General features: G+C 49.4%; 1 protein-coding gene across 2 annotated transcripts; it reads left to right on the forward strand.

Annotated features, from left to right (window-relative positions):
- Positions 1-15,699: 15,699 nt before the first annotated feature.
- WSCD2 (WSC domain containing 2) lies at positions 15,700-59,551 on the forward strand. 2 transcript variants are annotated; one of them, XM_054996874.1, is made up of 9 exons: positions 15,700-16,081; positions 22,082-22,093; positions 29,855-29,969; positions 33,323-33,507; positions 42,817-42,938; positions 46,702-46,876; positions 48,290-48,454; positions 55,387-55,587; positions 59,199-59,551. In XM_054996874.1, exons 1-9 carry the CDS (start codon positions 15,700-15,702, stop codon positions 59,549-59,551), a joined length of 1,710 nt encoding a protein of 569 aa, XP_054852849.1. The 2 variants fall into 2 exon arrangements, with proteins under 2 accessions (XP_054852849.1, XP_054852848.1); XM_054996873.1 differs by lacking the exon at positions 22,082-22,093.
- Positions 59,552-60,948: the final 1,397 nt, after the last annotated feature.

Genomic DNA, 60,948 nt, shown 5'->3' on the forward strand with positions numbered 1-60,948 from the left:
TTATGCTACAATAAAGTTGTATTTTGCTACTTACAGACTAACACAGCTAACTCCTCTAGAGCTTGAAATGTTTCAAAGAGAGAGCTTGGGCAACTCCCAGTTCAGAACTTCAGCGGCATCCAACTCCCTGCTCAGCCGTGTCTGCACCTGGTTGGGGAGGAGCAGTTGTGGCACGTTGGATATTCAGAGCTAATCTGGAAGTCAGTAATTACATCTCAGACAAAGCACTTCAATAAGACGTTGCCATTGCGGGACTACAGAACAAAAAGCTTGTGCTTGGCTGAGGCCTGGCTGTAGTATTTAAAGCACAGGGAATTATGCTCCAAGCACATGATGAGGCCAAACAAAAGATGCTGTCGCTTCAACAGATTTATTTTTTCTCTTGCTTGGGGGACAGAGGCGGAATTCTGCCTAGTCCTGCTGGAGACGTAGGACAGGGGTAAAATGAGAACTGGCAGAGCAATTCTTTCCTAGGCCAGCTAGGGCCGGATCAGTGATTATGCTGAGTGTTGAGGACAGCTTTGGCTTCCAGGGGGTGCCTGGGTAATGCAGCCTAGGGCTAGCGTTACCAGCTCCAGGTAGGGAAATTCCTGGAGTTTGGGGTCAGGGCCTGGGAAGGGTGGGATTTGGGAGGGAGCTCAGCAGGTATGTGATGCTATAGAGTCCACTCTCTAAAGCTGCCATTTTCTCTAAAGGAACTAATCTCTGAAGTCTGGAGATGAGTTCTAATTCTGGGAGAACTCCAGGCCCTACCTGAAGTTGATAGATGAGAGGGTGGGGGAACTGTGATTGGATCCCCTGCAGGTTTTTTTTAATGCTATTACCAGTTAGGGGAACGCAATTGGATTGGAGCCATAGCACTGGGAAGGTCAGGATTAGCCTCCTCTTTGCACCATTTTCCAGATTTAAATTACCCCCAACGAAGTATGAATCTAACGTCCTTAGGTTCCTTTGGTTTTCATAAGGTTTTTTTTTTGCTGGAGTTCTCAACCAGTTTGTTGTTGGCATCCCCTGGCTGGTTTTCCCTCTCCTGAGACAAAGAAAGAAGACCAGGGCTCTGTACTTGAATGTATCCAACTTAAATGCAATAGTCAAGATTGTGTATCTGAGCACGTGCAGAATGCTTTCCCCTTAGCAGTGAGTAATTCCCAGCAGCCCCAGAACTCAGGGGACTTGCCTATGCTTTAAAGAATGGTGCATCCCAGCCTGCCTGAGCCCCTGAACCTGGGCACTGATGGCAGGTGCTGTGGCAAAGACTGAAAACACGCTCCCCGTTGGCTGGGGTTGCCTGCCAGTGACGGGAGGTCACCGGGTGGCTTGCCACTTCCCTCTGATCACGAGCGATTGAAGGGCAGAGTGGCAAAATGCTGGGCTTTTGTCTGCCACCGGTGGGCACCTGGCAAGCCTCACCCAGATTTCTGCAAACTTCGGAGGGAGGAAGTCCCTTCAGCTCTCCTCCTTTCTCTCTTCCAGTATTGTGGGAAGGGCCATGGTCTGGAATAGGGGGAGAAGCAACCAGGCACCACGATTGCCTGCGGCAGGCTCTGCTTCTGTGAACTGTGGGGAGTTCCAGAAAACATGGCCCCGTCTCTGAGCAAAAAAGATGAACCCCCCCCCCATCCAGTGCAGTGAAACGCACTGGGCCCTCAGCACTTGCATGCTTACCCATTGTACTTCGAACTGTTTGGAGAAAATGCCTCTTGGTAACACTCTTCCTCGAGCAGTGAGAAATTCCAGGGACTCCTCTACTTGGATTTAGTAGAGAATCCAGTAGCACCTTTAATACTAACCAACTTTATTGTAGCATAAGCTTTCGAGAACCACAGCTCTCTTCGTCAGATGCATTGTCAGAAGATGGTTAATCTTAAAGGTGCTACAGGACTCTACTGTTTTGCAACTACAGACTAACACGGCTAACTCCTCTGGATCTATGTGCCTGGATTTAGGTTCTTTAGATAAGAGAGCTCTGAGGATTGGGGGTCTGCCTTTGTGAGATTAGCTTTATCGAATTCTGATACACCAGAAGAAGGCCGGAGAGTCAGAAAGATATTCCTTCAAGGCCACAGATGTGCAGCCTCAGCGGGGTGGGGGGAAGGAGCTCCTCCGTCGCTTTGTGTTACATTCTTCTGGCCAAGGCAGGCGTCTCTTTGAGGCAGACCCGAGTGAAAGGCCCACCCCGGCAATTTCATTCTCCTTTCAGTATCAGAGGGAAGGTCTCCCCGTTTTTAGCCAGAAAAAATGGTGGTGGCTGCCCATCACGTTTTGGACAGGCGTCCAGAGACCTGCCCTGCTGCTTGGGTTTCAGATCTTGCAGCATCCCACAATGTGTTTCGGTTCTGACAAAGGGAGCTCAGACCCTCCAAAGCGCCTACCCTGGAAATCTAGTCGGTCTTTAAGGTGCTGCTGGACCCGGATCTTGCTCAGGTTCTCTTTAACCATCCTTCCTGGCAGCCTGCCTTTTGAACTGGCTCGGCCTTTCAGCAGGACAGGAAAGGGAGGCCTTGAATGGCTGTGCCTGGAACTCATCTGGCCCAGCACGAAACAGCAGGAGTCCTCGGCCAATTGCAGCAGATTTGCAGAGAGGTCACGAATACTTCCACCCCTTGTCCCAAACAGGGTTGCCAGGTCCAGGCTGGGAAATTCCTGGAGATTTGGGGGGTGGAACCTGGAGAGGGTGGGGTTTAGGGAGGGGAGGGGCCTCATTTGGGTACGATGCCATAGAATTCACCCTTCAGAGCAGCAATTTCCTCCAGGGGAACTGGTCTCTGTTGCCTGGAGATCAGTTGTAGTTCCGGGAGATCCCCAGCTACCACCTGCAGGCTGGAAACCCTAGTCCCAAAGCAAGTTGCTCGGCTCTTTGTTCCCTGTCTGGCAAAGTCTCCAACAGCCAGAGGTCTACAGGGTTTGTGTATCTGTCTCTGCGCTCACACACACATGTGACACACAGGCACCTTCAGCAACATCACGTGTTGAGATGGCGCTGTTTGGACTGGGTAGTGTCTGTGCAATGAGCCTAATAAGAGCTGGGACTGGGCCTCCAAGCCAAGCCACCCATGCAACTGCTTGGGGTGCCACGGTGAAGGGGCTGCCTCACTCCCAGCCAGTGGCACGGGGAAAGGGGTGGCCGGCATCCTCCCTCCCTGGGTCTGCACTACCATGGGCCCTGCAGTGTTGGCAGAGGGGCTTGGCTTGGAGCTGGTCAGCAGCAGCGGGCCTAGGAGGGGGCCTCTGGAGCTCACAGAGGGACACGCCCTGTTCCCCCCCAACCCAACTGTTTCCTGGGGGAAGAAGGGTCGTAAGTGAGCTCGCAGAGTGATTCAGTCCCTGGAGCAAGGCAGAAGTTTCTCAGAGGGCCGACGAGACTCTTGCAGATAATCCTGGGCGGCCCCCAGTGCTGATTGAAACAAACGTCACACTTCAGAGCACAAGGCGTTTTTGAATAATTACACGAGGAAGCAGAATTGAAACATTTATTTATACTCCACACCAAATGCCCGGGTGATATTTTTTACTTAATCATCACAAGACAGATGGCAGCACATGAGAGCCCATTAAACTAATGGCATCTTGTGCTCTCCAATTATTTTAAGATTTTTTAAAACTCGTTTTGGAGGGAGAGGGTGATGGGAAAAGACGAGAAGGTGAGCCGGGGCTTTGCGGCACCCAGAGCTGAGCCCCGGCATTCACTTGCAGGCCCGAGATGGAAACATGACAGCAGTTTTTAAGGGTAGTGTCCAAATTGCTTCACAGAATCTAGCTTGTAAACATTACAACCATCCTGTAGGGTAGGTCAGTGTTATTATCCCCAGGCAGAGAACTGGAATGGGGAGGGAGTGGCTTACCTAGGACTACTTGCGAAGTGGAGGCAGAAGCTAGTTTTGAACCTGGGCCTTCATAATCTCTAGTTTAATCACTTAGCCACTATGCTGCCTCCCTTTAATAACAAACAGAGGGCCTCTGAACATATACAAAGTGTATATTATCATTGAGTAGCCACAACTATTCCCAACAAAGCTCATATTGAGCAGGCCTTGAATTTCTGAACAATCTTGACCATTCAATTTGAGGTTTTGGGATAAGGAATGAACTTTCCTTATCCTATCCATGCAAGGAAAAAGCTTCACCTGTTGAATCTGTGCCTGTCAGGCAGATGCTACAGGCAAAGGAGCACTGCTAGACAACAAAGGGTTAACCTCTTTCCCACAGACTAAAGTGACAGGCCCCACAAAATTCTGAGGGTCTTGTTACTTGTGAACAAGTGCCTAGTCCTCATGGTGTTTAAACCACTACTGGCTTGTCACCATTGAGTCCTCTGTTACTTCAACAGCTGCATTTTAAAGACAAAAATATGCAGATATTCCCAGTAGGAAGATGCAGAGAGGGGGGTGGGTGGGAGAGAACTATGCCTGTGGAATTTCTGCCTGCTGTGGTATTGGCAGCCCTGACCCAGATTGCCCAGATGAGCCTAATCTCATCAGATCTCAGAAGCTAAGCAGGGCCAGCCTTGGTTAGTAATTGGATGGGAGATCTCCAAGGGAGACCAGGGTTGCAGGGTCAGGCAAGGGCAAGCCACCTCTGTTAGTCTCTTGCCATGACAATAACAACAACAACAACATTCAATTTATATACCCTTCAGGGCAACTTAACGCCCACTCAGAGCAGTTTACAAAGTGTGTTAGTATTATCTTCAAGACAATCACCCTGTGAGGTGGCTCTGGCTGAGAGAGCTCCGAGAAGCTGTGACTAACCCAAGGTCACCCAGCTGGCTTCAAGTGGAGGAGTGGGGAATCAAACCCGGTTCTCCAGATTAGGTAAAAAAAGGAGCCTCGTGGCGCAGAGTGGTAAGCGGCAGTACTGCAGCCCAAGTTCTGCTCACGACCTGAGTTGGATCCTGGCAGAAGCCAGGTTCAGATACCCACTTCAAGTCTGACTCAGCCTTCCATCCTTCTGAGGTCAGTAAAATGAGTACCCAGTTTCCTGGGGGTAAAGTGTAGATGACTGGGGAAGGCAATGGCAAACCACCCCATAACAAAAAGTTTGCCAAGAAAACGTTGTGATACGACGTCCCCCCATGGGTCAGTAATGACTTGGTGCTTGCACCTTTACCTACCTTACCTCCAGATTAGAGTCCCGGCACTCTTAACCACTACACCAAACTGGCTCTCCCCCCACCAGGGGTAGCCATAAGTCAGGTATGACTTGAGGGCACTCTCCACCCCCCACCCCCATGGTATTGGAGAAAGGCATCTGCTTAAAAGGTTGCTGAATGACGGGGCTGAAAAACAACCCGAGCCCAGTGGTTGCCCTAGATTTTGAGGCTGGCTGCCTTGTTCCTCTCCTGTTTGTGTGAAAGGGTTGAATGCATCGTGCCTATCATTTTTGTGGAAAGATTTGCAGAACGCAGCCTGTCAGTTCTGGGACAAGAATATTTGGCGGGGGGAGGGGGGGCTGAACAAGAGAATGACTTTGCTTCATAATATAATGTAATTGAAATATAAAATAAAAGGAAAATTGCCAAGAGAAAGAGACACGGCCCTGCATGGAGCTCTCTTCTCCCTCCGTGTGGAATTCACCAGCCTTTCCATCCCCCACCACTGCCTTTGCACGCATTTGAGAGGGAAATGATTCACAGTTGGTTAAACAGCTCTTGGAGGTGTTAACTTAATGCCAGCAAGACTCTCTCTTCCCTTCTTAACAGCAAAAATTAGCCACACACACAAAAAACCCCGTCACGATTTGCATTTCCAAATAGCAAAACATCTGGGGCCAACTGGAACCACAGCTGAGTAAAGGGCTCTTTTCTACACGGCAAAAATTAAGACAAAAATCGGTCTGGGACACACAGCTGAGTCATGTTCTAAATCTGTCTGTATTTGCCCACAAAGAAATTCTGGTTGTGGAGCAAAAGAACCACAAAGCAACACTGAAACCAGTGTCAGACAAGAGAGTCCTCGTTCCAATTTGAATGCTGCAGTGCCAGAAGATGTCTAAGAACAGAGAGGAAATAGGGAAACTGCTTAGCTTAATGCTTCGATGAAGGTGTTGCAAACACTTTAAAGGATGAGATAAACATATTTGGGGGAATGATGGTGAGAAACAGGAAAACATACAGGTGGAAATGTCAGGAAGGATGAACGGAAAGGCTGGTGCTGAGGATATTAATAAATCAATCCCTTTCACAGTGAAATGGTCGTCAATAGGGCAGTGAAACTGGGCCACCTGCAGATAAGGGCAGGATTGTGTGTGCTGAAGAGACTTCCCAAAGATGCAGAGAAACATTCATTTGTAAACAATTTTAGCACAGTTAGAGTTTCTTGGAGATGGAGGTTCGGACTGGCGGTCGGGTGCCATGGAGTGCGGCTCCCCTGACCCCCCTCCCCAGTCAGTCCAGGAGGCTGTAAGGGGGCTCTTAGAAGTCCTGGGTGGGGTTGGGGTTGAAGGGAAGGGCTTTGCAGAAAAGGGTACAGAGATCGCCCTGGAAAGGGGGTGAATTTAAGGACAGCTAATTTTCATAGGCCCCGAAAGTTGCCTAGCCGGTTTGGAGAAAAATTGCTCATGACCTGCGTTGTAACACACAAGTGTGGGGCTGGAGAAGCAGCCTATCCCAGCAACCACATCGCAGTGCACAACAGTTGAAATTCAAGGTGAAAGGGGCAGGGAATGACTCCTCTGCCCCAGATGTGGGCTCCCGGCCCTAGAGTGGAATTTGAACCAAAGTTGCTTCAAGCTAAAGTTAAGAAGGGAGTCCCCTCCAGGCATGCTCAGGAGGCCTCTGCCACACCCAAGCCAGCTCCGTCACATCTTGGATGTGGGGTAAGGCTTGTGGGTCAAAGCAGGCTTGAACCAACCTTCCTGGCCCAAAGAGCACAGCTGTCTGACCGGCACCGGCACGCCTCCCCTCTTGGACTGTTTGCCTCTCAGCTAGACACGTCCTGAATACGCGCTGCTTTCTGGAGGCAATAAAGATGCTCAGCGGGAGAGAGGTGCACAGGGCTGAAGTGACAGCCATGGGTGAGTCCTCCTCAGAAGCTGCTGCCGAACAATGGTGGAGGGTGGCAGGCGTGCCATTGCACAAGGCCAGAGGGGCACAGGGGGCACCCCCCCCCCGCTTCAGAAGCAGTGGACAAAAGGGCACAGGTGCGAGGCCTGCTCTCGCTGAGTGACACATCCAAAGACCTTCCCGCGATTGGGCCTGTCCTGCTTTCACCTGGCAGGCAGGGGGCGGGGGCTGGCACTCTCCAAATAACTCCTGGGGAAGGGGGCCGACGAGGAAGTGGCTCCTGTGCCAGAGAGATAATGGAGGACGACAAAGCCCCAGACTAAACCGCAGGCTGCTTTTCATCTGCACCCAGCCAATCCCGGCCGGCCTGCCTGCCACAAAAGAAACGTCTCTGGCTGGAGGCAGGCGAGAGAGAAGCATCGCCGCTACCCACAGAGAACGGGCTGCTCCTGCCGTCAGTTCCACTTGCAGGTCGCTCAAAAACCTGCCAGGCTGGCTGGATCAGAGAAAAGGGCTGGCCCCCCAGCTCCAGGTCTGAGCCGAAGCATCAAGCTCTTGGCCTCCATTTCAGAGTCTGGGGTTGGGGGGAGCGGGAAGGAAGCAAATCCCCACCAGCAGCCTTCTCGAGCTTAAGCTGCCCTTCCCGCCGTCCCTCCAGCTCACACAAGAAACTGAAAAGGAGAATTTGGGATTAAAACAACATGTGAAGAAAGCCCAGGTGGCTCCTCCCAAACGGCGTGGATGCCACGCAGCCAGGGCTTCCTCTGCACAGTGTTAGCAGCCCCCCCCCCCAGTGATTCCTTCCAAGTTGGCCTCAATCACGGGGGCAGGCGTGTGCTGGGTGGGAGGTGGGACGCCGGAACCTTTTCAAGTCGCCATGCTTAGCTGGCAAGGGAAAGCCGAATCCCCGGCCTCTCACTTGCTAATCTGTTTAGAAAATTTCAGCCTCGGCTTTCTCCTGCTTGCACGGCACCTCAGATGGCAACGCAACATGAAAAGTTTTTCCCACACACCTTATTGTAATCAAACAAGATGAATGATCACAATGTATTGTCGAAGGCTTTCACGGCCGGAGAACGATGGTTGTTGTGGGTTTTCCGGGCTGTATTGCCGTGGTCTTGGCATTGTAGTTCTACAATGCCAAGACCACGGCAACAATGCCAAGAACTACAATGCCAAGACCACGGCAATACAGCCCAAAAAACCCACAACAACCATGAATGATCACAGTAGGTAATTTTGACAGCCTTAAAACCAGCAGCATCTGTGAAACAGCCTTAAAAAGGTAAAGCACTTAGTCATTACTGACCCACGGGAGGACGTCGCATCACGACATTTTCTTGGCAGGTTTTTTTGTTACGGGGTGGTTTGCCATTGCCTTCCCCAGTCATCAACACTTTACGCCCAGGAAACTGGGTACTCATTTTACTGACCTCAGAAGGATGGAAGGCTGAGTCAACCTTGAGCCGGCTAACCGAACCCGGCTTCCGCCACAATCGAACTCGGGTCATGAGCAGAGCTTGGCCTGCAGTACTGCAGCTTACCACTCTGCGCCACGGGGCTCTCGAAACAGATTTGCCCACTTATAAAGGCCTCTTGGAGAAAGGTCTTAAAAGGAGAGCTTCTTGGGGGAGGGAATTCCACCACCCAGGAGTGACAACTAAGAGCCAAGCTACAAGTGACGCCTTACACAGGTTGGACACTTGTCAGCTTCCCTCAAGGTTTGATGGGAAATGTAGGCATCCTGGTTTTACAGCTTGGCTCTCCATGACAGCTGCAAGACCAGGATGCCTACATTTCCCATCAAAACTTGAGGGAAGCTGACGTGTCCAACCTCTGTCAGGCGTCACTTGTAGCTTGGCTCTAAGAAAGATGCATCCTGGGTGCTCACAACGTGATCTGGAACGTGTCCTTGGGTCAGGAGCAGAGACTGTGCCTAGTGCAGTGGGACAAGCCTGGTTAGCGTCTGTCCCTACACCACAGGGGAACGAGGGCATTACTCAGCCAGCCTGGGCACCAGACCCCAACAAGACTCCCCTTCCTCCACTTACCACTTTTTCGGGTTCCTATCACCAGCAGCAGATTAATTCTCAGGGGCTTGTCCAGCCCAAGAATCTGCCCCCACACTCCTCTCGCATTTAGTCTGGTATAGTTTAGGTGGGTAGCTGTGTTGGTCTGCAGTAGAACAGCAGGATTTGAGTGCGATGGCACCTTAGAGACCAACAGGATTTTGAAAGTGCAAGCTTTTGAGAGTCAAAGCTCCTTTCTTCAGACAGAAGAATGTATCTGAAGAAGCCAGGAGCTCTGATTCTCGAAAGCTTACACTCTGAAAATCTTGCTGGTCTCTAAGGTGCCACTGCACTCATATCCTGCTATTTAGGCTTGTAAAAGAGCTCAGCACCAACTCTGCATCTCCTTCTCGCTTTAAATTGCTGCAGAGGAAGCCATTATGAGTAGGGCTTAATGCCTGCCCCTCCCTTTTCAAGCTCCTGAGAAATGTGAACCGAATTGGGCTTAATGCGATGTCCAGATATCAGATTGACCATATTTAAAATGGAAAGGAATTTAGTAAGCAAATTAAAACCACGCCCTGCAGAGGCAAACACAACAGATCGATCATTTAGGTGGGTAGCCGCGTTGGTCTGCAGTGGAACAGCAGGATTTGAGTCCAGTGGCACCTTAGAGACCAACAGGATTTTCAGAGTGTCCACTTTCAAGAACCAGAGCTCCCTTTTTCAGCCATCAGATTGAGCAAGAGTGAGAGAAATGGGAATAAACACGCCTCCTCTTTCCCTGGTGCTACTCTTATCTCTGAAGATGGTAATAAGAGAGAGGCTGTCGAAATCACCCTCATTTGGGCTCATTCGTTACTTGGTTCCAGCATTCAGGGGTCACCCCTTAGCTGCTGTCCTCAGCTAAGTTGGACTCCTTCCTCCTCCAGTAACTGTGTATAAAAAGGGCTCCGCTGCGAAGTTTTATTTTCTCCCTTCCTCTTCTTGTTTACCAGGAAGTCTACTTTTGCCTTGGTCTCCTGAGGCTCTATGACTTTGGTATCTCAAGGCTGCCCATTATCTCCCTCTGGCCGGGGTCATCTGCTTTTCTATGGTACTGAATGCACCAGGGAGGTGACTGGTTTTACAACCTTCTTCTTGCCAACCAGCAAGGAACACCTCATAGTCCCTGTGCCAGCACAGAGTGCAAAGCCAACTGCATGGAAAATTCCATGCAGATACCTGGGGTGACCTTTAGATCCCTGCCTTTTAACCAACAATCCTTACATGGGAATGCCATGTTTGACTCTTTGATTGGATGGTACCTCTTTAATTTTGGAGTTTGTCACCACACTTGGCCTGGCTCTCCGTTGAAAATACACCCCCCCCCCCCGACCTTTGCATTTGAATTACGGAAGAATCCCTTGTGTTTGTGTTGTAATGGATTGGATCTCATGGATCTGTTCAGCTGATTGCAGACTTTTCCCCAGCACAAGGAAAATTCCCCTCTTGGAACCTGACATGGGAAGCGGCTTCACGTCATCAAGAGCTGGTCCACAAATGCCAACAGAAATGGCAATGGAGAAAAATGTCCAGTCTGTTTGTGTGTGTACGGAGCAGTTAAGTCACAGCTGACTCAAGGCAACCCCACACGTTCAGAAGTGGTTTGCCATTGCCTGCCTCTGTGTAGCAACCCTGGCTTCCTTGGTGGTCTCCCATGCAAATACTCGTCTTGGTGGTCTCCCATGCAAATACTTGACTTGATGGTCTCCCACTTCTCAGATCTGATGAAATCAGGTGGATGGATGCTTAGCAGGATTTGAGTCCAGTGGCACCTTAGAGACCAACAGGAGTTTCTGAGTGTAAGCTTTCAGGGGTCAGAGCTTCAGACACTCTGAAAATCTTGTTGGTCTCTAAGGTGCCACTGGACTCAAATCCTGCTGTTCTACTGCAGACCAGAGTGCTCAATGTGTGAAAATGGGCTGCGGAAGCTTTTAGCTGCTATTAAAGGGACAGGACAGCCTTTTCTCCACTGGCAATTCCACGGCAGAACGGGTTGCACCACCAGGCTGCAGGGATGCCTACATTTCCCATCAAAACTTGAGGGAAGCCGACTAGTGTCCAACCTGTGTCAGGCGTCACTTGTAGTTTGGCTCTGTGTGAAAACTCTCCTGCGAGCAGCAACCCAGCGCAGCAAGCAGAGGGAGCTGGCAAAATCTCCCTCCATGCTGGGCTAGCGTTCTGTCTGCATTTTTTACAGGAGCTGAATCCCTCCCCCCTATCCCTGCAGTTTGTGCCCTTTACTCTGCCCCCCCCAGGCTCACCCCCCCCCCGCTCCTCCTGGCCTCAATCTTTGCTTCCTAGGAACATCGCTGCCCCTCCCATTATTAACTCAGGGCTCAATTTTAAGTATGAACGAGGTGCAGCAAGAACAGCCTGGGAATAGAAGCCCTGATCCCTGAATGCAGCTGCTCCCAAGTGCAGGCAGGGCACTCTTTGCATGCTCAGAGGAACTGTCTTCCTCATGGTTACATCACAGGCCCTGCCTATGTTACTCTCTCGAACTGTCCTGTTCTCCTGTAATCCCTTTCATGCTGCATGCACATTGGATGAAATTGGTTCAGTTGGAAGCCCCCCCCCACTCCAATGGCACCTGAGGGACCCACCCACTTGGAAGCCAGCAGGCCATGATGGAGAGAAGCCCCTTGCCTTTTGGCCCCCTCCCCTTTTGCTCTCTTCCCAGGGCTGGCACTTTTAGGGGCGCAGTGGCTTCTTTTTAAGGGGAAGTCCCCTGAGAGTCCAGAAAGCAGAGCAAGAAAGAGCTGTGGGGGGTGCAGAAGATCTGGAAACAGGCCATAGTATGTAAAATAGTCTCTGGGTTTTTTTCCAAAATACCCTCTCCACACTTGCACAAATGACTCCCCCCCTGCACGGTGTGCCAGCCTTGCAGAAACCGCATGCCAAGGGCTTCAGCAGTAGCAGGGAGCTGGAGGCGAAGAAGCCGCTTGCAGGCAGCCCATTTCCTGGGAAGAGGGAGCTGAGCCTCTCCTGCCACACGGCTGCACCGCCTCGGTTTCACAACAGAGACGCCCTTGTTTGAAAGCACTGAATGGCCCATTCCCACAAGGGAGAAAAGCGGCCTTGTTCACCGCAAAGCTGACACACTGACAGGAGAGGAGTTGTGCAAAGTGGGCCGTCACTTTCCACACCCCAAGGCAAGGACTTTCGGGTGCCACCAAATGCTGCCCTAAGCAAACAGAGGAGGACATTTGGAGGTTCCTGTGGGAGGAGAACATTTGAGGAAGCCGGAGGGGAGGTAAAGGAGCGTAGTAACAACCAGTGAGTTTGTGTGTGTGGCGGGGGTGGGGGAGGTTGTGTGGGGCTGCTCCTGCTCTCCTCTCTAGTGGCTCCTGCTTAGAAGCACGTGCGAAGAAATTGGACCACTTCTAAGATTCTCGTGCCAGAGCAGGAGGCAAAACCATCCATTTTTAGCACCCTTATTTCAAACCTCCTTTGTAAGTCTCGGTTGGGACCCAGCTGAGCTCTTCTGTTGTGTTTCTGTCCAAATAGGACATTTGCCATTATTTATGATGGAATTTGTTTTCTACTTTCAACTTCTATTTCTTCCTACCTCGCAAATGGCAAAAATTAACATACACATGCTATGGTAACATAGGGTGCAGAAGTTTGCTACTCATTCATTCATTCATTCATTCATTCATTCATTCATTCATTCATTCATTGATGTTGCTTATAGCCCGCCCTTCTCACTGAGACTCAAGGCAGATTACATAGTGTGAGATTAGTACAGTCAGTTTCAAAGACATTTCAATAATGTGATAGGGTATATGTACGCAAATTTGAAAAGACACAAATCAGCAAAAATCCAATACTGAGTTGAAGAAATCCTGAAATGAAACAAGCAATTCCAAGTCTGACGATATTAAACAACTTAGAACTACCTAGTGGGATCCTACTTAAAGCAACCGATAGTACATAGTAGCACATACTTAAAGTGACAAATAGTACCTAAGGCAACAGATAGAACATAGCAGCACGTACTAGTGAAGACTATGGTCTTCATCTCTTTAGTGAAACATCTCTTTCTGTACTTGCCATTTTTCAAATAGAAAATCAAGGCATTTATACTTTTATTTGGCATATTCCATAAATATGCCAAATAGTACAATCTGTTATGCTAACTAATGATCAGCAAAATGTGTTTGATAGGCAAGTATTGCATATATTTCAATTTCATATGTTTGCATATCATTCAATTTCCCCCAATTTTTCTGTCGTTCTGTATGGGTGGTGGTTGGGGGGCGGGAATGGGAATTCTTCCCCCTACGGCTTCAAAAATTCAGAAATTTTGCATCTTTAGTTCAACCAGCTACAGTTTTCTCAGAGAAACAAATAAAAGTTGTGACCAGACAAGCATTGTGTTTCCAACCATGGTGGTTGGCCCCCATGGATGCCCTTTTCAACCTTGATGCTGCCTTTTCTGTTGTGGGGGCTGTCTACCTTTTCTTTTCTATGTGCTCAGTGAATTTAAGAATTGCACGGATACATATTGCAACTTCACGCAGCCTCCAAGGAGGAAGCTGTAATGAACAGCCACGCAAATCATTAGATCCAGAGGAGTTAGCTGTGTTGTCTGTAGTAGCAAAATAGTAAAAAGTCCAGTAGCACCTTTAAGACTAACCAACTTTAATAACAACAACAACATTCAATATATATACCACCCTTCAGGACAACTTAATGCCCACTCAGAGCGGTTTACAAAGTATGTCATTATTATCCCCACAACAAAACACCCTGTGAGGTGGGAGGGGCTGAGAGAGCTCCAGAGAGCTGTGACTAGCCCAAGGTCACCCAGCTGGCTTCAAGTGGAGGAGTGGGGAATCAAACCCGGCTCTCCAGATGAGAGTCCTGTGTTCTTAACCACTACACCAAACTGGCTCTTTATTGTAGCATAAGCTTTCGAGAGCCACAGCTCTCTTCGTCAGCTGCATCGTCAGCTTTCGAAAACCACAGCTCTCTTCGTCAGATGCATCCAACAATGCATCTGATGAAAGCTGACGATGCATCTGAAGAGAGCTGTGGTTCTCGAAAGCTTATGCTACAATAAAGTTGGTTAGTCTTAAAGGTGCTACTGGACTCTACTATTTTGCAAATCATTCGCTAGTACTTAAGATTTTTGCCTCAGTCACTTCAGGACTTCTCCACTGCAACGCCCTCGGGATGTAGTGGGTACTCCATGGGGCATCCTTAAGTGCTGATTGGCTGAGTTGTCCTTTGCCACAGAGGGGCAGGCCAGGCAGATGGCAGCCACTGGTTGAGTGCTTAGACAGATGCCAAACAGCCAAAAGAACCTAAGGAAGAAGGGAGTCTAAAGGAAAAGAATGGATCTAGGAAAAGGAGGAGGCAGGGGGCAGGGAGAGCAGCTGGGCACGGAGGGGGGAGGACAAGGAGAATCCTGGAGAAATGAGGGGAGAACAGAAAACCTAAAGGAGGAGCCTGAAGGCCCCAGCAGGCATGGCAGCAGCAGCCATATTTATTTGGGTACGTGAAGCCAGCCCCATCCATACCTAAAATGGAGTGTCTCTGGACATCAAAAGGGGTGTTCTGGTGATGCCTTCCACTGCCATACCTCCTGCAGTCTAGGCACTTTTCTCCCTGCGGGACTCACTTCCAGTATTGGGACAGAGTACAGGTGGATCTTGGCCGATGGCCCCAGAGAAGCCCAGTTCATTTGCTTGCTTGTCCTGTTCAGTTTTAAAATTAGGCTCTCTGCCATAAACACCCTCATTATATGGGACTGCGCCAGATGGCTGAATTGCACACCTGGCTGCTACTGTCTTGTCCCATTTGGCTCTGCAAAGAGGAGGAAAACTGGGAGGGCATTTAGATGGAGAGAAGGGGTGCCAGCAGGAGACCAGAGAGGTGAGGAAGGATCGAGTATACTGCTTGGCTTGAAAGCAGCCAGCTGCTGCTTCGGCTGCTGACCTCTGGTATCAACCTTCTTGTCCTAATGCTTTCTTTCCCTTTTGACTCCCAGGCGCCGCTTTCTGATCTGGATGCTGCAATGAATGGTGAGTCGTTGAGCAAAGCGCCCAGGTATCATATTGTACCCAGAATGCTCTGGGATCCTTCCCCATTTTTTCTGCTGGAAGGGGAGATTCCGCTTCTTGCATCCAAGAGACGGCTTTAAATGGACTGAAAGCCAGCAACGGAGGCAGCGTCATCAGATCAGCTTTCAAACAGCCTTTGCTTCCCCAATGACCACCTTGTGGCCAATGGAAACTCCAGGCCACTCTCTGGGGGATGGTTAATGGGAGACAAAGAAAATGGAGCTCAGCAAGAATTCCCGTTGGAGAAAGCGCCGTCTTTTTCAGCACAAGACCGGTATCTAAAATAAGATAACACACATTCCCTCGCCGAGGCCAGGGCCCAGCGGGACCACGGAATGGTGAGTTATTTTTGTACAAGTTAAAAACACAACCAATTTGTTGTGCCAACTGGAATCGTTTTTCTCTTGAAAGAGCACTGCGGAGCCGCAGACGATGCAGAGTTGTCTGCCTGGCATTATAACTCTGATATCAGCCGGTTGAGCTTTTGTGCCCAGCTCGGAAATTCATTCGCAACCCTGGAGCTGCTGTTTTTTGTCTTGCAAATCTGTACCTGGTCAAGGCGCGGAATGAAACCAGCATGGCCAGGCTCTTGGTGAAATTCCAAAGGTACTTCCGGCGGAAACCCATCCGGTTCTTCACACTGATTGCCCTCTACTTGGCCGCCGGCAGCTTGGTGTTCCTCCATGCCAGCTTCATCAGTGAGCCGAGAGTCTCGGACAATGCACCCAGTGCCAACGACGGCACCAGCGGCAGGGCCGAACTCCAGTATTTGGGGACGCTGCAGCTTAGGAGGGAATTTAAAGAGTTGCAGGAGCCTTTGACAACTGCCCGGAGGTATGGCTCCTGGTTTAAAAACCCCTCCAAGGACATCCCAGGAAGGGTCAGTCCAGGAGACTACGGTGGGACCTGGAGCAGGGCCCTCAAGGGCAGGAACGTCCGTGAGAAGGAGGAAGACAAAGGTAAGAGTGGGTTCTTTGCAAGGGAATGAAGGCATTTGGTGATGTGGAAGGAAAGGAGAATGTTATGCAGAGGGTTTAAATACCCAGCTTTTGGCCTCGCAAAAGGCCTCGTGTGGGGTTCTTATTAGGGATGCCGCAACAATGCTACAAGTTTTTAAAATGGTGAGAGCCAGTTTGGTTGTAGTGGTTAAGAGTAGCAGGACTCTAATCTGGAGAGCTTGGTTTGATTCCCCACGTCTCCGCTTGACGCCAGCTGGGTGACCTTGTGTCAGTCACGGCTCCTCAGAGCTCTCTCAGCCCCACCCGCCTCACAGGGTGTTTTGTTATAGGGGTAATAACAACATACTTTGTAAACTGCTCTGAGTGGGTGTTGTTAAGTCATCCTGCAGGGTGGTATATAAATCTAATATGATGATGATGATGATGATGATGATCTAGTCAAGCACTTTCTAAATCTGCAGATACCCCCCCCATCCTTTTCTTCTGTCCCCTTATGCTGTTGCTTTGGCAACCTCTTGGCCTTTTCCTAGAACTGCTTTCTCCATCCTGGAGTGAGACACATGGGTGGAGTCTACCAATCAGTGATCTCATAGGACCATCTTTCAAAAGATTCCATTACAATGACTAGCCCTCCTACCTGCCTGTGTTAGCCACCTGTAGCCTAAAAGGAAAACATTTTGTCATCTTTTCCTGACCCAGAGGCTGCTTTCCCAAACACAGACGCCGTATACTCAATCAGACCCATAGTCCATCAAGGTAAGCATTGTCTACTCAGACTGGAGGTGGCTCTTAAGCATCTCAGGTAAAGATAGATCAAGATGGGTAGCCACGTTAGTCTGTCTGTAGCAGTAGAAAAGAGCGAGAGTCCAGTAGCACCTATAAGACTAGCAAAATTTGAGGTAGGGCATGAGCTTTCATGAGTCACAGCTCTATCTGACTTACAAAAGCTCATACCCTACCACAAATTTTGCTAGTCTTAAAGGTGCTACTGGACTCTTGCTCTTTTCAGGTAAAGAAGTCTATCATATTGCTTAGTACCAAAGATTTTAGCTGGAGATGCCAGAGATTGAACTTGAGACCTTCTGTACGCTAAGCAGATACTCTACCACTGAGCCACATCTCCTCCCTGCTATAGGTGGCCAGGTGAGAGGCAATTTACAATCAGACATGGTGAAAGACAGTGGGGTGTAGAGCTCTAAGTGCCCAGGAGGCCTGCAGAGACCTGGGATCAGCTTTGATGCTTACTGGGTGGGATGTCGGGGGGGGGGGGGGGCTCTTGGGCCAGCCACTGTAAACTAGTCACATATCCCATGTGTATAACCCCGTATAGCAGCACGACCTTTCGAAGGAAGGGTGGGATAAATACCTAATAAATACAATGATGTTACAATGCTACATGGCTGAATAACACAAGTTGATTGAGAGCAAAGACAACACCAATGCAGCAATGCGGATTCTGTGAACTTAGTTCTCTTGGTGCTACTGGACTCTTTTTGATTTTGCTACTACAGACTAACACGGCTAACTCCTCTGGATCTGTGAACTTAGGCAGATCATGAAAAGGAGGCAGGAAGGGTTAGATCAGTGCTTAGTTCTCGTGGCCCCTTCTTATATGTCCAGGGTGGTGCCGATCGCCACTCTGGGGTCAGGAAGCAATTTTCCCCAGGCCAGTTTGGCGAGGGATCCTGACGTTTTGCCATCTTCTGGGCATGGAGTAAGGGTCACCGGGGGTGTGGGTAGTTGTGAATTTTCTGCATTGTGCAGGGGGTTGGACTAGATGACCCTAGAGATCCCTTCCAACCCAATGATTCTATCAGCCCAGGCAAAATTATCTTGTTTTAGGGCATCCGATGGGTTCTTCCCATCTGGCCCTGCCACTGAAGGCCCCTTAGAGCGGGTGCTTGGGGGCCGCTGGCGCAGAGGGCAGGCACGTACAGACTCGAGGGGCTTTGGAGTGCCGTCCCTTCCTGCCTGTCACAGCTGACCTGCAGGTTCAGTGGCACTTGCCTCCTAGACTGCAGGAGGCAGTCCCTTGCATCTGTGTGGGAGAACCAGAGACCCTAGATGGGCAGGGGGAGAGCGCAAAGGCAGTGAGGAACGGAGGCAATTATGCTTTGCTGGGTTAGACCAAATAACCAGGGAGTCCAGTAGTCTGTCACCCAAAAGAGCAAACTGGGCCCAGTTACAAGAGCAGTTGCTCCTCAAAGCTATACTGCTTCTGAAAATGGAGGATTTGTTGGTAGCTACTTGGCAAAGAGAGAAACAAGTCCTCTGTGAGTTTGTCTAATCTTTGTTCTTATAAGAAACCTCTGCATTTACACCTTCAGAAGAATTACATGTCCTTCATATCACAAGTTGGGGAGACTGAAACGCCCCCCCCCCCCAAAAGCCTAAAGATGCAAAATGCCTGGTGATCTAGTTTAGGGGTGCCCGTTCTCCATGAAGCTCCCCATGGATCCGGGATCCAGCTGGTTCTCGCGTTCCCAGAGCTGCGAGCCCGGCTGCCAGCCTCCCCCCCTTCATTTTCTTCTTGGCCGATGGCATCTTTTGACTGGTGACTTATGCGGCTGTCTACGGAGCGCTTAGCGTCTCTGAAGGCCTCATTTACTCTCCCTGACAGGACACTTCGTTTTGGAGAGGAGCAGATCTCACCAAGGTGCCGTTTCATTCATTACAGAGTGGAGGGGTAACTCCTCTGTAATTCCGACGCCGTGCTTACTGCAACCCTGACGCGCCATTACAAACCAGGCGGTTCTGTTTTTGAGCCTGCGGGGAAACGTGGCCAATTTCTCAATAAGTACAAAGCTCGGATAATCGCTGGAAAGGGGGGCAGAGGAAAAGGCCCCAAAACGGTCTGCTGAAGGGACAGCTTGCTTGCTTCGATTGCTGTTTTATTAATGGTATTTCTTCCAACTAGGAGCTCAGGGCAGGGTCAGTTCATTGGGGTGCCAGAGGTGGTGGAGGGAAGAAGGGCCAAAGGCAACCAGGAGGTGTTTTGTTGCCAATTTTGGAACGGACAACCCCCCCTAAAGGATCAAGACCACAACTTGGGAGTGCCTTAAGATCTGCTCTTATCCTCAGGTCTCGACATTGATTCTTGAAGCATCTTTTGCCAACCGTGCTGTGCATGCCAGCCATGCTCTTTCCTGGAAAGGAATAACCTGGCCTCTGTATCTGTGCTGTGGTCACACCGACTACTGTATTACGCTTCATGTGGGACTACCGCTGAAGATTTCTGCCGCAAAGGGTGTCAACGGGGCCACGTTGCAGAGATCAGGTTGCTTCGGTCTTACAGGGTCTGCTGAGATTGTCATTTTGTTTCTAAGCACAGCTCAGTGGTGTTGCACTACAGAGTACTAAACAACCTGGTCATCGATCCAGAGGAGTTAGCTGTGTTAGTCTGTAGTTGCAAAATAGTAGAGTCCAGTAGCACCTTTAAGACTAACCAACTTATTTGTAGCAATAAGCTTTTGAGAACCACAGCTCTCTTCATCAGATGCATCATCAGCTTTCGAGAACCACAGCTCTTCATCAGATGCATCATCAGCTTTCAAGAAACACAGCTCTCTTCATCAGATGCATCTGACGAAGAGCTGTGGTTCTCGAAAGCTGACGATGCACCTGACAAAGAGAACTGTGGTTCTCAAAAGCTTATGTTACTATAAAGTTAATTAGTCTTAAAGGTGCTACTGGACTCTAAACAACCTGATTTTAGACTTATTTGCTTTGCATTTTAGTCTGTTTTGAGCAATGTATGTATTTACCTTTCTCCTGAGCATTTCAGGACCCAGGGCAGGTTTCCTTAATTTGGAAACGCTGCACATAAATATTTTAAACAGCTAAGCAGACTTCTCGTTATTTTGCAGTGGAGGGGGCAGTAGAAGGTTCTGGGACAGGAACAGACTGAGGCCACTCCTGGGAAAGGGCCGGGCCACAGGCCAAAGACAGGCATCATCCTTCCTCCTAGGAAGTTTACATAATGTGGCTATGACAGAATAATTCTAAGAAATTGCTAATTGTCAGGCCCTCTCTGCTGGAACACTATCTGGTTCTGCAGTCTAAAGGCGGGAGGAAAACCAGATTTTTTCGGGATTGCCTCCTGAAATTGCCACCTGTCCGATTCTGCCTGTTTGACCCTTGTCGATTTTGCAGGGTAATCGATTGGACCAAGTGTCTCTGTGCTGGATTCTCATCAATAAATAGCTGGACATTCTCCTTTTTTTCATGCATCCAAGGGCCAAAAGGGGGTTAGAAAACCAGGCAGGTTGTGCTTTTTGCTGCTCCCAGGTCAAAGGGCACCGGGATGCCTTCTTGTGAGCTTTTGGGGCTCTTGATGGGCTCAAAGAACTGAGGGAAACGTGGGCTGAGAAACGATCAGCCACGTTCATTAGTTTAATTTGGATTGACGTTCAGAGAATCTCCACCAGATGGTAAGTGGGAATCAACTGTCGGCGGCTGTACCGGCAGCCACCGTGTCCCCCACCATATGCAACGTGTCCGCAGCAATTAACCTCCGATAGGACAGCGTCTAATTCCTAATGACAGCCGTGGATTTGGCCTGGGGAAATAATGGCACCGTTTGACACAGATGGGGTGTGTCTGTCCTCTCCCCTCCCGACTCTCATAAACAGCGGAGGAAGAGACGATGTCTCCTTCTTTATCTGTTTATCACGGAACCTTCATCCATTTGGACAGGAGGAAGGGTGAACGTACGGATGCTTCCAGAATTCCCCCCACCCAAATGTCTCCCCCAATTTTGGAGATCGAAACGACTTAGCGTCCGAATCGAACTCTCCCTTGTTCTGTTCCCCGTTCTCTGAATTTTGGAATTGCCTCGTGTGCATGTGCAGTTCGGCCACAGCGGACAGTGACTCTTGATCCTTCCTTCCTTAAGAGCAATTTAGGCACGAATGAAGATTCTCTTTGTGTGGAGTTTCTCCAATGCACAGGAGCACATGTGTGCATCAGCCAAAGGCCACATGTTGTCCTCCTCCAGGCATGCACGTGATAGCATCCCTCTAAAGCCACACATGCTCAATGGGGCATCCCAAGAACTTCTCTAGGGGCCCATGCAACCTGCTGCGCTGGGTTTAAAGATGCCTGGGGGAGGGGTGGAGCATCAGCACTTCTGAGTGGATGGGGGGGGGCTGAAAGTGGGGCAGGGGGCTGCAGCTGTGCCCCTGGGGAGGGGCTGAGCTTCAGGCGCCACCTCCCCGCCTCCCCCTGGAAGCTGCCCCTTGCAGGGAGGGAGCTGGCTACAAATCCTGCCTACGTGCGTGTGTCTTTCTCGCCTGAGCTTTTCTGCCTGGCCCTCCATGGGGGGGGGGGGCGGGCATCTGGGTCTCTGATGGGGGGCGATCTCCGCAGCAGGCTGCTTGCCCGTTTGCGTGCATTCACCCCGAGTCAGTGCCCGTTCAGTCCAGGGCCCGGAAACCTCGACTGTTGCGCGCAATTCGTGCCAGGCCCAAGGGCGGCAGCGGGCGCCAGGGACGGGCTGCTGGGCTGGCTCTGGCCAAGCACCGGCTCTGCTCTTTGGCACGGAGGTGGCGGGCACGCAGCGGGCCTCCCGGGCCGCCTCTGCCACTCAAGCCCCCCTAAGGGGCACTGAGCCGAGGCGAGAACTAGGAGCCCCGATCCCGGCGCCTCTCGCTCCCGTAGGGAAGCTGGAGCACCTCCGGGCCGAGGCAGGCCTCTGCAGGCCGGGGCGCGGGTGACGCTCCGCGGGCCTTCTCGCTGCAACAGCCGGAGTGGGGGCAGCCCGGCGCACAGGCGCCTTCGACCGGCGAGCGGCGTCTGGCCCAAGAGCGGGCCGCGTTGGGGCTCCTCCGCCCTCGCAGCCTCCGCCCACAGCAGGGGGGGAACACCAAAGGGCATGGAAGCAGCATCTTACACAAAAATAACACAACTCACTTCACATTAAAGAATCACCCCAAAAAATTGCTGTCAAAAGCACTTTATTTCTGTAACTGCTTTAGGTTACACAGTAGGAAGGCACCACAGAGCAGGAAAGCAGTGTACTACACAAAAATAACACAACTCACTTCACATCAGAGAATCACACAAACACAATTGCTGTCAAAAACGGTGAAGTGGGTTGTATTATTTTTTGTAGTACATTGCTATCATGCCCTGTTGTGCCCTCCTACTGTGTAACCTAAAGCTGTTCAAGAAATAAAGTGTTTTTGACAGGAATTGTGTTTTTGTGATTCTCTGATGTTAAGTGAGTTGTGTTATTTTTGTGTAAGATAGTGCTGCCATGCCCTTTGGTGTTCCCCCCTGCTGTGTAACCTAAAGCTGTTCAAGAAATAAAGTGTTTTTGACAGGAATCGTGCTTTGTGATTCTCTGATGTTAAGTGAGTTGTGTTATTTTTCTGTGTGGGGGACTGCTGGTGTAATGTGTCATAATGCTTTGCCTACTTGTACTTTGGAAGGGAGAAAAAAAAATTTAAAACTTTATTTTGTGTTGTTCTTGTTTTATTCTTTGTTGTGCAGTTGGTTCCCATCATAGGGAACAATGGGGCTGGCTGGCCAGCCATCTCTGTAGGTGGTGGGGGAATTTGAGGGAGGGTGTCTGTGGTTCAGGTGCTCTTTCACAGGGACCAGCTGGCACTCAGAAGTGTGCCCACCATTGTGGCACCCCTGGGCTGTGCAGAATTGCCCAGGGAAAGAGAGTTTAGAAGTTCCCAGCATAGGGAACAAAGGGAGAGGGCTGGCCTTTGCCAGCCTGTTCCTGGGGTTATGGGTGTGGGGCAGGTGGGGGTGGATTTGGGTCTGTGAGGGGCTAATGTGGGGATTTGGGTCTGTGTGTGGCAGCTGGGGGGGAATTGGGTTTGTGTGGGGCTGTAAGGGGTGGACTTTAGGGGCTGAGAGGACCTACTTGGGGAGGCCATGAAATGGCCCCCCCAAGTGGGAGCAGTCTGAGCCTGGGTGGGGGGTGGGGGGAAGGGTGGGAGAAGGGCCCCTGAGGGCTTGGGGGCATTTTGCATGCAAAATGCCACCCCTGGCAACACAAGCCTCCCCCAGCTGTCAGTGGTAGAGATGAGAGCACCTACTTGGGGAGGCCATGAAATGGCCCCCCCAAGTGGGAGCAGGCTGAGCCTTGGTGGGGGGTGGGAGGAGGGGTGGGAGAAGGGCCTCTGAGGGTGAGGGGGCATTTTGCATGCAAAATGCCACCCCTGGCAAAGGAAGCCTGCCTCTTCATTTTTTCCCCATAGGAAATAATGAAGAAAGATGAGCAGCAGCATGCTAACAATATGCTGCTCCTTCGCTTTCTTATGGGAGGATGGGGGGACCTGCTTTGGGGGGCCATAACATGGCCCCCCAAAGTCCAATCTGTCTGAAACTTGGGTGGTTGTTAGAGAAGGGTTAGAGGAAGGTCCCCACCAATTTTGGGCTTATTCGGTGGGAAAATGCCTCCCCCAGACGTCCGGGAAGACGGAGGCATTTTCCCATTGAAAAGCCGAAAGAAAGCCGAAAGAATCCCGAAACGTTTCGGCTTTTTTCTTTCGGCTACCCGAAACGTTTCGGCATTCCCCGAAACGTTTCGGCATTCCCCGAAAGAAGCCGAAACACTTTTGTTTCGGCATTCTTTCGGCATTCTGAATGCCGAAACGCACATCCCTAGTCAGGAGGGAAGGAAAGTTGGAAGTTTTGCCATCTTCTCCGCATGAAGCATAGAGCGTGAAGCATAGTCGTGAATTTCCTGCATGGTGCAGGGGGTTGGACTAGATGATCCTGGAGTGCCCTTCCAACCCTATGATTCTGGATGCCCACCTTTTATTACACATCTCAATACTTCAGGAGGGGCAGCAATAAGGGCTTGGTGAATGGAACCAGCTGGAAGTCGCTCCATCCTGGCAAAGCGACCACCTTTTCCTTGCACTGGCTCCTGATGTGATTGCCACAGAAGATCACTCTCTGATTCTCGCTGGGAACCCGTCTTTCTTTCCAAACTGCGTTCTCTGATGCAAGAAGCGTTTGGGTGGCCAATTCTGCTCTGCATGCGCAGCAAAGCAGGGATGTACAAAGGTGCCTGTTTGAGGATGTTGTCTTCAGGAGTCTTTTAGCTGCATCTGTTTTTGTCAGCAACAATCCCAGTGTTGGTTTCTTTGACACTGTTTGATGGTGGAATGGATGCCAAAAAAATAAATAAATGGAAAAGGTGTTTCTGGTCAGTTTACAGGGTAGGAAACAAGATGCGGAAGACAAATAAAACCCCCTGCGCTGGATTCACACAAGGGAGAAGCAAACTCAAAAGAGAGGCCAATGGCCCATCCAGTCCAACACTCTGTGTCACACAGTGGCCAAAAAACCAGGTGTCATCAGGAGGTCTGCCAGTGGGGAGACCCCAAATACCGAGAATACAGAGCATCACTGCCCTAGACAGAGAGTTCCATCTATACCTTGCGGCTAACAGCCTGATGGACCTCTGCTCCATATGTTTATCCAATCCCCTCTTGAAGCTGTCTATACTTGAAGCTGCCACCACCTCCCGTGGCGGTGAATTCCATGTGTTAATAATCACCTTTTGGGTGAAGTGCTTCTTTTTATCCATTCTAACCCAACTGCTCAGCAATTTCATTGAGTGCCCACGCGTTTTTGTATTGTGAGAAAGGGAGAAAAATACTTCTTTCTCTGCCTTCTCTATCCCATGCATAATCTTGTAAACCTCTATCATGGCCGTTTCCAGACGGCTTACCTGCAGCCGCTCCATGCCGCAACGTCGCGGATCTTGCCGGGGAAAACGCGAAATATCGCGTTTTCTCGCGCGAGTTTTGCGCGACGTCGCGCAAAACTCGCGCGAGAAAACGCGATATTTCGCGTTTTCCCCGGCAAGATCCGCGACGTTGCGGCATGGAGCGGCTGCAGGTAAGCCGTCTGGAATCGGCCTATGTCACCCTTCAGTCGTTGTTTCTCCAAGCTAAAGAGCCCCAAGCACTTTAACCTTTCTAAAGTATGCCCACGTCATACTGTGGGGCAGGCTGGCTCAGTGGCCCAGTTCTGAGCCCAGGCACAGTTAGCTCTGCTTGCTCCTGGCCTTCTGTGGCTGTCCAAGGCAGCAGCCCACTGGGAGCTTTCCTGTACGTTAAAGGGCCAACCCACCCCCAGGTCTTTGAGGAAGAAAACAAAAGCACCAGAAACCTGGTCTGCTCGCCGGATGATTTTTCACAGCTCTGTACTTTGGGCAATTTCTGTCCTAATCAGAAAAAGCCGTGGGTCCCTTGTCAGGCCATATTAATAGGCACGACTTCAATGAATTGTCGAGCAGCAGAATATCCACCTAGCACTTGGAGTGTAACGGTCCCCCGGCCCTTAATAGGCGTAAGAAATGGCAGGAGCCACAGTTCACTGAACAAACAGCCTCTGCGACGTGCGCTGCCCAAGCTTTGTTCTCGACTGAGTTGCAGAAAAACTGAAGGTAGCACACCGGAGGAGCAGAGCCTGAGGTTCATGTGCTGCTGCTCAGCAGGAATGGCGGCCACAGCACTGGACCTGTCCGGAAGAGTCATTCTGGCACGGGTCAGTTCCCCAATAGGTCAGCAAGACATGCTTACCCATCAGGAAGTGTGATTTCGGTCCTGCTGTGAAAACCTTGATCTGTCATGTTGCCGCTATTGGGATCCAAAAAGCGAGTGAACAGTAGATTTACCAGAGTTTGTTCTGGCTTTCCGCACAGCCGGCCTTTTTGGGTGGCTATTGGATCTATGCTTGAGGCCCAGAGACTTTTCATAAGCCAGAATTTTATGCAGTAACATCCCAATTCCAGCAGCACCACCTGGCTCCAAATGGACAAGTCGGAGCAGGAAACGGACAACCCTAACAAGGGGGATGTGGCTCAGTCATGGTAAAGAACTTCCACGCCCAGAGAGGACCCTTAAGAGTTGCTGCGAAGGATTAGGGCTACTCCCTGGCTGCATTTTTGCCCTAATCCTGCACAAATTATGCAGATTTGCATTCCTCTGTCTGCAGCTTCTGTGTGCTGGAGAAGGGGCACTGAAGGCCTGCCCCCAGACAGCCCCTTAGGCTTTACCTAACACACTCTTTCAAGCATCTCTTTGTATTCATAGAGCCCAGAAACTTGCTTGTTTGTTTTTTTATACATGAAAATGGATTCTTAGGAAGTAGAACGCTGTACTTTTTCTATAGTTCCCTGGGCTTGGGGTGTAGACACAGCCCTGATTGTAGATAGGGAAAGAGACGGAGAGAAAGAACATGTTTTCCTGCTTTAAAAGATCCAGAGGAGTTAGCCGTGTTCGTCTGCAGTCTCAAAATAGAAAGAGTCCAGTAGCACCTTTAAGACAAACTAACTTTATTGTCGTATAAGCTTTCGAGAACCACAGCTCTCTTCATCAGATGCACGATGCATCTGACGAGTTGTGGTTCTCGAAAGTTTATGATGCATCTGATGAAGAGAGCTGTGGTTCTCGAAAGCTGATGATGTATCTGATGAAGAGAGCTGTGGTTCTCGAAAGCTGATGATGCATCTGATGAAGAGAGCTGTGGTTCTCAAAAGCTGACGATGCATCTGACGAAGAGAGCTGTGGTTCTTGAAAGCTAATGATGCATCCGACGAAGAGCATTGTGGTTCTCGAAAGCTTATGCTACAATAAAGTTGGTTAGTCTTTAAGGTGCTACTGGACTCTTTGCTTTAAATGAGTGTTGCATTTTACAGGCATGCCCCATTCAGGCAAAAGTCCTGCATGCCATGGCCTCCTAAACAAGAAGCAGGCAGCCTCACGTTCTGGCTGGTTTCTTCTAGTGGCCGCACAGTACATCAGAAGGGAGACATTCTTTCCCGGAGGCTTTACAAGGGTTTTTCTTAAAGGAGCACAGAAATCTGGGGAATGGCAATGCTAGCAAATCCCTAAGCTCTCCCCGGGCATTGGAACAGTCGTGTTAAGGACCACGTCTTCCGCTGTAATCCATTTAGAGCAGCATTTCCCGTGACTCTGGATAGCGCATGCCGCGGTTCATGCTGAGGAGACAATATTGGATCTGCTCTCGAATGCCTGGTGTGGGTTCAACTTGAGGTGGCCCCAAGCAGAGCGGCCACTGAGAGAGAGAAAGAAATCCTAACTATACAACAAACATAATGTGGCTTTATGCTCCAGGGTGGCACCTCTGAATGCAACTGTGGCCTCAGCAGGACTTCTGCCTTTGTTATTTTTGGTTCCTCTGTCTTCCTTCCAAGACGCTCGAGGGATTCCCTCCGGCTCTCCCCAGTACGGCACCAGCTTAGCTCTGTGGCTCTATGAAGATGTGTGGAGTAGTGGTGAGCAGGTTGTACTAGGACGGGAGAGACTAGGAAGGGGGGCTTGGGTCTGCTTGTGCAATCTCAGCTGAGGCTGCCTGACAGCTGCAATGAGCACCAAACAGACGAAGGAGGAATCACGGAGGCCGCCTTGAGGTCCTTTTTTAATTTTACTTTATTAAAAACAAAAAGGGAATACAGGAAAGGGGGACAAACAAGACAAATATAGAACTGTGCCCTACAAGGATGATTAAAATACAGAGTACAAAAATCGTAACTTTTATACATATTAAAATAGCGATTAGAGTAATAATTAAGCCTGTTTAGTATATATTTTTTCCAAATAAACAACACAGGCAAAATTCAAACCTATTTCTACTTGTTATTTCAGTAATAATAAAAGACAGAAAAAAGACAGGCTGCCTTGAGGTCCTTGAAAGAAAAGGAGGGGGGGAGGTCATGTGGTTCAAAGTTTGTGGTGGTGAGGGAAGGAGACGGGCCGGCCTAAGGTCGCCCAGTGTGGACCCTGAATCTGTTGAGGTGTTCTGATGGTATACGTGAGGCCATCTTCTCCACTTTATTCTCATTGCAACCCTGCAAGGTAGATTAGGCAGAGAGAGAAAGACTGTCCCAATACCATCCAGTGAGCTTCATGGCTGGGTGGGGATCCTTGCCTACCATGATTTTTAGGGTAAAAGCTTTCAAGAGTCAACATTTCATTTGTCAGGTACCTGAAAAAGTTGTATCTGATGAAGGGAGCTTTGACTCTCAAAAGCTTCTACCCTGGGAACCATGTTGATGCTGCTGGACTTGAATCTTGCTCTTCTCTTGCAGACCAACATGGCTACCCACCTGAAACTTGTCTAATACTCTAACCCAGTGACCCCCGGTGTGGGGCTAGGAGCAACAAGGTGCTTGCCGGTGCGTTTTCTGACATCCATGTGCTTCTTGAAACAGGAATAAAATTTCAAGAGCCTTGAACGGAATAAAAGCAGGGAGTTTTGGACTAGCAAAGCTCTAAGCTTATACCACGCAGGCACGTCACAGCCATCTACCCTCTGCGTGGCCAGAGACACGCCCTTCCTTGGCAACGTCTCCCTATGGCTGTGCAAGGAACAAGTCCTCCTCTTTCTTTGCAAGTGGAAACCAAGCCAAGAGCTGCTTCCGCCCCTCCCCTTCCTGACAGCCATGTTGTGGTGGTGCCTACTTCCGTTTCCAAAATTCTCAAAGCATCTGCAAGTCTGCCATGCTGTCTTGGGGAGTGGTGAGGAGCATTGGCTGCTAAGAGAAGGGGCAAGCCATCCTTCATCCAAAGCCCTTCTCTGCCATACGCTTATCAGGTAGCCTGAGAGCCAAACTAGACAAGACACCTGACACGTGGAGGACGCGTGTTGATTTCCGGCAAGTTTCCATGGGAAGTGTAGTGAGAAAGAACACCTGCCAGGGTGTTCCTTAAATGCACTCTGCAGCTAGAGGGAGCCAAGCAGACTAGACAAGACACTTAGAGAAAGAACTTCTGCCAGGGAAAAGAGAGATTCTCTCCCTCTTCTCCCTGCCAGAGCTTCTTTCTCACTTGAGGGAAACCGACACGTGTCCTCCACGTGTCAGGCGACTCATTTAGTTCAGCTCTGAGACAAGCCATTGTTCTCTTGGCCTCTGCCCCTCCCCTCTTCAGTGTGGGCCTGCCTTGCACAGCGGTTGCAAGGATAATTGAGATATGGTATGTGGGATGCTGTCAGTGCCAGGTGCCTGTTGAAGCCAGCAAAACAGTGCCAGAGCTCTCTCATCACTCAAAAGTAGGGTGAGGACCCAGAGCCTTCACCAGTCTTTGCTACAGCAAGTCAGATGGGCAAGCCCAAAGAATGCCATCTGGATGAGGGAGTGGTAGAATTACAGTGAGAAATGTTTTCCCCTTTGTTAACAATACAGAAAGCAAGCGTGCATTAATGGAACTAAAGAAACAGGATACATTTTTTTTTAAAGTGCAGGGGGGGAGACCCAATGAACATTTTTGTGTGTTCTGCACATCCTTCTAGAGGCATGCCAGGATTTGGCAGCCATCGGGCAGAGGGATTGTCAGGTGTGGGCTGCCTGAAAGCTCTGTCTGTGCCGGAGATGCTCAGGATGAGGTGCTGGGCCTGACAGGGGCAGGTGGAGTCCTACTGGCCACCTGGCCCTGCCCAAGCTTGTAGCAGTCCAGCCACAGGAGTGGTGCTGAAGCACAACCAAGACTCGGCCACCGACTGGCACCTTGCAAGCTGCCCTGCTGGCACCAAGAGGAAGGCACCTGGGTCTCCTTGTCGTAGTCCTGGTTGGAGGCTCAGCAATGCAAGCTTGATGCAAGACCCTTTTATTCCTCCAGGGCTTGCAGGCACAAGTCAAGAGGGATCCTGCGTCCTGCCTACATTTGGATCGCACGAGGTTTCGTTATTGCCCCAAAGCCCCTGCCTCTCCTGGTGCCAGGGCAGTCAGGATGGCCCTGGGATTGTGTTTTGAGTTTAATTTTTTTTTCTTTTCTCCAGCTAAGTACATTGGCTGTTATGTAGACAACATCCACCACAGAGCCCTCCGTGGAGTGTCCTTCTTTGACTACAAAAAGATGACATTGTTCCGTTGCCAGGACAACTGCGCCGAGCGGTAGGTGGCAAATGAACGCGGAGGGGGGGGGGGCTTCATTAATTCCAAGGCATCCACTGTATTTCTCTCCTGTCAGCTCCAGCAGTTTGACTCTCCCCAGGTTGTTTTTCTTCCTCCCTCCCGACACCCTTCGTGCCCAACAGATTTGAAAGATCCAATTTTTCTCACTCGGGGAAAAGCAAGGCCTCATTTGCAATGGAAATGCCCTTCTGGGCAAGGCTGGAACTGAGAAGCCGGAATTATACACTGCAGCTTTTTTGGCCTGCCAGAGAAATTGTCTGCTGCTGTCGGGGAAACTGCAGAGGACTTGCCCAGTTGCAGAAACAGGGTGTGAGAGAAGCCTCAGTCCTGTTACCGGCAATGATACTGGATGGAAGTGAAGGTGACAGGTTGGCGGATACGTTGACTAGCTGAGGGCAGCCTGCAACTTCTCCAGGGGCTAAGCAAGGCCTGAAGGGGCAGGGGTGGTGGGGGTGACCCAAAGCAAGACTTGTACAGCAACTGGTAGCAAGTCCTGCAGTACCTGGGAGAGCTCCTCGGGACAGCAGATGTGGTTCATCTGCCAACACCCACAGTTCAACTGAGGGCCAAACCACAAGAGACGAATTACCCATGTCTATGTGAGTGAATATAATCATGTCTGTTCCTGCCCACCCGTGTCCATCTTCCCCGAGGTGAGTATGTGTCCTGTAGCCCTAGTCCGTGCGCTTATGGGCTATATGTATAATCACAGTGGTGTCTGCAGGTAACATCAATGATTCACCTGCTGTAGAGCGGCCACTTTTGTCTACTTCCTCTTCCCGACCAGGAGAAAGGGCGGGGGAGGGGGAGAAAGAGGGAAAAGGGATGCTTGGCGGGAGGTCTGAAGAGAAACGCAAAGGCCAAGGGGGGAAAGAGGGTGCGCCTGGTGTAACCTTCTCTCTTAAAACCATCAGTACAGCCCATCTCCTAACTAGGAGAAAGGGTGGGGGTGGATGGGGACGAACGGGAGGGGAAGAAAGAGGGGAAAGGGATGCTTGGCAAAATGGGGGGTGCATGATGGGATTGCATCTCGGGTCTTGGAGGAACACTGAAGAAACTTGTGCCAGCCCGAGCCAGAAGGAACACAGGATTGCGTGCAGTGTGGCTGCGCCGTGCGAGTGGCCAGGAGAGCAACGGGGAAACACGTATAAGCGCATTCATGTGCCATTCACGTGCCATTCATCTCGTGTAGTTCTGCTCCGAGTCCTTCCATAGGGACTGAGCCTAGTCCTTTCAGCAAGAATGCTGGCATTGAAAGCGGATCTGTCTCCCAGCACCCCATGGTGGGAAAGCCAATGCAGACTTCACATTTGAAGGGTCTGAGCGGCCAGTGCCAATGTTACACCCTTCCATCTCTCCCTCCACCCATCCATCCTTTCGTCCACCTAGCTAGCTATCACATGTTTATTCCACCCTTCCTGCAACTTACTCCGGGCGTCCTAAACGGTTCTCTCCGCTTCCGTTTTACCCTGGCAACAAGCCCTGTGATGTAGTTTATGTGTGGCCCAAAGTCACCCAGGAAGATTTACATCCAGACGGGAATTTGAACTCCACTCTCTCCAGTCCTAACCTGGTCTGCCAGCCTCACCAACCCAGGTCTGTGCTCAGGGATGTGGGAGTGGAGTGTTGAACAGGATTGCCAACTCTTCGACCAGTCCAGTCTGATTTGTTGCTCTTCTCGATTGTCGCTGCTGCAGTGGGCACTGCCTTGCCCTGGTTTTCTGAACAGGAAAATCCCACATTTCTCCAAGCAGCCACACCTCCGTTGCTCCGCAACTCCCCTTCCCCATCAGCTCACCTGCAAAACACATCTCATGCCACCTCTCACTCCCTGCGCCTTAACCTGTAAGTCATACGGCCGTCTCTCGCTCTATGATCTATAAGATGCACGCAGATCTTTTGTCTTGGAAAATGATGCTTCCTCCTTCCCGTGTCTTGTAAATCATTTTGCAATGAGTGCTGGTAAACACAGTGGGTTGCTCCTCGCTCAGGAGGTCGTCTTCCTAGGCAAGAGCACGGCGGCTGTTGTTGGGGACGGAATGCAAATGGACGTGGTTTCACATACAGCCCCTCCAGTCTTTTGTCTCCAATCAGACTGGCTTGTGGCTCCGTTGGTGGATGGGGACGGCTTTCTCTGGACTCAGGAGCTTGAGACATCTGACAAGTTTCTTCCAAAAGAGAGGTTCTGCGACACTATTCTGAATGCCAGGCCCCCTAATCCTGGTGGAAATGGGCTACTTGTGGTCTCGTGGTGCTAAGAGACACTCCCTCTGCCCATGTTCAAAGGCACACGTCTTTTTTTTTATGATCTGGTACAGAGCCCAGGTTCTGGGGCTTGAACCCCAACACAAATTCAGCCTTGTTTGGTGCAATGCTCACACAACTGAGCTTGCTTCAAAAGAATGTTGCTTCTTGCATTTTATGGCCTTTGGACCCAACTCTTGACTATATTCTTTCTCTTTATTTCTGCATTATTGAATGCATTTTCTCAGGGCCTTTTTTCTGGGGAAAGAGGTGGTGGAACTCAGTGGGTTGCCCTTGGTGAAACTGGTCACATGGCCGGTGGCCCCGCCCCCTGATCTCCAGACAGAGGGGAGTTGAGATTGCCCTCTGCACCGCTCAGCGGTGCAGAGGGCAATCTCAACTCCCCTCTGTCTGGAGATCAGGGGGCGGGGCCACCGGCCATGTGACCATTTTCAAGAGGTGCCGGAACTCCGTTCCCCCGCGTTCCAGCTGAAAAAAAGCCCTGCATTTTCTAATGTTATTAAGATGTTTGTTATAGAAAGGGTGTGTAAAAATAGTGCAAGTGTAAAAACTGGTGGCGAAGAAAGGAAAGGCGAGCAGTGCTAGTGTGAAACTGAAGCCAGCGGCAAAGCTCCAGTGCAGAGCAGATTTTTGCTACCAGACTCCGTGGCCTTTCCCCTTGTTCTTCCTGGCCTCCCATGTTCTAGACTTGCTTGGAGAAAGAGCAGTTCATGCCAGGGTGTGCAAAATCTATGATGATCCAGCTGAGTTGAGAAAAATTCTAGAGCCTGACTATATGTACAAAAACTTGAAACTGAGCTCCCGTGTTCTAGACTAATGTTGACATCCTGAGTTTTTTGTGGGGATGGACATTTGTCCCGTGGATGCATTTTCAGAGGGAGACACTCCGCCACTCTTTGGAGCAGCGTGGCTCAAAGAGAAAGCTTTCTGAATGTATTGCAAAACATCCGGGGGGGGGGGATTTGGGAGTCAAGTTCATAAGCTGGTCATGAACACCCACAAATATACTCTCTTGCTCTCTCTCTCCCCCCGCCCTCAAATGAATTGTGTTCTCTCTGTCTCTACAGGGGCTACCTCTATGCAGGTCTGGAGTTTGGAGCTGAGTGTTACTGTGGGCACAAAATCCAGGCCGTCAATGTGAGCGACTCAGAATGCAACATGGAGTGTAAAGGAGAGAAGAGCAACATTTGTGGGGGAGTGAACCGCCTTTCCATCTACCGCCTGGAGCTGGCGCAGGAGTCTGCACGGAGATGTGAGTCCCTAGCCCTGGAGAGCTGGAATCAAAGATGGGTCAGAGGGGAAGAGAGCAAAGGGGTGCAGCAGCGAAGAGGCCAAAGGCGGGGCTTGCAGAAGAGAGCTCCCAGCTGCCCTTCTGGAACTGGCCACCGAGCTCCGCTGCCTGCTCTCGAGGTCTAGCCAGCCAGGGGGAGGGGGGCACAGGCAGGGGGTTGGCCCCTGATGGTGCCTTCGGGTGTCTTTTGCCGGATGTCAGAAGAATGGACCAGCCGATCCATTTCGCCGATGGTTGTGCTTCCCTCCAGCACAGGGAGCCTTCCGTTGTCACAAGAGCCTCTTGCGGCTGGGGAAGCTCCTCCTGCCAGAAGGACGCACCACTGCTGGGGGAACGGCTCTAGCTCTATGTTCAGAGAGGCCGGCAAAGTTCATCTTCCTGAAGTTCAACGTAGGAGGTTTACAGCCCAAAATTCTTCTCCTCCGAACTGAGTTGCCAGTTAGACTCAGCTGAGACATTCAAGCCCACAAAGAATTCTCCTTCCCCGTTAGTCTGCCCTCCTGAGGGGGAGTGATAGGGAGGAAGCCGGGAGAGGGGGGGAGTGCTCTGGTCGGGCCCCCTCTGTCTCCTCTGACTCCCTACCACAGTGACTGGGGCAGGCTGTGTCCTTAGAGCCTGGGGGATTTAGTGAACTGTCGGGTTTCTATAGATTATGAGTCCTGAGTTGTTTTATATTAGGGTACATGAGGATCCCCTGACCTGGACTGCCCAGGCTGAGCCTGATCTCCTCAGATCTCAGAAGCTAAGCGGGGTTGGCCTTGGTTAGTAATTGGATGGGAGACCTCCAAGGAAGACCAGGGTTTCAGAGGCAGGCAATGGCAAGCCACGTCTGTTAGCTTCTTGCCATGAAAACCCCACCAGGGGTCGCCGTCAGTCGGCCGTGACTTGAAGGCAGGATTTCATTTCCTATGCGCGTCAGGGTCGTTAGGAGATTATATCTCACCACCTTGCTTATCTAAGAGCTGCGTCTTCCTTGGGCAGAATGGTAGGATACACCCCTCTTTGGGTAGGGCTGGGGTGATAGTTAATGTAGGTTGCTGTGGCTTTTCCTTCATAGCTGAGGCTGACGCTCACATGGATACCGTCTCTCAGGTGCTGGAATTGCCTGTCCCTGCCTGAGACCCCGGAGAGCTGCTGCCTATTTAAATAAATAGGGCTGAGCTAGATGCAGCCGTGACCAGAGTCAGTATAAATTGCCTTTATCTGTTCCTTTGCCAAGTCCACCATGAGTTTCTCTCTTGCTGAATACCGTTGAAGCCAGTGGCTAGTATATGTGGGTGTAGGCATGTGTACAGTGTGCTAAAATAATCTCTCCGCTTACTCACATTTCAGCCCCCCAAATCCTGCCCAAACAAAGTTTTTCTTCACATCCTGCCAAATATGCTCTGGTCAGGGTTTTTTTTGCAAACCTCCCGGGGAAGAGAGTTCCATAAAGAAGGGCCGGCTGCCAAGAGTTCTCTCTGCGTGCCTTTGAACCTCAGAGCGGGGTGGGTGGGGGCTGGACGTTCTGCTAAGAGACCACTTTGTGGCGGCTGTAGGATTCCAGAGAAGATGTGGACAGAGAGCCGGGGGGGTCCCCTGGGGCACCAAAGGGGGGAGGAAGATAACCCATGGCTGCATTTGGACTCTGCGTTTGCAAAATAAAAATCTTTGTGCCCAGAGAAGCAGAATTCTAAGGTCTATATTTATATTGCATAATTTGTACAATGTATTTCTCACCTCCGTGGGGCTGGGGCAAGAAACTCTGCAAAGCACGAAAGCTGACCCACCCCACTGTGAAAGTTATGTACCCACTTTCCCCTTTGCAGTCCAAAGGCCTAGAAACACAGCCCCTTCTCAAAAGAATGTTCTTAAAATATTGTGATAGAATATCAGATTCCAAGCTCAAGTCCTGCACGTTCCTGCAAGCGGGCACCTCACATCCTTGAATGTTTTGGTTAACTGGCGTGGTGTGAATGGATAGGAAAACACACCTTTGAGCCTCTGGACAGGTAGATTCAACACAAGGCAGTCCCTGGGCATGCGCAAGAGGCAGGAAGAAGTGCTTGAGTTCCGCTAATGAGTTTGAAATGGGTTTTTGATCTCTTCCCGACTCTCCACGGCTTTTCTGCATCTCACCTCTAATCTTGTATTCATTGCCGCCTTCCACGGTTAAGAGGCTGGGCTGGTGGAGCTCATTAGCAGGTACTTAAATGTCAGAGAGAGAGCTGAGAACCCAGCCAGGCAGTGACTGGAACATTTCTATGGGTGATCCCGGGCGGAGTGTCCTGTCCAAGCATCTGCCATTAGGAGTGCGCAAGCAGGACTGGTGCAAATTGCTCACGACAAGCTGGGGATGGAAAAAAGGCAAAAGGAGATTTCAGAGAATTGCTGAGTTTTGCAATGATCACAAAACTAGAATGGAGAAGGAATGCAGCTTGACTTGAAGCCCCGCTGAAAGTTCGGCTCTCCTGTCTGGTAAAATTGAGGCAACGTGGCCAAAATGGGGGAAGGTTGGCACCAAATTTCATTCCTTCTGATTTTTTGGTTCTGGGAGACCAGGAGAAAGTGCAAGCAAGCCCTTACTCCAGCAGGTATCTATTTATTTACAAAATAGTAGAGAGTCCAATAGCACCTTTAAGACTAACCAACTTTATTGTTGCATAAGCTTTTGAGAACCACAGCTCTCTTCGTCAGATGCATCGTCAGCTTTCAAGAACCACAGCTCTCTTCATCAGATGCATCACCAGCTTTCGAGAACCACAACTCTGTTCGTCAGATGCATCGTCAGCTTTCGAGAACCACAGCTCTCTTCGTCAGATGTATCTGATGAAGAGAGCTGTGGTTCTCGAAAGCTGACAATGCATCTGACAAAGAGGGCTGTGGTTCTCAAAAGCTTATGCTACAATAAAGTTGGTTAGTCTTAAAGGTGCTACTGGACTCTACTATTTTGCAACTGCAGACTAACACAGCTAACTCTTCTGGATCTATTTATTTACATATTTTGAAAGAAGTGATCTCAAAGAGATCTATTAGTTAAGGATTAGGCAGGGACCATAGACTCTACTACTATTGCTATAACTATGATCCTCATTGGGTAGTTTAATATGTCAGCCACAGAATTGCTTATGCTCTGTTTCAGCATTTCTTCAGCTCTGTATTAGGTTTGTACTGGTTTTAAATTGTTGCAAACTTGCACATATATTCCCTATTTCACATTTATTGGAATGTCTTTGAAATTGACTGTACCGGCTGACACTGTGTAATTCACCTTGAGTCTCAGTGAGAAAGGCAGACTGTAAATAATGCAAACAAACACACAAAATGTAAGCATGGTCCTCAGAATCCCAGATACCAATCAGCAGGAAAAGCAGCACTAAATAACCCAGGCCAATAAAAACCATGACATGAGATGCGTCAGTAGCTACAGCATCATTTCATTCACTTGGATTCAACCACCCCAAAAAGCTGTCTGGCCTTTAGATAGCAAGCATTAGGAATGGGTGTTTGGGCCATGCTTGCCCTCCACCTTTCGGCGTTTCTTCTTCTGGCTCCGTAAGGGGTCCCCAAAAGAGTCGCTCTCGCTCTGAGCTGGCTTTCTTTGCCCTCAATGTCATCAGCTCAAAGCCCATTCTGATTGGTCGCTTCATAATGTCATCGCATTTGCTGTGCCATCCCTAATAGGTGGGGACTGCCCATGTGACTAATCAAGGAAAAAGAGGACACAGTAATGAGAGGGGAATAAACAGCATCGGAGCACCCGCAACCTGGAGGCATGAGAGTAGGAAGCAAAGCAGAAGAAAAATGCACTGTTGCTCATGGGGGGAGGGGCGAGGGGTTACGTGAGATTTCTTGCCCTCCAGAAAGCAAAATTGACCCCAGACATTGGAATGGGGGGATGTGGTATTCATCTCCACCCACGGCCAGGAAGCTGGTGGTTGCAGGGAATTAGTTTTAGCTTTTGATTTGTGCCATTCCAGGGAGCTGTAAATCTGGGCACTGCTGTATTCCTTGGAGAGAGAAGTGCTGAGGGAGAGATCGATAGAACAGGGTTGCGGTTTGGCATCAGGCTGAGGAAGCAGGAGCTGCGGTATCAGGTTGAAGAAAATTCTGACGACAGACAGGTTTATTCCCCCATGACAGGATTAAAGGGTCCCACAGAATCACGATTGCTGGGAGACAGGGAACAGATTGGTCAAAAATAAACAAGGGCGGCTGGTTGATTTTCAGTTTATTAAGAGCAGCAAGGATTTTATTGCCAACAAAAGTGGAAATCAAAAGATGTGCTTTCAGGTAACAATGGATAACCAACCGAAGGCCAAGCTAGAAGTGACGAATGACACTTGACCAGCAAGTGAACAGACTCACGTGTATTCCTCCCTGTTCACTTGTGCGCCGCTTGCGCTCCACTTGATCACGTAGTGTCATTCGTCACTTGTAGCTTGGCCCTCACATGTATTCCTCCCTGATCACTTGTGCTCCACTTGCGCTCCACTCGAGGAGCACAAGTGGAGCGCAAGTGAACAGGGAGGAATACATGTGAGTCTGTTCACTTGCCATTCAAGTGTAATTCATCACTTCTAGCTTGGCCCCGAGAGGCAGTGTGAGTGAGCTGTTGGTGTGCCTGGCTAGAAGACTTGATTTTAAATCCCTGGCAGCTTGCTCGGTGACCTTGAACCAGCCACAACTTCTTAGCCCAGCCTACCTTCCAGAGTTGTTGTTAGGATAGAGTGGAAGAGGACCAAATTGCTAACGCTGCCCTGAGTTTTGTGGAGGCACCCACAGCTGATCCATCAGGCCAGGCCGGTCATTAAAAATGTTCTGCTCTTTTCACATATGCTCTAATGGCTTACAAATTTCAGAAATATATCCAGGGAATAAAATAACAGCCAAACTAAAACCATAAGAGCATGCTATTTTTTTAAAAAAAAATCAGCAGCTAAAAAAAAGAGCAACAAATAGTTAAGTCTCCCATTGAGTTTCTAAATGAAATAAAACCAATCATTTCTTCAATCTATAGAATCATAGAATCATAGAGTTGGCATCATAGGTGTTATTATAAGAATTATAATGATAGAAATTAACTAATTATAAGGATAGAAACTAATTAATTTCATTTCTGGCAATAATTGTATAATGGAGATATTTTATAATTGCAATGAAGAAACCTAAGCAAGGTGGGAAAAATACATAGTAATGTATAGACTATATGTTAAATTGATCGACTGAGGTATATATGGGTTAAATTGGTTGACTACTTTTGGTGGATAGCTGCATAATGGAGGAATTATATAATTAAAACAGTACAAAGACAAGATGTGCAGAAAAAGTAATATATAGAATATAAGTTAAATTGGTTGACTTATATTGAATGTATTGTTTATAGAAGTACCTAAAACTATGCTAAATGAGGGATAAATTGTTTGTCCCATATTGAAGATGAGATTATAAGATAGAGTATAGAGTACCAAAATTAGTTAAATGACTATTATTAAAAGAATATATGCCAAGAATGTATTATTTAGTTATGCATTATTTAGTTGTTAAAGTAAGTAAGAAGACAGAGGAAGCACTGTGTTATATAGATAAGCTTAGAAGAAAGTGAAAGTTAATGTTTGACAGATAGAATAAATTTGAAATGAGTAAGGGAAAAGGGACAAGGGGTTGGAAAACTGTTGGAAGTCAACAAAAGGGGGGGAAGGGAGGGGGTTAGAACTGGGGAAATTAAAGGAAATTGACTGTAATGTATAATTTAATGATTTCTAATCCAATAAATTTTTTAAAAAAATAGAATCATAGAGTTGGAAGGGGCCGTACAGACCATCTAGTCCAACCCCCTGCCCAGTGCAGGATCAGCCTAAAGCATCTCTGATAAATATTCATCCAGCCTCTTCCTGAAAACTGTCAGTGAGGGGGAGCTCACCACCTCCCTAGGCAGCTGATTCCATAGGATGAAGTCAATGCCAGAAACGTGCATGTGCACCCCCTCCCCGAATCGTAGTATTTTTGACTGATGGGGCTACCTAAACCTCAACAGGCAAAGAAGCCCTCAACTGGGGCAACATCTGAAAAAGCCCCCTCTGTGTCTGCACCATGCAGGCTGTCCTGGTGGGTCCTGCCAATAGATTGCAGACCCTCGCCAGGCTCACGGGGGGGGGTGCCCCCAAGCACAGTCCATTTGGGCTCTTCAGGTTAAACCCAGAATGTTGAATCAGGCTTGGGTGGTGCCTGCCCCTGGGCAGGCATGGGGCAGGCCCAGAGGAGGCCATGGGGCAGGTGGGTGTGATTTGCTGTTGAACTAGCCCTGCATCTTACACCCAGCCCTTCGCTGGTTCCAAGCACTGGGTCCAGACCTTTTTTTTAAAAAAAAAATAGCAGCGAAAAAGGTGCATTTATTATGGAATGCATTGTTTTGCCACCCTGAAAATCTGGAGAGGTGGCATATAAATGCACAATATCCTAAGAGAGAAGATTGCACAGAGCTGGCATAGTTGAAGGAGTTTGGCATCCTGGAAAACCATGCAGGCTGCTTTGGGTCCCCCACCCCCGCATTGGGGGAGAAGGCAGGGTAAAAAGAAGTAATAGGATCGGAGGAAGTGAGCTGCATCCCTGCTGGGTTTAAGATGGGTGAAGGCGTCACAAGAAGACTACTATGTGCTCTCACTACACCAGGCTGCCCCACTGGAATGGGGAGTTTTCACAGGGGAAAAAACAGAGAAGATGGCTCAAGGTTTAATTGTCAAGTAATCAAAATTGCAATACAGTTTGACAGGCTTCACATTTACACATCGATGTATAGCCTAATACATTTTGGGGAGTGTTTGCAGACTGGATTGGATTGAACTAGAGGCAGCTATCATAAAATTTGGGTTTTTTTTAAAGGTACGAGAGCTCGAATGCTGAGGCTTTTGTTAATCAGGGTAGGCAAGGGGGAATCCCTTGTGGGCCTAAAACAGAGAGATTACTGAGTGCCTGGCAGCAGGGAGAAAAGATCCCCTTGTTTCAGACTCCTTTTCTCCTTCGTGAGAAAAAGATGGAATGAGAAGCCCTGCCTGAAATTGGATGAGGAATGAACGGGCCAAGAATGTCTTCAGGGAGATGAAGTTTCTGCAGCTGTATGTTTGTTTCGGATAGCCATCGCAATAAAGAAAGGGCCATTAAAATTCCAGGTAGGATTGCCAGTTCTAGAAATCAAAAGATCTAATATCCGGGCAAAGCTTGGAGCTCAGAGTCCACCTGAGCGGGGGAGCCAGGGTTTGGGATGGAATTAAGTACAGAGCCCAGCACAAGTAACTATTCACGATACAATATTTTTTAAAAAATCATCTGGGAGGTGAGAGAACGGCTGAGCCCCATTTTTCTGGCAATTGCCTAAAAGCAAAAAGGATTAGGCAAGCCCAGTTATGCGGGCAATATTTAAATTCATGCATGAAAAAGCTGTTCCTTGTAGAGTGATCTTTGGACCTTTCCGGGCTGACTGTAGGTTCGTTCTGTCCTGCTGGAGATTTATTTAGCTTGCAGAAGTCGCACACGTTGCACCTTCCCTATTGAGCGAGGCCAGGCCAGAACATAGTCTGATGGAAGCTGCAGAAATTGACTAGGGATGTAGCAGGTTTCCTTGGTGGTGTCTGTGCGGTTGCTGTGTTTGCTTCATGCAATCTGCCTTAGCCCAGAGGAAAAGCTGGCTACTGTGTCTGTTGCTTGGACGATCCCAGAATGAGAAATGAGGAATCAGCCAGCGTTTAGACAACGAATGCCAGTCAGAGTTCTGCAGTATTGCTCTTGCCCCGTTGCACGAGATGGGCGGTGGGCTATTCGTTGGGAAAAATGAAGTCCAACGCCCTCTTTGGCATGTGATGCTGATGCAAGGTTCCTGATGTTTCGCTGAAACCTCTTCGGGGGCTGTTAACGACTCCACCTGTCATGTCTGTGCCCCATCCATGCCATTATTTTCATGCCGAACCAGTGATGCCGTTCTGAACCAATGTTTCATGCTGTAACTTAATGTCATATTACCAATGCCATAACTGTTTTGTATTCACAGGCTTATAGAAGCTGCAGGTGTCTTATCTAACAACTGTAGAAACTCTCAGCGCTTCTGACCTTGTATTCCGCTCACTCCTATTCACTGCTATGTTACAACTTTGATCTCCTGCGTTCTCAGTGTCTAGACTTGATAGTACAAATATGCGAGATGTTCTCTGGATGCATTCGTGCCAAAAGCCCTGTTTGGCTGATGGGAGGGGGAAGGAGTAAATGTGTGAGTTAAGAGGAAGGGTTTCCTCACATATTCTCATTCCTGTCAAATTGATCCTTACTGCTTAATAGCTTACCTTGCTTCTGAGTAACCCTATGGACATATCTATGGAAATGATTTGATTTCTGAATAAAACCGTTTAACCAAGAGTCTGGATTCTTGCAGCAATGGTACAGGGATCTATCTGTCATAGCCTGTCATCTATAGCCTGACACCACCACAAACATACGAAATCTTTCAGCACCAAACATTCAAAAGGGCCGTAATGGCGAAACATCAGGAACCTTGCCGGCCCTGAATGTTGGGCGGGCAGGCTAAGTCCTCTGGGCGTCCCGGTCTACATTCGACCACCTAAAAGAAACAAACAGAACAGGGAAGAAAGAAAAGATTAATGGAATGATCTAATTCAAAGAACTGAGTTACTCACCTGCTTACCTGGGCTTTCTTGCACCTTTTGAATTCATTGTTTCTTTTTCATTGTTCTTTTCATTCTATACTGGCATTGGCCATATAAGATTTGTAAAGGTTGTTAACTGTGTTTTGTCTGTGGTATTTATGGTAATGATCATACTTGGATGTATTGTCGAAGGCTTTCACGGCCGGAGAACGATGGTTGTTGTGGGTTTTCCGGGCTGTATTGCCGTGGTCTTGGCATTGTAGTTCCTGACGTTTCGCCAGCAGCTGTGGCTGGCATCTTCCAGATGCCAGCCACAGCTGCTGGCGAAACGTCAGGAACTACAATGCCAAGACCACGGCAATACAGCCCGGAAAACCCACAACAACCAATGATCATACTTGTTTATTGGATTCATTCATATGATGTAATACATTGTTGTTCATTATTTAATTGTTTCTGCCTTCATTTGTGATATTGAAGGCGCTATTATTGGTTTGGGTTACAACGCAACAAACATCATCCAGGTCAGCTTGCAAAATGGCTCCCCTCCAACTCTTTTTGAGGTGCGCAGTCTGAGGAGGCTGAAACCCCCAGATGTGCCCTTGACTGACCTCCCCCTTTCCCTCTTTGCCTTCAGATGGCAGCGCCATATTCCGCGGATGCTTCCGCAGGCCAGAGAACGTGTCCTTGGCTTTGCTGGCAAGCCGGGTGATGAAAAACATGTCTGTGGACCGATGTGTCGACTTCTGCACAGGGAAGGTAAGTGGGGAGTTCTGCCCACGCGTCCTGTGGACAAGCGCATGCTCGCTTGGCCGTGGAATGCAAACCCGGATGTGGCTATGCAGATGGGAGGGCAGGGCTACGCAGGCAGGAGCCAGCTAGACGCTTCTGGGCTGGGGTCACTGGAGAGTAGAAGATTTAGCCCCCAGCCCAGTGAAAGTGGGTGTCTGCCACTTGATCCTACACAACACACATTTGTTGAGTGGGGAAGACATCTTGTCACAAAGGCCTTAACGCGGCATAGCCCAGCCCCACAGAGTCCCCCCAGGGCTTGCAAGGGATAGCACATTTTTATTTATTTATTCAGGCTATTTCTCTGCCACGTCTTCAGAATCCTGCTTGAGGCATCTTATAATTAAAAACCACAGGATGTTTTTTAAAGCCATTAAAAAGCCAGCCATTAATCATAAGCAGAATAAAAATGGTCCAAAAAACGGAGCAGACCATTTAAAAGTTGTTAAGATAAACCTCCTAATTAAGACCCTGGATTTTTAAAAAAGGGGGTTGGCCTGACCCCTAAAAGAAAGTAAAGTAGGCATCAGGTCAGTCTCCAAAGGGATGGTGTTCCAAAAGCAAGGTGCCACCACAGGAAATGCCCTGTCTCTGGTATCTACCCTCCTCGCCTCTGAAGGCGGGGACTCCGAGAGCAGAGCTTGAGAGGCAGATCTTAACTGGTGAGCAGGACAGGAGGGGAGTGTACCGTCCAGGCTCGCTTTTCTTCCGTATGCACACGACACTCATCGTTATACCAACTGGTTGTTTTTCTCAGTTTTGCCCTGGGCGCCTTCACGTGGACACCTGAAGAGACTAAGTAAGGGAGGGGGAAACACTGATGATGATAGCAACCCTGTAACCTCCCAAGCCCCACTGTGGGAAATTGATGCCAGAAGCTGTGTGCATCTTCTTGTACCTCTTCTCTCCATCAGAATCCTTTCAGGGGTAAATGGAGGGTAGGTGGGAGGAGGGTTGCCAGATCCCCTGGAGCTGATGGTGGGGGGGAGGTGGGTTGTGGGGGGCGGGGGTGGAGTACTCGCTTCTGTGTCATGTTGGAAATGACATCATTCCCAGAGCAATGTGGGAGCATTTGCAGTTTCCAGTCTCCTCCCCGCCCAGCCCTGCCCCGCCCCCACCACTGGCCAGGTGTGAGGTGGTGGGGGTACAGTTGCCAGCTCCAGTCGGGGAAATGTCTGGAGATTTGAGGGGTGGAGCCTAGAGAAAGCAGGATTTGGGGAGGGGAGGGACACAAGCGGGGTATAATGCCATGGAGCCCACCCTCCAAAGCAGCCAATTCCCTCAGAGCAACTGATCTGTATGGCCCGGAAAACAGGTGAAATTCCAGGAGATCTCCAGCCACCACTTGGAGGCTGGCAACCCTAGTGGGGGGTGGAGGCTGGGAATGAGGGACTCTTGCTCCCACCAGGCGGCTGGCAACTCTATTATTATTATTATTATTATTATTATTATTATTATTATTATTATTATTATTAACAGCAGCAACAACAATAATAATAACATTTCTAACCCACCCTTCCCGCAAGCGGGCTCAGTGCGAGGTACAGCAGTTACAAAAATACAATACAAATATTAAAAACAATTAATAAAACAACAGTTTATCATAAAATCAAAAAACAGGTAATAACTGTCCCAAGATGGGGTCAGTTAGGAGGGAGTCTTCAGTCTTGAAAGGATGCTTTGGAGCAGGGGTCTCCACCATGCCGCCTGTGGACACATTTCCCGGTGCCCGCCACATGTTTTTAGGAAGTGGGCATGGTTGGTGAATGCTTTTCCTCTGCAGACCTTCTGATTGTCTGGGCAGATTTTTAAAAACGTTGCTTCAGCAGCAGCAGCAGCCACAGCACAAGGATCTTCACTGCATGACTGAAGGTGTGTGCAAGAAAATACTTTAAAACAGCACCTCTTATAAAACAGAGCTTCTGCCTGAACTGTTGAGGCGTAGCTGCTAGAGCTATGCAAGGCCTCCCTCCCGGACCCTTTTTCGGCTTTGTGGGCCTGGAGTGGGGAACTGGATCCTCTAACTAGCGAATTGGTTTGGCCTGGCAAATGACATGGGAATGGCTGCATGTGTCCTCATCCCCTCGGCCCTGCTGCTGTCACCTGCTCCCTCGGGAACCCGGCGCTCCGAGGTGGTAAATACAAACTCATTGCGGCCTGCCTCTTGATTAAACCAGTCTTGCCGCATCCCTGGGTATTAAATTGCCTGTCAGGTCTTGCCACGGCCCTCATAACTCTGGCACTTGAAGACTCAAACGAGGGCACGGATGAAGGGCCGGGTGGGCTTTTAGCGGCCTTCTTTCAGGTGACAAGCTCACACATTATCCAAGCACCGCCAGGCCATGATTTTCAAAGGTGTATCATAAGGCTGGTTGTATAACTCCCAACGTGAGTAAATAACTCACGGCTGACACTAGCAATTTCCTCAGGGCTGCTTTGGGTAGCGAGGCCAGAAGGGAGCCAGCTAGGCAGAGGTGGGCAGATCACAAAGCCCTTCCACAGCTTGGTCCCGTACCTGCCCCCCTGTGAGCACCAGGGCTGGTGTTTCGTGTACCTGAAAGAGAGCAGGAAAGTGGTTTGACCTGAGCCGTTTTCACACTGCTTAGTGGCCACGGAACATCGCGCCAAGCTCCCAGAACGACAGTGTCTTCCAGGCGCAATTTCGTGCGAGAACCTTCTCGCGCGAAATCATGCCAGGCACTGTTGTTCTGGGAGCTTGGTGCAATGTTCCGTGGCCGGTAAGCAGTGTGAAAACAGCCCTGGCCTATCAGCTGGGGAGGGAGTCAAGCTTAGGAGGGACCCTCATTACCCAACGAAAGATTGTCTGTTCCCCTGGAGTCCTGCCTGGATGCTGCACTCACCCGATCAAGTCCTTCCTCGTGCCCCCCTGCCCTTGGAGGCAATGAAGGACAGGGCCTTTTGGGTGGCTGCCTCCCAGTTCTGGAATGACCTCCCCCTCTCCCTGCACCTGTTGCCTTCACTGAACAGCTTTAGGCACCAGGCAAAGATGTTTCTATTCCACCGAATGGCTCGCCGCTTTTGTAGTGATGCTTAGCTATGGCTGAACAGAAGAGGAGTCCCGGGGCGCTTCAAGGACTAGCAGCATTTGCTCCACCACAAGCCACTATGAGTCAGGGATTACGGCTCCCTTGTGCTGCAGCAAAAACTATTATCAGTAGACACTTGGGCTGCTCTGGACATGGTCTTGTTGCTGCCGGTCTGCTACTGCTGGGGTGATGGCTTCTGCTTGTCTGCACAGGGCTTCAGATACGATCAGGGTTTTATCCTATTTGTGCAATGCCTTGCACACTGTTAGTAGTGGACAGGCACTAAATTACCAGTAAATGACCAATAAATCCTTCCCAGGGCCACAGCAGCTGCCCAGTGGGGCCATTCCTGCCTCTCAAGAGCATTCGGTGTCTGCTCCTCCCTGTCACCCACATTATTTCCTTTGTCCATTCTGTAAGCTGCCTCGCCTTGATTCGAGGAGCACAGAGCAGCACCCATGGAGATTATTCCTCATTCATTGCCACAACCCCACAAGGAAGGCAAGACTGAGAGACTGTGACTGGCCCAAATTCACCCAGCGAGCAGGGTGGGATTTGAACCCAGTGCTCCCTGGTTTGGCAACCGCAGCCTTTTTGCTTCACCATTTCTGCTTTGGAAAGCCCACCATAAAGATCTTCATCTCCTCCTCTTCCTCCTCCTCCTCCTCTGTGCCTCTCCCCAGGAATACCCTCTCGCAGTGCTGGCCGGCTCCTGGTGCCACTGTGGCTTCCCAACCACCCTCTTCACCTTGCATGAGCGCGAAGATGAGCAGCTGTGTGCGCAGAAGTGCAGCGGTGAGGAGTTCGAGAGCTGCGGCACCTCTCAGTACTTCATCGTCTACCAAACTCAAGTGCAAGGTAGATAAGCCTGTCGCGCTCAGTCCAGGGGCAGGGGCTGGGGCTCCATGGTAGAGCTGAGGCCTTGCGCACTAATGGTCCCATGTTCAGTCCCTAGCATCTCCAGGGAAAAGATCTCAGGTAGCTGGAGAAAACCTCTCTCTGCCTGGGAGCAGGCGGGCAGGTGTGCAAGCTCAAGGGCCGTCAGCAAGGGGGCTGTTGTGTCGTAGTCAAGCACGTGCTTTGCACGCCAAAGGTCCTGGGTTCAGTCCATGACAAAATCTCCAGAGAAAGGATCTCATGTCCTCTCTGAGGAGGGGGAACACCTTTCTCTGTGTGTCCTTAGGGTGGTAAAGAGCAGCTGTGGATCACAGGGAGCAAGATGGAGCTTGGCAGATTGAGGGGCTGACCCTGTGTGCGGCAACTTCCCACATCTGCCCTTCCACGGGGAGGGGGCCTCATTCCCAGCAGATTGCTGATCTGGCACCTCTCAGCCCAAGTTCTTCCAAACATTAATTCAAGAAGAAAACCCCCGCTACTTATTTTAATTACCAATGAAATAAATTTTGCTTTTCAATGAAACAGTAATTCGTTTCACCGCAAATCTGACGTGGGAAACGGCAATATGCCAGTTGTGGGCAGCAGATGGCTGCTTTTCCCCTTCTTTTCTTCCCTTTTCTTTCCCTTAATGGTGCCCCTTCTTTCAAAGGTCAATTCACATGTTTCGTTTTTTCTTTGGATATGTAAAACAAAAACCTTAGGTGTATTCTAATATATCCGTGAGATGAAACACGTGTTTCTTACAGGATGCTCTTATAGGAGCCAGGAACGGCTGTCACTAGCAATTAGCCAGGATGGCTAAATGAAATCTCCAGGGCTTTTTTTCAGCTGGAACGCGGTGGAACGGTGTTCCGGCACCTCTTGAAAATGGTCACATGGCCGGTGGCCCCGCCCTCTGATCTCCAGACAGAGGGCAGTTTAGATTGCCCTCCGCACCGCGGATCTCCAGACAGAGGGCAGTTTAGATTGCCCTCCGCAACGCGGAGGACAATCTAAACTCCCCTCTGTCTGGAGATCAGGGGGCAGGGCCACCGGCCATGTGACCATTTTCGCCGAGGGCGATTTAAACTTTAAAAAACTCCCCCCTTGTTCCAGCTGACCCAAAGTGATGTCATTGTGCGGTCCTGAGCTCCACCACCTCTTTTCCCAGCAAAAAAACCCCCTGGAATCCTCCATGTTCAGAGACCATGTATGTCTCAAAGCTAGTAGCTCGAATGGGGGGGGGGGCGCTCTTTGGCCTCCGCAGACCTGCTTGGAGCCTTGCAGGACATCTTGCGGCCATCATGGGAGGGAAGATGGTAGAGGAGAGGGACCTGTGCTCCAGCCTGCAAGGCTCTTCTTATGTTCTCACATCCCATTGTCGTCTTTTTGCAGACAACCGGTGTATGGACAGGAAATTTTTAACTACTCGAGCGAAACAATTCATCGCCCTTGCCAGCTTTCCCGGAGCAGGCAACACTTGGGCACGCCACCTCATTGAGTTAGCGACAGGCTTCTACACCGGCAGTTATTATTTTGACGGGTCTCTCTATAACAAAGGTGAGGGATCTGTACCTTCCCTTGATTTTCACACCTTTTCCTCCTTTCTCAGTTCTTCCGATTAAAATCAACATAACTTATAGATGATGCGTAAATGATCTAAAAGATGTATCCGCAGCAACAGCAAAAGAAAGCAGATTGAAACTGACGTCAACGATGACATGCAAAATCAGAGAGAATGGGAAGAGGCCAGACGGGCTCTTCCCAGGTTTTCTTGGCAGGAAGAGGAAGTATCTGTTGGAAGGAGCAAGGAAGGTTGCTGGCCAATCACACAGGGGAAGGGTAGAGGGAGAAGTACATATCTGCTCACTGCATTTCTTTTACACTCATGTATATATTTTTGGCAACGGTCTGATTTCTCTATTTTTCACTACTATTTTTGTAGATTTGTTCCTTCGGTGCACACATGTTGTACATTTATTACATGCTAATTACAGCATACATCTATGCAATGTACATCACCTTACACATATAATGGGCTGGATTCCCCAGATCAATTCTGCTGTTGATGGCACTTTCCTCTCGTCCACGGGATCTAATCCCGTATATGTATTATTTACATTGTTGATTTATTGACACACAAACGATGTTGAAAAATGCATAAACGTTAATGAAAAAATTCATCGCAAGGGAAGAGAAATGAGTTTAAAGACAAGGAGTCAAGGGTCCAATTTTGCAAAGAAGGCAAAATGGGGATTCTCAGGTGGAAAAAAATCAGGAACGTAAAATTGGAAATAATTGTCCTTTGAAAGTAGTACAAAGCAGAGGGCTGGTGGAGCTGCCTAAGAGATGGGTGCATTCTGAGGAAGGTTCCAGGAACAATATTTCCAACTCAGGTTTTAGGAAGTCTCTGGTGGTCTTCGCTTCCAAGTGAACAAGTGGGTCACCTCAGTGATGCGTCACGGGCACTCAGAGACTGGCCACCTATTGGATCGTGTTCCACTGAGCTCAAGGCTTCCTGGGTTTCTTCAAGACTTCAGATGCTCCAGAATTCAGGGAATTTGGGCAAAATTTGCCCAATGATCTTGGCTTCTCTCTGCTCTCTTGCCCACCTTGTGTGTCTCTCTCATATCTGGAAAGCCAACATTGAATACTCTCCCCCTTGTTTGTAAAATTGTGGTTCGTTGCTTGGAAACTGACAATGCTCTCTTGGAAGTTCTACATCATTAGAGTTTTAAGATATCCCTGGGGGAGAAAGACAAGAGGCGTTCTCCCAGTGGGGACCAGGAGCATCTTCAAACCAGCCCTAGCATACCAAAGGAAGCCCCATTACATCAGCCAGTCTCTGACAATCTCCTGGGAAGACAGGGAATGTGTTGAGACTGAACTGAATGGTGCGGCAAGGGAAGGCCCCATGCTGCTGCCCAGGAGCACAAAGCACTCGCGTCCTTTCTTAACAGCCAGCTAGCAGGAGCAGAACGCTCCAGTTGCTGCCAAATAGGCCGCCTTAAACAAGGACTGAGCACCAAAAATAAGCTCAGCTTCTTGGGCAAAAGGCCAAGTGTTCGGGGGTAGGAAGAGAAGCCTGCAGCTGAACCTCACTTTACAGTTACCGGGCCTCTGAGCTCTCTTCAAATGTGGAAGGGAAGGGAGTTATGCAGCATTTGCTGGGAGGGGGCTCCTGGATTGGCTGGGCCTTATAGTTTCTCCGGTAGACTGAAAGCCCCTGGGTTTGGGAAGGCCTACTTTGGATCTGGGTTTAGGCATGCTGCCTATGGCCCAGGGGGTATCTCACGTTTAGGGGTACTATCACTATTAGGGGTACTATCAAATGTTACAAGCTTGCTGGTTCGATTCCAATATTGCCTTTGATTTTGTTTCTTGAAATCACCCCGTCTCTATTTTCACACCACCCAATGCTTCCTTGTGTCCATTCCTCCCCAACATAAAATGTACACATTTTTCAACATTATTTGTGCCTCAATAAATTGGCATTGAATAGGCTATATATTCATGGAATCGTGGCATACATTGTACATAGAAGTACTATATCAGTTGCGTAACGAATGTCTACAAGAACCAAACAAATCCTTAGTGCCGGTAGAGAAAGCCGTCCACAGTGATAGCATCCAGAAGAATAAAATTAAAAAGGATACTTCTGAGATGGGCAAAAGGAAGTACGTCTTGATTCCATGCATGGTTAAATGGTGGGATTTGCTGTCAGTGGAAGTAATGATAGCCACTAGCATAGATGGTTTTAAAAGTGGACCAGGGTGGTTGAGAGGCCCATCTGCATCTATTACCTCGATGACTAAGAGCCAAAACACACGTTAAATACCTAGGTTCAGCACGTGTTCTCTTACCTCAAGGTTTGCCAGGATCTGTAGGCGTCCTGGAAGCTTAAAGTTTAGCATTTACAGAGCAGCAGGGAGGGAAATACAGGCGCCTGTATTTCCCTTCCCCTTCCTGCTGCTCTGTAAATGCTAAACTTTAAGCTTCCAGGACGCCTACAGATCCCGGCAAACCTTGAGGTAAGAGAACACGTGCTGAACCTAGGTATTTCTTAACGTGTGTTTTGGCTCTAAGTGGAAGTCTCGTGTTCTCAATACTAGCACTGGGGGCAACAGTGTGCGGGGGAGCGTGCTTTGGCCTCTTGCCCCTGCTTGTAACCTTATGTGGACATCTAATTGGCCGCTGTGTGAGACAGGATGCTGTACTAGATGGATTATTGGTTTGATCCAGCAAAGATGTTCTTTTGTTCTTCTCGCCATCCCTAATTTTAATCTGTTCCACATGGTTAAACTGTTGAGGGATAGAAATTGGTGGCTTGGAATGAATTTCAGACTTTGAAGCTAAATGAAAAATCAGTTAATTACAACCGATGTCTTTCTTCTTAGCAGATAGAATGTTGTTGGATGTTCCATGACATCAAAACAATGCAACCAATAGCTGGGAGCCTTGTACAGTAGGAGTCAACAGGGGAAAGTGTTGCTCTCAGCTCTGGTTGGAGAAATAGATGTGTTGGGTTTTTCTTTAAAGAATTATCTTGCCTCGTCTGGTGAAAAAGCGGGTCATTCTACCCCAGTCCTCCTCTTTCCCCAAGATAAATCTCAGGTAGGGCAGGACAATAAATCCAATACCTCCACCCGCTTGGGCAAGAGGCCAGTCACTCCATAACAAATGAGACTTTTCAGATCAAATATTGTAGCTCAAGGAGTTTGCAGTGGTCTCTGCAGAATAATATGGGGAGGTGTGCTGACTTGCGAGGAGACGCATAAACATCTGCCTGCCGATCGCATCACCTGGCGTATTTCTCCTTGGCCTGACAGATTCAGTGGTTATCTGTCTTTTTCTTCGAGGTGACACAATAAAATTATTTACCGAGTTAATATTTTACAGGCAACAAGCTCATTCTTTACTTCAGCCCTGAAGGCTCTTACAGGGAAAACAATTCTGGAAAGTAGTAAAGAGTCCAGTTGCACTTTTAAGACTAACCAGTGCTTCTGACAAAGAGTGATGTGGTTCTCGAAAGCTTATGCATCTGATGAAGAGCACTGTGGTTCTCGAAAGCTTATGTTACAATAAAGTTGGTTAGTCTTAAAGGTGCTACTAGACCCTTTATTACTTTGCAACTACAGACTAACGCAGCTAACTCCTCTTTTTTTCTGGGGAAAGAGGTGGTGGAACTCAGTGGGTTGCCCTCAGAGAAAATGGTCACATGGCCGGTGGTGGCCCCGCCCCCTGATCTCCAGACAGAGGGGAGTTGAGATTGCCCTCTGTGCCGCTTGGCAGCATGGAGGGCAATCTGAACTCCCCTCTGGCTGGAGATCAGGGGGCGGGGCCACCAGCCATGTGACCATTTTCAAGAGGTGCCGGAACTCTGTTCCACTGCGTTCCTGCTGAAAAAAAGCCTGGCCTCTGGATCCAATTCTGGAAAGGAACAGACCAGTCGAGGTGTTCCAGTGTGGGCTGTGATAGGGAAGGAGAAGGAATGTGTAACCTAACCATGAACCTTGTGTGCCATGCAGCCTGTGGAACTCACTGTCACAAGGTATTGTAGTGGCCAAGAGTTATCATTGTTTATTACTACCATTCAGTAATAAGCATTCATTGTCCATTTATTCTTTTATGAGCCCTACTGTAAATTTCACCTGAAAAAATTCAGCCTGTGGAACTCATTACCTCATGATAATTGTGATGGCCTATCATTCGTCCAGATGAATGTGCAAATGATTATAGACACCCGAGTATATTAAAGGTTCCGTAACTGTTTAATAAGCGGATCTTTTTGATCCTGTTGCTCAGGAGAGAAGTGGCACCAGTGGAAAACTGGGGCGTTGGTTCCCACCTTTCTTTTTAAAAAATACTTTTAAAGACTGCCTCTCTTTTCTGGGCCTGTTTGGATCATCATTGCATCTTGATCAAATGCACTAATTAAAACAGGCATCTAATCAGATCTGGCTATGTGATGACATCCCTGAGGACAAATGAAGGTAGTGCCTGTTCAGAAAGCTTTGCCCTCACTCCGGATTGGCTTTGTTGGTCATCAGCATCGCATAGCTAATTCTCATTGGCTGTGTGGCAGGTCTAGGGGAACGAATCATATTTTCTATTTCAAAAGCAGCAGCTTGGAGGTGCAAAGGCCTTCATTCTGGACGGCCACTCTACTGCCCTATGATTGACCGGCAACCAGAGAGGGATATACGGAGGGGGGATGATTGCACGGCTGCACTGTGTACCTTTTTGCCCCATTTTTAGCCCCCACCACACTTGCCAAAAAGAGGGGGGGGGTTTTGAAGGCCGCAAAGAGGGATGTGAAGGAGGAGGGCCTTTTTAGCTCAGTTCCAGTCGCAGTGGCTCTTGATCCTTGGCATTCCTTTCCACAACTTCTTTTCACCCATTGAGTTCAGAAAGAGGTGCAGCAGAGCTTGTAGAGTTAACGCTCTGAATGGCTTGATTGGATATCAGAGCCGGGTGCACTGGGCCAGTTCTGTGCCTGTATCAGCCACCAGGAAAACCCTCCCGTGTGGCGCTGCTGGAGGAAGCCGGTGACCCGCTCGTCATTCCGAGCATGCAGGTCCTGGCTAGAGTCAGGCACGGGTTGCCTTCTGACAGTGCAGCTAAGAATGTGAGTCGCAGGTGGTGTTGACGGAGTGGCTGCTTAGGGAAGTCTCTGGTACATTGACAAGCAATAAGAGACCAGAAACAAGCAGGCAGAGGCCTGTGGATAAAAATAGCCACCAGCCCTATGATCCAGGTGACTAGATAGGAAGCGGAGAGTACTAACACTTGCAATGAACCCCGCAGAGGGACGCCAAGGATTGCTGGGCTGAAGCGTTTGCAGGTGGGGGGTTATCTACCACTTCAGTAAAGAACAGGCATGCCTGTTTGGATGGCCTGGTCCAAAACAGCGGGAGTGCCGCTGCCTCGCTTTTGCTCTGAGGCCTCGGAAAGGCATGCAGAGTTGCGGCCTGTCAGCGTCCCTCAGTGCCTTCTCACAGAGAGTGAGCTTCCTCTTCCCTTAAGCTGATGGGTCTTTTCCTGTAATGAGGAACCATCTTGAAAATCCAGGTCAAGCGTAGGGTTGCCAGGCCCCCTTACTCTCTGGGCGTGAGGTGGGAGACCTGGCACTCACCTTTTTAGATGTCTTCCATGAAGTGACGTCATCGCGCAGGCCTCGTGCTGCCCTTGAGTGCGCCTGCCCTTCACAGTGGGCCGATTTCGGCCTGTTTGGCCCGCTGCAGAGCGGAGGAGCACTGCGGGGGGGGGGATGCGACGGGCCCTGGAGTGCTCCTGCGCACCGCAGCAGGCCAATTTCAGCCCCAAACTGGCCTGATTCAGCCCATTCGGACCCAAATTGGTTCACTGCAGTGCATGGGGACGTGCCATGCCACCTGGCAGTGCACCTTGGGAGGGAAGAAAGAAGTGCTTTCTTAACGGAGCCACAGAGAGTTCGGGGAGACCTCCAGGAAACCCCTGGATTGAAGATGGTGGTGCCCAGGTGTAGAGAGCTGAGGGGCTTTAAAAACCTCCAGATGGATCTGGCAGGGAGGAGGTCTTGAGCTCTGGAAGGGGGGAAAGAAAGAGGAGATTTGGGAGTCGCCGGGAGTGTTGGCGCCTGAGCAGCAGAGAGATAATTGGAATACGCGGGCAGAGAGAAAAGCTTGTTCTCAAGACAGGTTTCCTGTTGGGATTTCCCTCAGTCTCCCACAGCCATATATTGTGGCCGTAAAAAATGGCAGCGCTGCAGGAAAAGGCTTTCGAAAGGCTGTTACTCCCTGCCCCCCCACCCCAACCCCCCCAGTACTGTGGATTCTTCTTGAAAAAGTTTATTTCAGCGAGCAATAGAGTGCCGTGTAGTTAGTAGGCAGAAGGCCCTTGGAAAAGGACTAGGACTTAATCTCCGTGGACGTTGCCATTTATGTTGGTGTGTTTGTTGCTATTCTGTTGGCACACATAAGGCTCAGGGTTCACATTCATGAAAATCTGACCTTTCATTTAGAAAAAATGCAGGTTTGTGAATTAATCCTTACAGTGGCAAATATATGCTTGGAAGTGTGTGCACAGTTTCTTGGGAAAACTCAGAAGGCGCAGAGGCGTGCAAATATGGTTGTGGTGGTGGGTGCAGTGTGAGCCCCTTCGCTCCAAAACCAAGATGAATTATGACAAAGAAGACATTGTGGGGATTGGCCCAAATAGCATAATGTATGCCAGTCACAAAAGTCCTCTTCCTCTTGGTATAAAATTTTAATAATTTCAGTGCGTACTACACCCATTCCTGCACACAGTTCCATGTGATATAGCGCTATTCTATAGGGCCACTGCTGGAGTATTTTCTGCCCAAAGAAATTACCATTTCTTGTGCTTCCTCTTGGTTTTTCCTTCTATCCCCTCTTCCTTCTTTGCTTTCTCCCCGTCCCCACCCCTGCTGGTTTTTTAAAAAAATTTCTCGTGCTTCTGCTCTAAGTTTTTCTCTTGTTTTCTGAAACAAGGGTTTAAAGGCGAAAGGGACCACTGGCGGAGCGGACGGACAATCTGCATCAAAACTCACGAGAGCGGGCAAAAGGAGATCGAGGCGTTCGACTCGGCCATCTTGCTGATCCGGAACCCGTACAAAGCGCTTATGGCCGAATTCAACCGGAAATATGGTGGCCACATCGGCTTCGCTTCTCATGCCCACTGGAAAGGGAAAGGCACGTATCCCAGCACCCTGGCTGGAATGTCAGCAGATCGCCCAGCTCCTCAAAGCTGAATTGTTTGTTTATTTCACGCATCTCTTTCTCATGCATTTTTTTATGCCTCCCCTCCTTTGAGGAGGTTGCATGCGTGCCTCTGTGCCATCAAGTAGCAATGGACTTAGGGCGACTCCTGCAAGGGCCTTTCAAGGCAAGTGAGACGCAGAGGGGCTTTGCCAGGGCCTTCATCCACAGAGGCTTCCTTAGTGGTTGCTCATCCAAATACTGACCCTGCTTAGCTTCCGAGATCTGATGAGATCGGGCTATACCATGCCGCCCTCCCTCTAAGGAAGGCTAGGCACCAAAATGATTTCCTTTGCTTTAGCTTCATAACAACCTGTGTGGTATGTGAAGTTGAGTGTGTGACTGGATCTAAGTTACTCAGGAAGCACGGGTGTGTGTGTTGAATTGAGATCCCCTAGTCTGATCATTCGCTTGACATCCACACCACACTAAGCTCTCCGTTGCAGTTGCTTCCCCCTCAAGATGATTCCAACCTCATGCACCTCCCTGTCTGGCTAGGGAGCTTATTCTGCCTCTGCATATTGTTACAGTTGAGTGGGCCTGTGTTGCAAGTGTGAGCGCCAAAGGCACAACACCTGTCTGCTTGAACAAAGCAGGGCATCACAGCGCCCTTAAATTGCCTGGCTGTTTTGCAGTGTGGCCTTTCCTTTGCATGTGAAGATTCCAGGTTCCGTCCACAGCACCTGCATTTAAAGGTTCTCAGGGGCTGGAACTGGGAAAGCATGCTCTCTGCCTGAGATCCAGGAGAGGGGCTGCCCGGAAAAGGAGAGGAGGCTGAGGGAGATGGGATGATAGTCTGACTTTGTCTAAGGCAGCTCTGCATGTCTATCCACCCACCCTCACATCTCTGCTCTGACTCCCTCTTGAAATCTAAAATGGCACCTCTCATAATTGTGCTACACCAGCAGGTGAATATTGTAAGAGAGAGAGAGAGAACTTGGCTCGTTTGCAGCTCTGCAGTTTTAAAAGCAAAAGCTAGATGGCTTTTCACGGAGCTGCTCCCGTGGTCAACAGTACTCCAGTGACGGTTAACTAGCAGGGTCCCTGCCTCATGAGAGGCCGGTAGCTTGTTTGTATTATATATGCCTACCTAGTGCTAGAATCGAGTACCACCCTTCTCCCTGGATAAAGGAGATGCTCTTTCCTCCTCATTTTAAGACACAGCAATTTTTTAAAAAAAAATAATAATGCTGTGTTTTGTTCCATGACATTAATTTTGTTATATCCCTTGGAATGGTTCCAAAGCAAAGTTTTATGTGATATGATTATACAAGGTGAATTGTCCTGAATCTGTTTAATGAAACAGATACTCAGTTTAATGATTCTTTGCAGGATAAAATACAGACTGAGCTATTAATCAGGGTCAGAGGGGAGGGAAGGCCCATTTCCCAAGGAGGGTAAGACAAAGATGTTCATCTACCAACCTTTGATGCGTCTGGAAGCACTGGACCAGTCCCAGCTCCAGGCAGAATCCTGGCAGATTATGGCAGCTTCATTATCCTTTTTATCACCTGATTTTAATGTGAGGATCAATTAGCAAGAAACCTCAGGGATAATTGAAAGATTTTTTTTTAAAGAAAGGGAGCACGTTCAGCTGTTCCTGGGACCTGGTGACCAATGGAGCAGCCAGCTAATGAGATTATCCATCATCGCCAAAAGAGCTTTCCCAAGGACCGCCTTTTCTTAAGAAGGAGGTTTGCTGAGGAGCTGATGATGCCCGGGGCAGGAGGGCACCTCCAGTAAGCCTCACCCCCTTTCTCTCCGAGGAGTGCCATCTCCAGACTTGCTCTGGGTCTTAAGCATTCTGCATGAGAATGAAGTCCATAGAATCATAGATCCAGAGGAGTTAGCTGTGTTAGTCTGTAGTTGCAAAATAGCAAAGAGTCCAGTAGCACCTTTAAGACTAACCAACTTTATTGTAGCATAAGTTTTCAAGAACCACAGCTCTCTTCATCAGATGCATCATCAGCTTTCAACAACTGCAGCTCTCTTCGTCAGATGTATCTGACAAAAGGAGCTGTGGTTTTCGAAAGCTGGCGATGCACCGGACAAAGAAAGCTGTGGTTCACGAAAGCTGATGATGCACCTAATGAAGAGAGCTGTAGTTCTTGAAAGCTTATGCTACAATAAAGTTGGTTAGTCTTAAAGGTGCTCCTGGACTCTTTTACTATCATAGAATCATATTTGGAAGGGACTCCAGGGCCGTCTAGTCCAACCTCCTGTGCAGTGCAGGAAATTCACAGCTACCTCCTCCCCACACCCCCAGTGACCCCTGCTGCATGCCCAGAAGATGGCAAAAAACCTCCAGGATCCTTGGCCAAACTGGCCTGGGGAAATTTGCTACCTGACCCCAAAGTGGTGATCAACATTATCCTGGGCATGTAAGAAAGGGCCACGAGAACTAAGCACTGATGTAACCTGGGAAGGAGATTGACTGAAACAAAACAGACCAGCCACAAGCTTGGTGGTGACGGCGTTAACTACCCAGATGGAGGCTCATGCGCTGAGTGCTACAAGGTTTAAAGCCGTGGTGGAAAGACTAGGAGAGGCTCCTGAAGCAGGACAAGGGCTGCCCCTCCCTGGCTGTCGCTTGGCTCAATGGCCATTCAGAGGCAACGAGAGGGTCTTGCGTACCTGTCCCTGAGGCCAGCCCCTCTCTCTGGGCGCCTGAGCCCCCAGGGTTCTTGACAAAGGGGCAACATTCAGTGGGTGCATAGAGCTGGGCAGGACATGTGGGTTGTTTCCATGCAAGATTGGATCTGGGTGGTTTGATGGGGAGCTCCAAGGAAATCTTTATGGGCGGGCACGGTTGCTCTTGCCAGTCCTGCCTCCCCAGCAACAGGGGCGTTTCCCACGGAGGGACAGGTTGGTGCTGCTGATACGGCACAGCTGCAGCACAGTTTCCACACAGCAGGTTTCCCAGGTAGTTTTTGTTACTGGCAATTTAATAGCATTATGTCAATTTAGCATTAAGTCCAAAATATGCATCAGGTTCTCTGAATTTCCAGGGTCTCAGATGCCCAGAACACCTAGAGAGCTGCTACCAACATCAGTGGTAGACCAGTGGCCTACTCTGATGTAAGGCCACTTTATGTAGTTCCATTTTAAATAGGTAGGGATTATGCCGTGCCAGCTGCCTTCTGAAACCAAGGCTGCGATCCTAAACACTATGACAAGGGAGTAAGTCCTATTGAACTCAGGGATAAATTATACAGGATGAATTACACAAGGATGCTCAAGTGAAGGGAGATGCAATGTTAGCCGGGAAGTGTAGTTTGAATTTTACCTCTCTCTACAGAGCCGGATAAGATCGTTCCTCAGAGGGTTTGTTAATAATTGACAGAGCCTTTGGGGAGACAAAGGGGAAATTAACAAACCCTCTGAGGAGCGATCTTTGCAGGATCTGTAGAAAGAGGTGAAATTCTAGCTACACTTCCCAGCTTGAGCATCCTCGTGTAATTCGTCTCGTGTAGTTTAGCTCTCAGTGCACCGTATTGCCCTGCTCCTAGTGAACGCAATTTCTCCTCCCCTCCCTGTTCTTTCAGAATGGCCAGAATTTGTCAAGAACTACGCCCCCTGGTGGGCCACTCACACCATCGATTGGCTGAAGTACGGCAAAAATGTTCTGGTGGTGCACTTCGAGGACCTGAAGAGGGACCTCTTTGTGCAGCTCAAGAGGATGGTGAGCCTGCTGGGCATCGTAGTCCTCGAGGACCGGCTCTTGTGTGTCGAGGGCCAGAAGGATGGGAACTTCAAGCGCTCTGGGCTGAGGAAGCTGGAGTACGACCCCTACACGCCGGAGATGAGGAAGACAATCAGCGGCTACATCAAAACGGTGGACACGGCTCTGAAACTCAGAAACCTCACAGGGGTTCCAGAAGACTACTATCCGAGATGATGCTCATCTTTCCGAGGGACACATTTGGCCGGGTGGGACTGGCTCTGTCCGGGAAGGCTGGGCTTGGTTTCCCCCGGCCAGCAATCATTTCCACCCAGTGGGTGGTGCTAGTTTCAGGACTCACCTGCTGCTGCTGGCTGTTAATGAATCCCCTTGCATGAGCAAAGAGCCATCAACACCCGTCATTTCCAAAGAGGAGGAAGCCTTGGCGTGCACCCCCCCAATCTATGTTCTTTGGCCACCACTGTCAACATCTGCACTGGGGACCCACAAAACAAAACTGTGCTTTGCTGCTTTCTTTTCACAAAAGCTTTGTCTTCTCCGCTCCCTTACCTTGGGCTCTTTTCTAGCCTGTTGTACCACTGAGATATCAACAAGGGTCTGCAAAGGGCTGCTGCAGCATCGCCGCTTTCGTCGGTCCAAGCTAAAAAAGTGTCCTGTCCTTGGTCCATGGCCTTTACCATTATTTTGGGCTGGGGGGCTTCGCACTTGGTGCTAATGTCTTTGACTGAAGCCTGGTTCACATATGCTGTTGAATGGGGAAGTGTTTGAACAGGCTGTGCCACGTCAGAGTGGAGCGGGGCGGGGGGCGAGGGGACGTCCACATTTTTGAACATTCCTCAAACGGAATCAAGAAGATCCCTGCAAAGAGAAACAGGCACAGCAAGCAAACAGAGGTTTCCCCCTCCCCTTCTCCCTGCTGCGCTCGTCTTCTATTTGCAAGGATTTCTTTACGTGAAGGAATATTCAAAGCGGGAATCTGCCACGTGCTGTCTGAAGTGGCACAGCCCATTCCACAGCCACCTCTGCCCTCTACCAACCCTTTCTGCTGCCTTGGACTTTGGGGCCTTTTTTGCTGGCAGATGCTCATCCCTTGACGCCTGTACTTAGTGATGACATCAGAGTGGGGGGTGGGCCATTGCCATACCCACCTTCGACTGTCCGACATCCAAGGCTTGGTTCACACATGTAAGTATCTTCGCAGGGCTTGTGGCCCCCCTGCTGATCAGCAGTTGAATGGATGAAAGGGTTCCCTTGGGGAAAAAATGCATTTTCAGGTGCTTTGGGATTTCTGAGGCTGATGCGCTATCAAATATGGCTCATCACCAGGCACTGAGTTTTCGGGGCCGACTGAATGACCCCCCACAATTGCTTGTTTGATAGCCTGAAAACTGACGTTAGAATGAAGCAACGGGGAAGAGCAGAGCCCTGAAGGCAAAGCACTGGGAAAGTTTGCCTGTGGAGCATGGCCCAGCATCCAGGTGGGATTCTCCTAGATGCAGCCTGGGAGGAGGAGCGGCAGCTGACGTTATAGTGGCTGAGAGTCTTTTCCTAGGGTGGGGGACAAGGGAGGGGGCTGGTCTCTCCTGAAAGGTCACATGTTCATCACACAAGTC

This window comes from Eublepharis macularius, chromosome 13 (assembly GCF_028583425.1).
Source record: "Eublepharis macularius isolate TG4126 chromosome 13, MPM_Emac_v1.0, whole genome shotgun sequence".
Taxonomy (NCBI): Eukaryota; Metazoa; Chordata; class Lepidosauria; order Squamata; family Eublepharidae; genus Eublepharis; species Eublepharis macularius.

Coding starts and splice junctions, on each gene's coding strand:
- WSCD2 (XM_054996874.1), top strand. CDS start 15,700: ATGGCCAGGCTCTTGGTGAAATTCCAAAGGTACTTCCGGCGGAAACCC. Junction 46,877..48,289: donor CTACCAAACTCAAGTGCAAG/GTAGATAAGCCT, acceptor GTCTTTTTGCAG/ACAACCGGTGTATGGACAGG. Junction 48,455..55,386: donor CGGGTCTCTCTATAACAAAG/GTGAGGGATCTG, acceptor TTCTGAAACAAG/GGTTTAAAGGCGAAAGGGAC.